Below are 72,089 nucleotides of genomic sequence, written 5' to 3' on the forward strand. Positions count from 1 at the left end.
ACCAGAGGCCTTGTTCCCTCCCTGCAACCCTCTGCAAACGCACCCCCTGGCAAGTTCTAAGTTGGGGGATTAAGTCCCCTTCATTCCTGAGTGTCACTGGGGGCCAACTAGCCCACCAGGTACCACCAGTAATCCCCACACAGTGGGATTGCTGAGGGGTGGTCTGAGGCCACGCCCCTTTTTACACCACTCTGCAAACGCACCTCTTAGTGCACTGCTGGGGTAATGAGGTCCTCTTGTGTCCTGAGGACCTCAGGGCTAAAGTGGACATCATCCCCCAAGCAGCAGTGCACCAGGAGGCGCGTTTGTAGAGTGGTGTAAAAAGGGGGCGTGGCTTCGGACCACTCTCAGCAATCCAGCTGCGTGGGGCTTACTGGAGGTAACAGAAGGGCTAGTTGGCCCCCAGGGACCCTCAGGAGGTAAGGGGACTTCATCCCCAAGCAGCAGTGCACCAGTAGGCGCGTTTGCAGAGTGGTGGACAAAGGGGGCGTGGCCTGTGTCCACCTCTCAGCAACCCCACTGTGTGGGGCTTACTGGAGGTAAAGGTAGGCTAGTTGGCCCCTAACCACCCCCAGCAGCGAAGGGGACTTAACATCCAAGAGTCCGCCAGGGAGTGCGTTTGCAGAGTGGTGGGCAAAGGGGGCGTGGCCTGCTATGAGAACTTAGTGATCCTGCTGTGTGGGACTTACTGGAGGTAATAGGAGGGGTCCTTGGGGGCCAACTACCCCTCTTGTTCCCTCCAGTAAGTCCTACACAGTGGGATTGCTAAAATGTCTTTGGAGGCCACACCCCCTTTCTCCACCACTCTGCAAATGCACCTCCTGGCAGACTACGGGATGGGGGATGAAGTTCACTTTATTCCGGAGGGACTTTGGGGGCTAGGAAACCCTCCTGGTACTTCCTGTAAGTCCTACGCAGTGGAAGTCCTGAGCACTGGTCAGAGCCCAGCACCCTTTCTCCACCACTCTGCAAACATGACTACTAGTTAAAGAAGCATTTGCAATGTAATAGGTTTTGCATTCGCGAGAGTTAGAGCTATTTGCGTTGTAAATGTAAAAGTGTTTTAATAATGTTTCTTGGAGGGGAGTGGATGTAGGTTGTGTGTAGTGGAATTATGTGGTATGTTGTGCTGTGAAATTATGTGGATAGAAAGTATGTGGTATTTAGTGTGTAGGAATTATGTAGAGTGGGATTATGTGTTATGGTATGATAGTCTGTGTTGTGGAGTTGTAACCTCAGGTTTAGTCTTCCTAGTTTCCGTAGACGGTAAACTATGAACTCAATGAAACAAAAAAAAAGAAGGAACCACTGAGGAGCACTTCTGGACCTAGGCAGAGGTATGAGCAGGGCCACTGGAATTATATGACTGCTTGGCTGCACCAACCTTTGCACGATTATACATTTTCTGCATTTGCCACATAATCCATCATCTGCTGCATAATCTGCAGATTTGAAGAAAAAAAACATTGTCTCTAGCTCAAACGGCTCAAACGTTACCAAAAATGCAGCGACAAGGAAGCGTGGTGGAAGGCCCTGTGCACACCTAGAAAGGTCACCTGTTACTTATTGCTAAATGTGGGTATTAAATTGGTACTAATGGTTTGTAAACCACTCTTGCTTCTTTCTGCACCTCTCTTGCCTCTTTCTACATTTCTGTTGCTTCTTTCTGCAACCTCATGTCTCTTTCACACCACTCTTCCCTCTTTCTGCACCTCTCTTCCCTCATTCTGCACCTCTCTTGTTTCTTTCTATATCCCTCTTTCTACCTTCTCCACCCTACTTCCCCCATACTGCATCTCTGTTGCTTCTTTATGCACTTCTCTTACTTGTTTCTGCCCCTCTCTTGTGTCTTTCTGCACCTCTGTTGTGTCTTTCTGTACCTCTGTTGGTTCTTTCTGCACTTCTCTTGATCTCTCTGCACCTTTTGCGCCTCTTTCAGCACATCTGTTGCTTCTTTCTGCACTTCTCTTTTTCTGCACTTCTCTTCCTTCTTTCTGTACCCCTCCTGCCTCTTTCTGAACCTCTCTTGCCTCTTTATGCACCTCTTCTACCTTTTTCTGTATCACTCTTGCTTCTTTTTGCACCCCTGTTGGTTCTTTCTGCACTGCTCTTGTTTCTTTCTGCACCTCACTTGCCTCTTTCTGCACTTCTCTTGCTTCTTTCGAAACCTCTGTTGATTAATTTCAGCAATTCTCTTGCCTCGTTCTGTACTTCTCTTGCTTTTTTCTGCAGCTCTATGCCGTCTTTCTGCACCTCACGTGCTTCATTCTGCACCCCTCTTGCCTCTTTCTGCACCCCTCTTTTCTCTTTCTGCACCTCTCTTGCCTCTTTCAGCACCCCTGTTCCCCTTTTTGCACCTCTGTTGGTTCTTTCTGCACTGCTCTTGCTTCTTTCTGCACCTCACTTGCCTCTTGCTGCACTTCTTTTGCTTCTTTCTACACCTCTGCTGCTTCTTTCAGAAATTCTCTTGCCTCTTTCTGCACTTCTCTTGCTTGTTTCTGCACCTCTCTTGCATCTTTCTGCTCCTCTCTTGCCTCTTTGTGCATTTCACTTGCCTATTTCTGTACGCCCCTTGCCTCTTTCTGTACCCTCTTGCCTCTTTCTGCACCTCTCTTGCCTTTCTGCACTTCTCTTCTTTATTTCTGCACCTCTCTTGCTTCTTTCTGGACGTCTGTTGCCTCTTTCTGCACCTCACTTGCTTCTTCCTGCACCCCTCCTGCCTCTATCTGCACTTCTCTTGCTTCTTTCTACACCTCTCTTGCCTCTTTCTGCTCCTCTCTTGCCTCTTTGTGCATTTCACTTGCCTATTTCTGTACGCCCCTTGCCTCTTTCTGTACCTCTCTTGCCTCTTTCTACACCTCTCTTGCCTTTCTGCACTTCTCTTCTTTATTTCTGCACCTCTCTTGCTTCTTTCTGCACCCTTCTTCACTTTTTGCATCCTTCTTGCCTCTTTCTGCTGTTCTCTTGCCATCTTCTGCACCTCTCTTACCTCTTTCTGCACCTCACTTGCCTCTTTCTGCACTTCTCTCAAAACTTCTGTTGCTTCTTTCAGCAATTTTCTAATCTCTTTCTGCACCTCTTTTGCCTGTTTCTGCACCTCTCTTGCATCTTTATGCACCTCTGCTGCCTCTTTCTACACCTCACTTGTTTCTTTCTGCACCCCTTCTTGCCTCTTTCTTCACCTCTCTTTTCTCTTTCTGCACCTCTCTTGCCTCATTCTGCACCCCTGTTCCCTCTTTCTGCACCTGGCCTGCCTGTTCCTGCACCTCCCTTGCCTCTTTCTCTACCTCCGTTGGTTCTTTCTGCACTTTTCTTGCTCTTTCTGCACCCTTAGCACCTCTTTCAGCATCCCTGTTCCCTCTTTCTGCACCTTCCCTGCCTGTTTCTGCACCACTCTTGCCTCTTTCTGTACCTCTGTTGGTTCTTTCTGCACTTCTCTTGCTCTTTCTGCACCCTTTGCGCCTCTTTTAGCACCTCTCTTGCTTCTTTCTGCACTTCTCTTCCATCTTTCTGCACCCCTCCTGCCTCTTTCTGTACCTCTCTTGCCTCTTTGTGCACCTCTTCTACCTTTTTCTGTACCACTCTTGCTTCTGTTTGCACCTCTGTTGGTTCTTTCTCCACTGCTCTAGCTTCTTTCTGCACCTCTGTTGCTTTTTTCAGAAATTCTTTTGCCTCTTTCTGAAATTCTCTTCCGTCTCTCTGCATCCCCCTACCTCTTTCTGTACCTCTCTTGCCACTATGTGCACCTCTCCTACCTCTTTCTGTACTCCACTTGCCTTTTTCAACACCTTTGTTGCTTCTTTCTGCACCTCTTCTTCCTTTTTCTGTTACTCTCTTGCCTCTTTCTGCACTTCTCTTGCTTCTTTCTACACCTCTGTTACTTTCAGCAATTCTACACTTCTCTTCCTTCTTTCTGCAACCCTCTGCCTCTTTCTGTACCTCTCTTGCCTCTTTGAGCACCTCTCCTACCTCTTTCTGCACTCCTCTTGCCTCTTTTTTGCACCTCTGTTGGTTCATTCTGCACTGCTCTTGCTTCTTTCTGCACCACTCTTGCCTCTTTCTACACCCCTCTTTTCTCTTTCTGCACCTCTCTTGCCTCTTTCTGCAACCCTGTTCCCTCTTTCAACACCTTTCCTGCCTGTTTCTGTTCCTCTCTTGCTTCTTTCTGTTCCTCTCTTGCTTCTTTCTGGACCTCTGATGGTTCTTTCTGCACTTCTCTTGCTATTTCTGCACCCTTCGTGACTCTTTCAGCACCTCTGTTGCTTCGTTCTGTACTTCTCTTCCTTCTTTGTGCACCCCGCCTGCCTCTTTCTGTACCTCTCTTGACTCTTTGTGCACCTCTCCTACCTTTTTCTGCACCCCTTGCCTCTTTGTGTACCTTTCCTACCTTTTTCTGCACTGCTCTTGCCTCTTTTTGCACCTCTCTTGGTTCTTTCTGCATTTATCTTGCTTCTTTCTACACCTCTGTTGCTTCTTTCAGCAAGTCTCTTGCCTCTTTTTGCACTTCTCTTCCTTCTTCCTTCACCCTTCCTGCCTCTTTCTGTACGTCTCTTGCCTCTTTGTGTACCTCTCCTACCTCTTTCTGCACTTCTTTTGCCTCTTTTTGCACCTCTGTTGGTTCATTCTGCACTGCTCTGGCTTCTTTCTGTATCCCTCTTGCCTGCCTTTGCTTCCCTCTTTTCTCTTTCTGCACCTCTCCTACCTTTTTCTGCACCCCCTTGCCTCTTTGTGTACCTTTCCTACCTTTTTCTGCACTGCTCTTGCCTCTTTTTGCACCTCTGTTGGTTCTTTCTTCACTTATCTTGTTTCTTTCTACACCTCTGTTGCTTCTTTCAGCAATTCTCTTGCCTCTTTCTGTACTTCTCTTCCATCTTCCTGCACACCTCCTGCCTCTTTCTGTACCTCTCTTGCCTCTTTGTGCACCTCTCCTACCTCTTTCTGCAATCCTCTTGCCTCTTTTTGCACCTCTGTTGCTTCTTTCAGCAATTCTCTTGCCTCTTTCTGCACTTCTCTTCCTTCTTCCTGCACCCCTCCTGCCTCATTCTGTATCTCTCTTGCCTTTTTGTGCACCCCTCCTACCTCTTACTGCACTCCTCTTGCCTCTTTTTGCACCTCTGTTGGTTCATTCTGCACTGCACTGGCTTCTTTCTGTACCCCTCTTGCCTCCCTCTGCTTCCCTCTTTTCTCTTTCTGTACTTCTCGTGCCTCTTTCTGTAACTCTGTTGGTTATTTCTGCACTTCTCTTGCTCTTCCTGTACCCTTTGTGCCTCTTTCAGCAACTCTGTTGCTTGTTTCTGCACTTCTTTTGCCTCTTTCTACAACCCTGTTCCCTCTTTCTACACCGTTTCTGCCTGTTTCTGCTCATCTCTTGCCTCTTTCTGTACCTCTGATGGATATTTCTGCACTTCTATTGCTCTTTCTGCAACCTTTGCGACTCTTTCACCACCTCTGTTGCTTCTTTCTGCACTTCTCTGCCTTCTTTCTGCACCCCTCCTGCCTCTTTCTGTACCTCTCTTGCCTCTTTGTATACCTCTCCTACCTTTTTCTGCCCCCTCTTGCCTCTTTGTGTACCTTTCCTACCATTTCCTGCACTGCGTTTGCCTCTTTTTGCACCTCTGTAGGTTCTTTCACCATCTTGCTTCTTTCTACACATCTGTTGCTTCTTTCAGCAATTCTCATGCCTCTTTCTGTACTTCTCTTCCTTCTTCCTGCACCCCTCCTGCCTCTTTCTGTACCTCTCTTGCCTCTTTGTGCACCTCTCCTACCTCTTTCTGCACTCATCTTGCCTCTTTTTGCACCTCTGCTCATTCATTCTGCACTGCTCTGGCTTCTTTCTGTACCAATCTTGCCTTCCTCTGCCCCCCTCCTTTCTCCTTCTGCACCTCTCTTGCCTCTTTCTGCATCCCTTTTCCCTCTTTCTGCACATTTCCTGTCTGTCTCTGCACCTCTGTTGCCTCTTTCTATACCTCTGTTGGTTATTTCTACACTTCTCTTGCTCTTTCTGCACCCTTTGTGCCTCTTTCAGCACCTCTGATGCTTCTTTCTGCACTGCTCTTGCTTCTTTCTGCACCTCACTTGCCTCTTGCTGCACTTCTCTTACTTCTTTCTACACCTCTGTTGCTTCTTTAAGCAATTCTTTTGCCTCTTTTGGCATTTTTCTTCCTTCTCTCTGCACTCCCCCTGCCTCTTTCTGTATCTCTCTTGCCTCTTTGTACACCTCTCCTACCTCTTTCTATACTCCTCTTGCCTCTTTCAACACCTCTGTTGCTTCTTTCTGCACTTCTGTTCCTTCTTTCTGCACCCCTCCTGTCTCTTTCTGTACCTCTCTTGCCTCTTTGTGCACATCTACTACCTTTTTCTGTGCTGCTCTTGCTTCCTTTTGCACCTCACTTGCCTCTTTCTGCACATCTATTGCTTCTTTCTACACCTCTGTTGCTTCTTTCAGCAATTCTTTTGCCTCTTTCTGCACTTCTCTTCCTTTTTTCTGCACCCCTCCTGCCTCTTTCTGTACCTCTCTTGCCTCTTTGTTCACCTCTCCTACCTCTTTCTACATTCCTCTTGCCTCTTTTTGCACCTCTTTTGGTTCATTCTGCACTGATCTTGCTTCTTTCTGCACCCCGCTTGCCTCTTTCTGCACCCCTCTTTTCTTTTTCTGTACCTCCCTTGCCTATTTCGGCACCCCTGTTCCATCTTTCTTCACCTTTCCTGCCTGTTTCTGCTCCTCTCTTGCCTCTTTCTGTACCTCTGTTGGTTCTTTCTGCACTCATCTTGCTCTATCTGCACCATTCACTCTTCTTTCAGCACCTCTGTTGCTTCTTTCTGCATGTTTCTTCCTTCTTTCTGCACTCCTCCTGCCGCTTTATGTACCTCTGTTTCCTTGTTGTGCAACTCTCCCACCTTTTTCTGCACCCCTCTTGCCTCTTTTTGCACCTCTGTTGGTTCTTTTTGCACTGCTCTTGCTTCTTTCTACACCTCACTTGCCTCTTTCTGTACTTCTCTTGCTTTTTTCTACACCTCTGTTGCTTCTTTCAGCAATTCTCATGCTCTTTCAGCACTTCTCTTGCTTCTTTCTACAACCCTGTTCCCTCTTTCTACACCGTTTCTGCCTGTTTCTGCTCATCTCTTGCCTCTTTCTATACCTCTGATGGATATTTCTGCACTTCTATTGCTCTTTCTGCACCCTTCGCGACTCTTTCAGCACCTCTGTTGCTTCTTTCTGCACTTCTCTGCCTTCTTTCTGCACCCCTCCTGCCTCTTTCTGTACCTCTCTTGCCTCTTTGTGTACCTCTCCTACCTTTTTCTGCACACTCTTGCCTCTTTGTGTACCTTTCCTACCATTTCCTGCACTGATTTTGCCTCTTTTTGCACCTCTGTAGGTTCTTTCACCATCTTGCTTCTTTCTACACATCTGTTGCTTCTTTCAGCAATTCTCATGCCTCTTTCTGCACTTCTCTTCCTTCTTCCTGCACCCCTCCTGCCTCTTTCTGTACCTCTCTTGCCTCTTTGTGCACATCTCCTACCTCTTTCTGCACTCATCTTGCCTCTTTTTGCACCTCTGCTCATTCATTCTGCACTGCTCTGGCTTCTTTCTGTACCAATCTTGCCTTCCTCTGCCCCCCTCCTTTCTCCTTCTGCACCTCTCTTGCCTCTTTCTGCATCCCTTTTCCCTCTTTCTGCACATTTCCTGTCTGTCTCTGCACCTCTGTTGCCTCTTTCTGTACCTCTGTTGGATATTTCTACACTTCTCTTGCTCTTTCTGCACCCTTTGTGCCTCTTTCAGCACCTCTGATGCTTCTTTCTGCACTGCTCTTGCTTCTTTCTGCACCTCACTTGCCTCTTTCTGCACTTCTCTTACTTCTTTCTACACCTCTGTTGCTTCTTTAAGCAATTCTTTTGCCTCTTTTGGCCTTTTTCTTCCTTCTCTCTGCACTCCCCCTGCCTCTTTCTGTATCTCTTTTGCCTCTTTGTACACCTCTCCAACCTCTTTCTATACTCCTCTTGCCTCTTTCAACACCTCTGTTGCTTCTTTCTGCACTTCTGTTCCTTCTTTCTGCACCCCTCCTGTCTCATTCTGTACCTCTCTTGCCTCTTTGTGCACATCTACTACCTTTTTCTGTGCTGCTCTTGCTTCCTTTTGCACCTCACTTGCCTCTTTCTGCACATCTATTGCTTCTTTCTACACCTCTGTTGCTTCTTTCAGCAATTCTTTTGCCTCTTTCTGCACTTCTCTTCCTTTTTTCTGCACCCCTCCTGCCTCTTTCTGTACCTCTCTTGCCTCTTTGTTCACCTCTCCTACCTCTTTCTACATTCCTCTTGCCTCTTTTTGCACCTCTTTTGGTTCATTCTGCACTGATCTTGCTTCTTTCTGCACCCCGCTTGCCTCTTTCTGCACCCCTCTTTTCTTTTTCTGTACCTCCCTTGCCTATTTCGGCACCCCTGTTCCATCTTTCTTCACCTTTCCTGCCTGTTTCTGCTCCTCTCTTGCCTCTTTCTGTACCTCTGTTGGTTCTTTCTGCACTCATCTTGCTCTATCTGCACCATTCACTCTTCTTTCAGCACCTCTGTTGCTTCTTTCTGCATGTTTCTTCCTTCTTTCTGCACTCCTCCTGCCGCTTTATGTACCTCTGTTTCCTTGTTGTGCAACTCTCCCACCTTTTTCTGCACCCCTCTTGCCTCTTTTTGCACCTCTGTTGGTTCTTTTTGCACTGCTCTTGCTTCTTTCTACACCTCACTTGCCTCTTTCTGTACTTCTCTTGCTTTTTTCTACACCTCTGTTGCTTCTTTCAGCAATTCTCATGCTCTTTCAGCACTTCTCTTGCTTCTTTCTACAACCCTGTTCCCTCTTTCTACACCGTTTCTGCCTGTTTCTGCTCATCTCTTGCCTCTTTCTATACCTCTGATGGATATTTCTGCACTTCTATTGCTCTTTCTGCACCCTTCGCGACTCTTTCAGCACCTCTGTTGCTTCTTTCTGCACTTCTCTGCCTTCTTTCTGCACCCCTCCTGCCTCTTTCTGTACCTCTCTTGCCTCTTTGTGTACCTCTCCTACCTTTTTCTGCACACTCTTGCCTCTTTGTGTACCTTTCCTACCATTTCCTGCACTGATTTTGCCTCTTTTTGCACCTCTGTAGGTTCTTTCACCATCTTGCTTCTTTCTACACATCTGTTGCTTCTTTCAGCAATTCTCATGCCTCTTTCTGCACTTCTCTTCCTTCTTCCTGCACCCCTCCTGCCTCTTTCTGTACCTCTCTTGCCTCTTTGTGCACATCTCCTACCTCTTTCTGCACTCATCTTGCCTCTTTTTGCACCTCTGCTCATTCATTCTGCACTGCTCTGGCTTCTTTCTGTACCAATCTTGCCTTCCTCTGCCCCCCTCCTTTCTCCTTCTGCACCTCTCTTGCCTCTTTCTGCATCCCTTTTCCCTCTTTCTGCACATTTCCTGTCTGTCTCTGCACCTCTGTTGCCTCTTTCTGTACCTCTGTTGGATATTTCTACACTTCTCTTGCTCTTTCTGCACCCTTTGTGCCTCTTTCAGCACCTCTGATGCTTCTTTCTGCACTGCTCTTGCTTCTTTCTGCACCTCACTTGCCTCTTTCTGCACTTCTCTTACTTCTTTCTACACCTCTGTTGCTTCTTTAAGCAATTCTTTTGCCTCTTTTGGCCTTTTTCTTCCTTCTCTCTGCACTCCCCCTGCCTCTTTCTGTATCTCTTTTGCCTCTTTGTACACCTCTCCAACCTCTTTCTATACTCCTCTTGCCTCTTTCAACACCTCTGTTGATTCTTTCTGCACTTCTGTTCCTTCTTTCTGCACCCCTCCTGTCTCTTTCTGTACCTCTCTTGCCTCTTTGTGCACCTCTACTACCTTTTTCTGTACTGCTCTTGCTTCCTTTTGCACCTCACTTGCCTCTTTCTGCACTTCTATTGCTTCTTTCTACACCTCTGTTGCTTCTTTCAGCAATTCTTTTGCCTCTTTCTGCACTTCTCTTCCTTTTTTCTGCACCCCTCCTGCCTCTTTCTGTACCTCTCTTGCCTCTTTGTGCACCTCTCCTACCTCTTTCTACACTCCTCTTGCCTCTTTTTGCACCTCTTTTGGTTCATTCTGCACTGATCTTGCTTCTTTCTGCACCCCGCTTGCCTCTTTCTGCACCCCTCTTTTCTTTTTCTGTACCTCCCTTGCCTATTTCGGCACCCCTGTTCCATCTTTCTTCACCTTTCCTGCCTGTTTCTGCTCCTCTCTTGCCTCTTTCTGTACCTCTGTTGGCTCTTTCTGCACTCATCTTGCTCTATCTGCACCCTTCACTCTTCTTTCAGCACCTCTGTTGCTTCTTTCTGCATGTTTCTTCCTTCTTTCTGCACTCCTCCTGCCGCTTTATGTACCTCTGTTTCCTTGTTGTGCACCTCTCCCACCTTTTTCTGCACCCCTCTTGCCTCTTTTTGCACCTCTGTTGGTTCTTTTTGCACTGCTCTTGCTTATTTCTACACCTCACTTGCCTCTTTCTGTACTTCTCTTGCTTTTTTCTACACCTCTGTTGCTTCTTTCAGCAATTCTCATGCTCTTTCAGCACTTCTCTTGCTTCTTTCCACACCTCTGTCGCTTCTTTTAGCAATCCTCTTGCCTCTTTTTACACTTCTCTTCCTTCTCTTTCTGCACCCCTCCTGCCTCTTTCTGCACCTCTGTTGCCTCTTTCTGCACCTATTTTGCCTCTTTCCGTACCCCTCTTGCCTCTTTCTGCACACCTCTTTTCAATTTCAATTTCAATCAATTCAAGCTTTATTTCGACATATTTGTCATAAAAGCAACATACATAAGTATTAAAACATATACAATACACAATCAAAGGTCCAGATAATGCATGTGGAGATCAAACCACAATAAATTATATCTCAGCTATGCTAAAAACAATATAAGTTAATTAAAAGCCAGATAATATTCTAGGATAATTCTTAAAATATATTTTAAAAAAAAGGGGGAAAGAGATAAAATTCATAGTGTCTAATCAATCCAGGAAATGGTATGACCAGCCTGTGAATGTTACAGTTTACAGCCTATCTGGTTCCTTATGAGATACACATTGAATAGAAATCTACTTATACTGAACACTATAGGTTGTGAAGTATTTGACTTAAGTGTACGTTCTGCCTCTTTAAAAAGCCTAAACCCCATGTTTTTACATAAGGGTTTAATCCATCGGTCCCTTGGTTTTTTATAAACCGGGCAGAAAAACAGTAGATGAGCATCATCTTCTTTTGCTTCGTGCGAGCAAAGGGTACACAATCCTCTATCATCATTGCCCCTCCAACTACTAGTATTTGCGGAAATCTGCAGGACCCCATATCTGAATTGTAAATATAGCGTTTTTGCTAGAGGGGGTCTTATCTCATCCATAAATTGTTCGAATACAGGAGTATCCTTAATGGACAAAAATCTCTGCGTCAACGAGCCTAGTAGGGAACTAGAGGATACTTCGTTCTTAACATATACCCAATAAGCAGATTTCAAAAGTTTTTTTGAGGATAGTGACATATTCTGAGGGTTTTCCCAAAAATGGGAGAACCCAAGCCTTGTGAACCACTGGGAAATATGTTTTAACCATGTAATATTTTTATACTCATCAATCCTAATTATTTCCATCAGTCCATTCTTATAGTCACTCAGCTCAGGGGTTGTCCATAGTCTAACCCAATAAAGTAATGGCCTTAATGTGGCTTGATGATCAGTCCTTTTAAGGTTAATGTCCATAAACACTGGAGTTATCGGGGTTCTTAATGGTATTTTAAGTAACCTGCGTATGAAGATGTTTTCTTCCTTCCTAAAAGTGTTATTGCAGGAATAGCCCCATACCTCAGCGCCATATAATGCTGCCGATTGAGCCTTTGCTTTGAATAGTTCTAGCGCCAGCGTAATTGCTTTAGATTGACTGCTGCCGTGCACCTTTAGGATAGGCAATAGATCTTGTTTCAAAATTAGTTTGCTTTTTTCCAGTTGCCCCTTCCAGTAAGGCATACTATCCAGCATAATACCCAGATAATTAAAACTCTCCACATATTCCGATTTTTGATTATTTAAGGCCAGGTTCTTTCTAAAGGATTTCTGAGGGTTTATGGACATATATTTTGTTTTAGATTGAGTTTATTTCTAACCCCTTCTCCACACAGTAGTTATTAAAAGTGTTTACTAGGTTTTGTAAACCTTGTGGGGTTTGCGAGATGAGGATTGTGTCATCAGCAAAAAGTAATGCGGTGATCGCCTCATCTCCTAGTTTCGGGGAGTCATGTTTGCAATCTCTTAGGTAGGTGGGTATATTGTTAACATAAAGAAAAGAGTGTGTGCACCAGCACACAACCTTGGCGTACACCCCGACCCACAGGGATAGCCTTTGAAGTTTCTCCTCCCTTACCCCATCTAACTCTAGCATAATTTCCTATATGGAGTCTAATTATTTCCTTAAGAAACTCACTAGGAACTGCCATATCTTTAAGAGTGGACCATAATAGTTTACGGGGTACAAGGTCATAAGCAGCCCTTAAGTCAATGAATGCTACATACAAACTACCCTTTCTTATATTAATATATTTCCAACAAATACACATGAATCTAAATACCTGATCCACAGTGCTGGTTTTTAACCTAAATCCTGCTTGGTATTTAGATAAAATCTGTGCCCCTTTTATCCATATTAAAAGTCTGTTTAAAATGTGTCTGGCAAAATTTTTTTGTAAAAGATCTATTAAACTTATAGGGCGGTAATTGGCTGGGTCGTAACGATCCCCTTTCTTAAAAATTGTGACAATTTCTGCCCCTTTCCAGGATTCAGGAATTGGTGTCCCAGCCACTATAGAATTGCATAAAAAGTTAATATAGGGTCCCCAAATTTCTACATCGTGCTTTAGCAAATCACCAGGGATTTTATCGGGGCCAGGTGCTTTACCCATTTTAATAGCCTGTAGTGCCTCAACAGTTTCTTCTAAGCTAAAATATAAGTGGGTATTATCAATTAATATAATAGTCTCCTGGTCCTCTATAACCATCCCCTCGTTGGTGTTACAATATAATTTAGAAAAATGATCACACCAAGTTTTTTCATCGAGGTATATGTCCCTGGATGATCTGCCTTTTTTGTTTCCTTTAGAGATTAGATTCCAGAATGTACCCTGATCTTTCCGATTGGCAGCATTTAGAAGATCATCCCAAAGGGCATCGTCCCATGCTTTTTTTGCTTGGGCCAATATTTTATTATATGCTAATCTACTATCTTGGATTCCCTGGAAATTCTTTAATTTTACAGCCTGGATCAGGTCAGTCTTGGCTTTACGACAATCCTTATTGTACCATTGGTTTGTTGTCGCTAAATGATTATTTTTCTGGCTCGAATCCTTTTTGTAGATTTTACTTAAATGGGGAGTCAGTGCATCTACTAGTTTATAGTGTAGATCTAAAACATCCTGAGTGCCTGGAACAGGCATTTGGCATGCTTCAAATATATCAGCAAAAGTATTGTAAATATTTGCCATCGTTTCTTCCTTGGCCAAGATATAGGGCCACTTTATAGCACGCCTATTGTTAGTAACCTGGAGTTCTCCAGCGGGGCTATTTAGCATGGCTTCCATGCTTATGTTAGATATAAAAGGCTCTGCATGTAACCATAGTTGGAGGGGGAAATGATCACTCTCTATTCTGTGGTCTATTTTAAAATCTATTATTAAAAACCATAGACTCATGGAAACCAGTACAAAGTCTATATGTGACCTATAATTTCCCCTGCCAAATGTTGGAGCCGCTGGTCTATCAGACTGAAAGCGGCCATTACACGCCCTTAATTCATGGTTTACTAAGGTTTGTAAAATCTGCATAGCTGCTCTAGAATTTTTAACTGTATTATTGGACTCTAAGGGCAGGACGTTATTAGCTATGTCCTGTTCTTCGAATAGAGTATTCAAGCCCAGTACTGGCTCGTATTGACAATTGAAATCTCCTCCAACAATTATCTGTTTATTTGGACTTAAAGTATTTAAAAAAGAATCAAGGAGTTCTATCACCTGTGATTCTTTGTTAAGAGGGTACGGTCTGTTATATATATTTAATAAATATATAATTTCTTTTCAATCCCATTAGATCAGGGGAAGCAATCGGCAAGAGTGTAATATCTAGCTCCAAGGTAACCCTTATCCATACCACCAGGCCCCCAGATGCTCTTCCTCTTGCTGACGGCATTGCGCCGCAACTGTATGTTCTATATCCCAGTCTATGCGGTGTTTCTATAGCCCGAGTCTCCTGAAGGAGAATAATATCATAATCCTCGAAGTAGGAGCACCAAACTTCATCCTGCAAGTTCCTGGTTAGCCCTGCTATATTCCAAGATGTTAGTCTAACAGATAGAGGTTCAACTACACCATTCGCAGTGCTGCTTGGAACATTATTTTCATGTAATGACGGCTTTGCAGTAATTATCCCCCCCTTCTCAATATGTTTAATACCACATTGCCCATCCTCGCCCAGGATAGCATTAGTTGTCCTTGGATTTGTATGGGGCTCAACGATTGTCGTAGGATTAGATGTCGGGATATCATATAATGGTGTAGGGTTCTCCATCCTTGTTTGGTCAGTTTCATCGTTAGGTTCCACTGTGGTCAAAGTCCTGTCCCTGCCCTGTGTTACTATCTTAGTCTCCACATCTGACTCATTGGCTGATATTAGTCAGTCATTCTGATCCAAGGTGCTTAGTGCCAAATACCTATTGCTTGTGTTGATCTGAAATGGTAAACATTGGTTAAGATTTTGGGACATACTTGGAATATTAATCTGCGGAGCCCTAGCTAGATGATGATAGAAATAACCTAGAGAATGTACACCCACACTATTCTCTCCCAATACCAATGATGCTGCTTTAAATAGTACAGTCGCCGCATGTTGAGGATATTTGAAGTTAACAATTATGCAATCGCCTTTGCAAGTTTTCCTGGCACTCCCAATCCAAGGGACCCGTCTAGTTGATAATATCTGATCCGAATAGTTGACAGGGAACCCACAATTGTGGTTTAGCCAGGAAACTGTTTTCCGTTTAAGGGAATCATGTGATTCGTTTTGTACATTTGACTGCATAGTATCTATGGGCGGAACATTTGTAAGTACTATAACATATGGCTCGCATTGTGGGGGTAAGTTAATAGAGCGAATTTTCTTAGCTTGAACCGTCGTCCATCCTGTATTAGTTGGTGCTGCATTTGATATAGTGATTTTATCCACCATCCGACTATCTGGTATAGGATTGGGTGGAAGGGTATTCTCCTTTATTGGAAGTTGTACATTTCTTCCATGTTGCTCCATTATCTCACCTTGTAGTTTATTCTGAGTATCAATTATTGTAGATAGGGAACCACCTAATCTAAGCACTTCTGCAGATAGTAGGTCTATTTTGTCAACTAGTGGTTTAACAACAGCCTCTAATTTAGCCTCAAATGCCTTAATAATACAGGACATACTATTTGTGCTCATATCTATATCAGTGTCGCAATTATTAGTCATAGTTCCCTTTTGGCAGTAGGAATTTTTGGGAGTAGCTTCACAAGTTAATTTGTGCTGAGCACCCCCCCCCCCCGCTTGGGTAGCGTTTTTCTACATTTCCTTACTGCCCTTTTTATAGGGGAGCATGCTAAGTGATCGTTTCTGGATTCATCCAACAGGTTCAAAGGTGTGGCGTCAGGGTCTACAGACATAGGTAAAGGACATTCTGATACTATAGGAGACTCTGGTAACGCCAAAAACTCTGTTAACAAACATTCAGTAGCAAGAGCAGTAGGTGCAGCAACATTTGAAATAGTATTAACAACGTTACTCAAGGAGCCTGGCGCGCGCGCTGGCGTCGTTTTTCCGGCCCCAGGGGATCCTGGGGGATATAGTTCAAGCGTGCGTGCCCACTCAGCGGCCACCACAGCATGCGAGACGCTGTGGACACCAAGAACCGGCCGTGCTCGACTCTCTGCCCTCCACCGGATTTCAGGTAAGTCCCCCGCTCTGCCGGGGTCAGGGGCCGTTAGGTAGCGCCTCCGGGCGCGCTGGCGTCGTGTTTCCGGCCCCAGGGGATCCTGGGGGATGTAGTTCAAGCGTGCATGCCCACTGAGCGGCCACCACAGCAAGCGAGACGCTGTGGACACCAAGAACCGGCCGTGCTCGACTCTCTGCCCTCCACCTGATTTCAGGTAAGTACACCTCTTTTCTCTTTCCGCACCTCTCTTGCCTCTTTCTGCACCCCTGTTTCTTCTTTCTGCACCTTTCCTGCCTGTTTCTGTACCTCTCTTGCCTCTTTCTGTACCTCTGTTGGTTCTTTCTGTACTTCTCTTGCTTCTTTTCACACCTCTTTTGCTTCTTTCTGCAATTCTCTTGCCTCTTTCTGCACTTCTCTCCCTTCTGTCTGCACCCCTCCTGCATCTTTCAGCACCTCTCTTGCCTCTTTCTGCACCTCACTTGCTTCTTTCTTTCTGTAGCTCTCTTGCCAGTTTTGGCATCTCTGTTGCTTCTTTCTGCACTTCTCTTGCCTCTTTCTGCACCTCTGAGTTAGATGTAGTTTTACCCCCTGCCCTATTATGTACTAGGACCTTACAGGGGAGGTCATGCCAATCACAAGGGTACCCCAACCCATAGTGTTGCCTAGTGTATGTAGGTGTTTTCACTGCATTCTAAGTGTCTTTCAGCATAGCACTGGCTCCGGGCCTGGTTAGTCAGAGTCAGTTACCACCTGTACCAGTCAGCAAAAAGTTGGGGGCACAGGTTGACTTTGCAAGAAGGCCTCTTTCTGCACCTCTGTTGGTTCTTTCTGCATATCTCTTGCTTCTTTCTGCGTTATTCTTCTTCTTTCTGCACACATACTACCTCTGTAGGCATAGTTAGAAATGATCATTTAAAAAAACTTGGAAAATCACTGAAAGAAACGTAGGTTTCAGGGACGTTATAGTTAGGAATTCGGATTTAAAAACCTTAGCAATTCACTGGAAAAACCATAGGTTTGAGGGACGTTATAGTTAGAAATTAGCATTTAAAAAATCTTTGAAATTCACTAAAAAAACATAGTTTTCAGGGATGTTATAGTTAGAAATTAGCATTTAAAAAACCTTTGAAATTCACTAAAAAAAACTTAGGTTTTCAACAAAGTTTTATTTAAAAATTAGCATTTAAAAAACTTTAGAAATTCACTGAAAAAAACACAGGTTTAAGGGATGTTATAGTTAGTTGTGCATTGCACTCGTACAAACCCTGAGAAATTTGGCTGTTATAGTTAGTTGAGCTAACTATAACTCATGCCCCTGCGTGAGTGTGTACTTGTGTCAATGACTGTATAAGTGAGTAAGTATGTGTTAGTATCTGTATGAGTGAGTGGGTGGGTGTGAATCTGTATGGGTGAATAAGTGGCTGTGTTATCGACTGTATGGGTGAGTAGCTCTTCGGGTGATGACTCAGTGTGTGAGTGGCTCTATGGGTGTATGAGTGGATATGTCAGTGGCTGTATTAGTGAGTGAGTAGGTGTATGAGTGTCTATATGGGTGAGTGAGTGGCTGTGTGTGTAGATCTATGATTCAGTGAATGGTTATGCAAGTACTGGTATGGGTCCATGAATGGGTTTGTGAATGGTTGTATGGGAATGGAAGTGGGTGTATGAAATGTTATTCAGGGTGTGAGCAGTGAATGATGTCATCAGTGATGTCATTTGAGATATCCTTAGTGATGTCATTTGAGATGTCATCAGTGATGTAACCAATCTTTAATTTAGCCTCGGGGAGGTGCTGCTCCCCAGGGCCATGGAGGGGGCCATGTTGGCCCCTGCATGTCCATAAGTTTATTGCTCTGGGGAGGTGGAGGTCCCCGGGGCTGCTGGTGTGCTACACAGGCCCCCAGCACTGCTATAATTCATTGCTCTGAGGAGGTGGCCGTCCCCAGGGTTACAGGGGGACACACATATAATTCATTGCACCAGAGAGGTGGCAATCCCTGGGGCTATGAAGGGGGCAGAGCGTCCCCACATACTATTACATATGCCCCTGGGAAGTTTTAAAACACAAGTGCGGGAGTCTGCACTTGTTTTTTTTATTTTTACCACCAACTCTTCACAACTTTGCAGTAAAAAAAATAATCTTTTTCTTTGCATGGAGGGACCCCAAGTCCATGGCTTTGGGGCCAGGGTATTCCTACTCTGCCCCCTTTTCTTTGTTTTCACTTTTGTTTTCAAGATGGCTGCCAGAACTTCCTGTTTAATGTGTTGGCAGCCAATCAGAGCTGTGTATTTCCCTGCAAAAGTTTGTTTCTTTCATGAAGGTTTTGCAATCACATATATCAGTAACCTTTTCTTCTTAAGTTTCTCAAAAACTACTGAATGGATTTGCACCAAATAACAAAAAACACAATCTGTGTAACAACATTTGCCTTTCTGACAAATTTGGTGTAATTCCGTCCAGTGGTTCTGGCTGTAGGTTCAACAACATGTCCTATGGGAATTACAATGAAAAAGCACACTTTTTTTAGCCCCCTTTTTCTCTGCCCCCGCTTTACAGATCACCTTAAAACTTGCCAGGCACAACAAGACTCACTATGACACTTCTTTTGGAAAATTTAGTGAAGAGTCATCAACCGGTGCCAAAGTTATAATCAAGTCAAAAAACGCTTTTCCTATGGAAACTAGGTCCTAACTAGAACTACCTACTGGCAACTGCCAGTAGGTAATATATATAGATGTATATATATATATATACATATATATATATATATATATATATATATATATATATATATTCACTTAAAAAACCATAGGTTTCACACATGTTATAGTTAGCTGGACATTTCACTCGTAAAAAACCAATGAAATTCCCCCGTTATAGTTAGTTCAGATAACTATAACTCGCGCGCCCGAAATCCACTGCTCATGACGTCACATATTACATCACTCATGACATGGTCAGTGGCATCACTCATGACATCACTGATGACATCATCCTTGTGATAGAGTGGCGGTTGCGCGAGTTATAGTTATCTGAACTAACTATAACGGGGGAATTTCATTGGTTTTTTACGAGTGAAATGTCCAGCTAACTATAACATGTGTGAAACCTATGGTTTTTTAAGTGAATTTGCAAGGTTTTTTAAATGCTAATTCCTAACTATAACGTATTCTAAAGCAAAAGTGGAACTGGTCCAACCAATTTTGTCCACAGATTGACAAAGCAAGAAGCACGTCAACAAATCTGTTTCTGCTTTCCTCAGAGACTATGGTATGGGTTCTATATACCACAACAACTTGCGTTACAACATGCAAGACATTTATAGAGGAGACGGTGTACATTTCAATGATGAAGGGAACAGAGTCTTCCTCTTGAACTTTAGACTCTGCATCGGTACTTACTTGTAGGTACCAAAAAACACTCAATGAACACAACGGCTCTTTTTAGAGCCCCCTAATATCTTAACACATAAATTTGTTTTTTTCTTCTTTTTTTTTATTTTCTACCGTACGCGTACGGTAAGCTTACCGTACACGCACCCCGCGATTTAAAAAAAAAAAAATTAAATGTATTTTTCATACTTTTATGGCCTTCTTGGACCCCCTGACAAACGCTAGGGGGTCTGCAACTCTCTTCGTTGCCCCCTTTCCACGTTCTCCTCCTTTGTTTATCAGTGTGAGACACACAAAATGGAGGCCGACACTTCCTGATTTCGACCGATTCGAATGTTTACAGTCATGTTACCACCAATCAGAATTAACCTCGCGCACGGCAGCGTGCGCATACGGTAAGCTTACCGTACGCGCTCGGAGCGCGCCTATGGATATATATATTGATTTAAATGCTATTTTCTCAGCAAATACTGAACACATTTACACCAGACCTACAAAAGGCACATCCCTGACCTGAGGACTACCTCTCTGCCAAATTTCAAGTAATTCTGTTCAGCCGTTCGGGATGTAACTTGGACTAAAGGTCCTATGGAAAAATTCATGGGGAAAACACGTTTTGGGACCCCCCCTTTTTCTCAGCCCCCGCTTGACGAATCCCCCCGAGACTTTCAGGGTAGGAGCGGAGCGGAGCACCCCACCTATTTTGAAAATTTCGCCAGGATTCGTCAATCTGCGCCAAAGTTATTCAAAATAGAATGTTGCGGATTTCCTATGGAAACACGGTCCTAACTATAACTACCTACTGGCGACCGCCAGTAGGTAATATATATATATATATATATATATATATATATATATATTATCTACTGGCGGTCGCCAGTAGATAGTTAGAGTTAGGATCGTGTTTCCATAGGAAAACCGCAACATTCTATTTAGAATAACTTTAGCGCCGATTGACGAATCCTCGCGAAATTTTCAAAATAGGTGGGGCGCTCCGCTCCTTCCCTGAAAGTCTCGGGGGGATTTGTCAAGCGGGGGCTGAGAAAAAGGGGGGGTCCCAAAACGCGTTTTCCCCATGCATTTTTCCATAGGACATTTAGTCCAAGCTACAGCCCGAACGGCTGAACAGAATTACTTGAAATTTGGCAGAGAGGTAGTCCTCAGGTCAGGGATGTGCCTTTTGCAGGTCTGGTGTAAATCTGTTAAGTATTTCCTGAGAAAATAGCATTTAAAAGCATATATATATCTATAAGTGCGTACGGTAAGTTTTACCGTACGCGCACGCTGCCGTGCGCGAGCGCTATTCTGATTGGTTGTTAGATCTTAGTAAACATTCGAATCGGTCGAAACCAGGAAGTGTCGGCCGCCATTTTGTCTCTCGCAGTCTGAGGGGGTGAAGAACAAAGGTGGAGAACGTGAAAAGGGGGCAGGGTGGACAGTTCCTGACCCTCTAGCCTTTGTCAGGGGGTCCCAGAAGGACCCCCAAGGGCCAAAATTTCCTTTAATTTTTTTGCGAAAAATCGCGGAGTACGCATAGCGTGCGCGTACGGTAGAAACGGAAAAATTCCACGAACTGCGTAACGTGGGCGCACGGTGCGCGAAGTGCACCGCTCGCCCACAGCGCGCACACTTTATAGTTAGGAATTAGCATTTAAAAAACCTTGCAAATTCACTTAAAAAACCATAGGTTTCACACATGTTATAGTTAGCTGGACATTTCACTCGTGAAAACCCATTGAAATTCCCCCGTTATAGTTAGTGCAGGCAACTATAACTCACGCGACCGCAATCCTCTGCTGATGACGTCAGATATTACATCACTGATGACAAAAAATATTTGTAATATATGTATAGCTAAAAATTAATCGAAGAAGACATGGGTAAATAAGTGTCTAAATACAGTGATGTAATATCTGACGTCATCAGCAGAGGATTGCGGTCGCGTGAGTTATAGTTGCCTGCACTAACTATAACGGGGGAATTTCAATGGTCTTTCACGAGTGAAATGTCAAGCTAACTATAACATGTGTGAAACCTATGGTTTTTTAAGTGAATATATATATATATATATATTACCTACTGGCGGTCGCCAGTAGGTAGTTATAGTTAGGACCCCTTTTCCATAGGAAATCCGCAACATTCTATTTTGAATAACTTTGGCGCCGGTCGATGAATCCTCGCGAATTTCTCAAAATAGGTGGGGCGCTACGCTCCGCTCCTACCCTGAAAGTCTCGGGGGGATTCGTCAAGCGGGGGCTGAGATAAAAGGGGGGTCCCAAAACGCGTTTTTCCCATGCATTTTTCCATAGGACCTTTAGAACGAGCTACAGCCCGAACGGCTGAACAGAATTACTAGAAATTTGGCAGAGAGGTAGTCCCTATGTCAAGGAAGTGCCTTTTGTAGGTTTGGTGTAAATCTGTTCAGTAGATTCTGAGAAAATAGCCTTTAAATCAATATATATATCTGAGCCCGCTTACGGTACGCTTACCGTACGCTTACCGTACGCGTACGGTGGCGTGCGCGAGCGCGATTCTGATTGGCTCTTAGATCTTAGTAAACATTCGAATCGGCCGAAACCAGGAAGCGGCGTCCGCCATTTTGTCTCTCGCACTGAGTGTTATTTATCAAACATGATGCCCAAAAACATGTTACGGGGCTGTTTTGACAACTCCCTCCCACATAGTCATGTTGAGGGAGTCCCCAAACATCCCCCAAGAGCAAAAACGGTTTTATTTTTTTTTCGGCAATTTCGCCGAGTACGCTTACTGTACGTCTACCGTAAGGGTACGGTAAAAAATAGAAATAAAAAAAACACTATCCACACTTACACCACCCCCTGTGCTTTTGGTGGCCGTAGGCCACCAAATGTACAGGGCTTATTACATCAGTAAAAAAACTATATTTTGGCAACATGAAATTATAAAATCGAAATAAAAAAAACACTATCCACATTGACCCCACCCCCTGTGCTTTTGGTGGCCGAAGGCCACCAAATGTACAGGGCTTATTAAAGTTGATAAAAACCGTGCACGGAACGCACTGCGTTAAGTGGGCGCGCACGCCTCGAATGGCGTAAAGTAACTTAGCATTTAAAAAACCGTACAAATTCACTGAAAAAACCATAGGTTTCACACACGTTATAGTTAGGAATTAGCATTTAAAAAACCTTGCAAATTCACTGAAAAAACCATAGGTTTCACACATGTTATAGTTAGCGGAAATTTTACTGATAAAAAACCAATGAAATTGCCCCGTTATAGTTAGTGCTGGCAACTATAACTCACGCGACCGCAATCTTCTGCTGATGACATATGTGTCTTTAAAAAAAAAAATATTTGTAATATATGTATAGCTAAAAATGTATGGAAGAAGACATGGGCAAATAAGTGTCTAAATACAGTATTAGCATCAGCAGAGGATTGCGGTCGCGTGAGTTATAGTTGCCAGCACTAACTATAACGGGGCAATTTCATTGGTTTTTTATCAGTAAAATTTCCGCTAACTATAACATGTGTGAAACCTAAGGTTTTTTCAGTGAATTTATATATATATATATATATATATATATATATATATATATGTATTCACTTAAAAAACCATAGGTTTCACACATGTTATAGTTAGGTGTACATTTCACTCGTAAAAAACCAATGAAATTCCCCCGTTGTAGTTAGGTCAGATAACTATAACTCGCGCGCCCGCAATCCAGTGCTCATGACGTCACATATTTCATCACTCATGACATGGTCAGTGGCATCACTCATGACATCACTGATGACATCATTCTTGTGATAGAGTGGCGGTCGCGCGAGTTATAGTTATCTGACCTAACTATAACGGGGGAATTTCATTGTTTTTTTACTAGTGAAATGTCCACCTAACTATAACGTGTGAAACCTATGGTTTTTTAAGTGAATTTGCAAGGTTTTTTAAATGCTAATTCCTAACTATAACGTGCGTGAAACCTATGGCTTTTTAAGTGAATGTGTACGGTTTTTTAAATGCTAATTTTTGTAATTTTATTTTTTTAATGGTCTTTCACCGTGCGCGCACCCTGCGATTTAAAAAAAAAACAAAAATATGTTTTTTCACCCTTCGGGGTCCTTTAGGGACCCCCTGTAAAAAAGTCTAGGGGGTCAGGTACTCTCTACCCTGCCCCCTTTTCACGTTCGCCACCTCTCTTTTTCACTCTCGCACCCACAACAAACAAAATGGCGGCCGACACTTCCTGATTTCAACCGATTCGAACGTTGACTGACATGTAACCACCAATCAGAATTATGCTCGCACACGTTAGGGTGCGCGCACTGTGCGCGCACGGTGCACGCACAGTGCGCGGCTATAGATATTTATGTGCTTTTAAATGCAATTTTCTCAGGAACTACTGAACAGATTGACTTCATATATGCAAAAGGCACTTTCCTGACCTGAGGACTACCTCTCTGCCAAATTTCAAGTAATTCTGTTCAGCCGTTTGGGCTGTACCTTCGACTAAATGTACGGAAAATGCATGGGGAAAATGCATTTTGGGACCCCCCTTTTTTCTCGGCCCCCGCTTGACGAATCACCCCGAGACTTTCAGGGTAGGAGCTGAGCGGAGCGCCCCATTAGTTTTGAAAATTTCGCGAGGATTCGTCAACCGGCGCCAAAGTTATTCAAAATAGAATTTTCAGATTTCCTATGGAAAGACGGTCCTAACTATAACTATCTACTGGCGACCGCCAGTAGATAATATTTATATATATATATATAACTATGTATTTATTTATTTATACACTTACCATGCGTGGCAAAGGCTGTTTACCTTTCCTGGCAGCTTGAGGTCACTTAGTTTGAAGCAACACCCAGTTTTATTATTACTAATAGTTTATATCTTTAGCTACATGCAACCTCAATAAACATTGATAAATAGATATTAACAGCCTTTTTTTGTCTCTGGGAATAAAGCAGGCTAATAGCTTGCCAATTTCAGGAATTTCCAGCACAAGTGACCAATGACAGTAGCGCACAAGAACCAGATGCTAAGAGACAGACCTGCAGTGTTACCTTCAAGTAAACCTTGCAAGGGCCAATTAAAGAATGGACATAGGGTTTATCAGTAGCACATTATACAGGTTATCACTGCAGACGATAAGGAATCAATGGGCATTATTGATTGGGCAAACTGGATTGCAGCATTATATGTTGTATATTTGATCATCGCAGAGAGGGCAATGACAGGATCAGAATGAAGACCGACCTCTGAGTGGCATATAATGGAACGGGCATGTAGATGTATGTTGAATAGGGAACTGCACACTGACCAGCAGTGTTACTGACATATATACAGGAGCGGCCAAACATGGAAAGTACATGGAGTATTACATTTCCCACCACCTCCTATAGGTGATTCCTTCTTGGGTTTTTAAAGCTTGTGCGAGAATTAAAACTCTGCTCCCCCTTTGCCCTTAGTGTAATGTGCTCCACAGTGAAGAAAAAGATGAATTAGCCTTTAATCCTCTACTTCCTTTACAATGATTACAAGTGAATGGCAATTACTTCAGAGAGAAGTTACATAACTAAGGGCCTCCCAAAGAATTGATCTGTTATCACCAGTCAGGAAACCAACATGGCCACCTGAGCCTATCCCAGAGACCAAAATGGCAGCTCAGTAGCCTCAAGCTTTTAACCTTCTAGAGTGGGGCCCTCACACAACCTTGGTATGATATCAGGGTTGGGTAATTTACCTGCACCAGACCGTCAGCTCCAGGTTAGTAATGCATTTGAGTCCTTGAAGGGAGTGATCTGCTTTCATCATTCTATGTATCCCTAGTAGTAACATCTTTTATTTACAGAGACACAAAGCTGTAACACTGGTACTAAGCAAGGTAAAAAAACATTTTCATTGATTTTTAATGATGTTTTGTTAGGGTGACAGTTCAATACTTGTGGTAAGTGGTCTTTGGTCTGGACACAGGGTTAACCTATAGAAAAGATAAAAACCTGGAATTGATAATATTAATAAAAAATGAGTAAATCTACAAGGGGCTGATCTCTTGTTGAGGACAAAGGAGTAGGAATTAGGGCTGGCCCCTAGTTAGGACAAAGCGGTAACATTTGTTGGGCAACTGCACAGATACTATATTTTTTGTTTCAGAATACAAGACACATATACAATGTTATGTTATGTTCCAGGTTTTGTATAGTGCGCAGCTGCCCCAGAAAAGGGGCACCCCAGTGCTAACAGACGGAGGTTGGGAGGCTACTACTAGAAGACCAGGCCTAAAACAAAAGGAAAAGGTGTGTTTTAATGGCCTTACAAAATGTCAGGTAGTTGTCAATGCTACAGATGTGCGCCCACAATATAGCAACACACATTTTGTGGGACTGCTTGTTCCAATTTTGCAAAATACATTTCCTTTAAGAAATAAGAGACAATGTGTTGTAAATGACCATCTTTTGCATTGCGTACCCCTAGATATTTGCCTTACCTGTTTTTGCTGACTGTAGAACTCTGCGCACTTCACCCCTGCCAACCAGTGGTAAAGTACCTGTTCTTTCCTCTTCCAACATGATGAAATTGACATACCCCTAATTGGCATATTTAATTCACCTATAAGTCATTAGTATATGGTACCTAAAGTGTATCTATAAGGCAAATGTTACCAGCGCGCTGAAGCTCATATTGTGCCACCCACTACAGTGACAGGGAAAACATGACCTCAGGCCTGCCAATTATAGCACAGTGATGCAGGTTTTAACTGCAAATTCAACCTGTCAAATAAAACCCTTTTTGACACTCCTTAATCCTTCTTTTCAAATACTAATAAACCACCCCTAAGTATGCCTTACTGCCCATTGAGGTAGCGTGCATGGTATTTAAGAGTAGGACATGTAAAGGTTTAATGTTAAACAGGTGCTTACAGTCCAAAGGCCCAAAAGACTATTTCAATCTAGTAGGGTTAGGATTGGGATACAGTATTGCATTTAAATTTGCTATCTCCACTTAGGAAGTGGCTACAGAATTAATTCTTGGACGTTTAAAAATATTTATTGCAAACTCAATTCATTGGTAAAGTCATATTTGTAAACCATATTTTACAAAAGGCAGTTTTAAAAAGTTGTCAGTTAAATTGTCTAAAGCCTCTAGAAGCCTATTTGCAAGAGCATCCAACTGTCACCCAGAAGCTGACGTGTGAACTTGCTCCCAAAGCTGGGACTAAGGCCTTGGGTGTGGGGAAGTGCTCTGTTTCTCTGGCAGGTTGACAATCTGAGCTTTGCTCAGGAATGTAATTAACTTCAAAGGACCTTCCTTGTCACATGCATATGTAGCTAACATCTGGGCTGCCCCTTTTTTTGTCCCTCTAGCCAGTCAGGTACCAGGCCGACTGAGAGAGGAGCTGCCCCCCAGAACTGGCTTTGAGTAACCACAGAGGAGGGGTCGCTCATTTCCCTGACCACAACTCATGGTTGGACTCAGGAGCTCTGCCCAGGTGAGGAAACTTTCTGCCTTTTTTTTGGGTAACGAGGGACTGTGTGGGATTGTTTGCAGTAAAATACACAAGGTAGTTAGGGTCACCACTGGTAACTTTTACCTTGTTGGTTAGGGAGTGGCCAAGAGTTTTCACCACCACCCACAAGCTGGCACTGGACATAAATGTGGCATTCACAGTATCCTCCTCAGATCACTTCTGGACCTGTGGAATAAAACAGAAGATGAATGGACCTTCTGTGGGTGACCTTAGAGGATGCCTGAAGACTGGACATGTGCTCCCTCTTGAACCCAGGGCAAAGAAGTGCATTCCAAGGGTCATAAGGCTGATCTCCTGTTTGCACCAAGCTTCAAGAGGCCTTTTTCTGCATTCCGAGCTGACCAATTCAAAGTGGCTCTGACATGGACCCTGCTGCAAGCCTATGCTAAAGTGAGCCTTGACCTCAAGTGCTGTCCCAAAACTCCTGGACCCATGGCTGTTGTCAAAGTGTAAGCCTCTTAACAAATTCTGAAACTTGGGACTTAGAAAATTTTTGCCAATATTTTGCTCAGAGAACGGGCAGGGGACTGAGACTAACCTGCCAAACAGATCCAATGAAGGTGCATAGCAACTGTTTGAAAGATTTAGGTTGCTTCTGCTGCGTTCTACTTAACACAGGGAGCAAGTGCAAAAGAATTGCCCTTGCAGTGTAATAGTGGATACCCAGTAGCCAACAACCTTTGATAAGTGATATGAAAAGATGGCAGTCTAATACAAAACTGGTTGTAGTTCATGAAATCGACTGGATCTATTTATTATGTTTTACACAAATGAATGTATATTGATTTGAGTCAGTTATTACGTCTTGTAAAAATGTCATGTGTTTTTTCTTTTATGTATAAATGTAGTTTGAGGAAATATGAATTTTGTGATCAGTTATGTCCCCTATCGTAGACCCCAACGGCTCCATGTGCATGCTATAAGTACATGTATGTTCCCTCCAGTTCCAGTTATGAAGACGCAAATACATGTGCGTCCACCGTCAACATGTCCTCTTTCAGATCCGCCATGAATGGGTCAGATATTCCATTCCTAAGTATGAAAGGCCACCGACTTTATGTGGTTCACTTTCCACATTTTACAGATTCAGGCGAGTAGGCCCTGAATTCTGCCATCAAGCCTTTTCCTGCTTTCTGCCTCTGAAAGCTCCAGTCCGAGCCTGCATCTGTATCCATGAACTTTGTCCTACTCCCTGCGCGGCTAACGGTGCCTGATCCAGCCTGTTGCCTGCCAAAAACTGTATTTCACCTTCAAGATTATCTGCTCCGCTCCTCATCCGATGCATTCCTGTCTAGTAGTTTAGGTAAACATTCTTCCAGCTACCGTGCTAAGGGCCAGGCCTCGCTGTCCTCATGCAAGTAATTCATAGCCCCTGTTACCATGGAAGATTCCTGCCCCCTCGCATCTCATGTAGACACTTAGACGCTTGTACACGCACCAACAGTCAGTATAGAATAGATTCTGTACGAGAGACCTTTCCTTTTGGATAATACAGTTCTTTAAACATAAGATATTAGATATGATTTGGGATTAGGTTGACATGACCCCCCAGACTTCTGTCTCCACATGTAGAGCTAAATGTCAAGTCCCCTTCACCCTCTAGTTGCACGTCAATCACACGTCATGCGGCTGCGCGCGCATCTCTGCCAAATATTTCTGCTGACATTGCAGGATTCTCTTATGGATCCACCCACTTGTGACATCATGTATAATGACGTTTTCTAAGTTACGCCTATATGTCCGCCTTTTTTAGTTACGTATGCATATTTTATCTATCTTATCAACTGTTACGCCTCCTGCATCTGTTTCACTGTAATGCATTTCTTATAAAAATGATTACCTGTCAATAATGTATTGCCTTCCCTTCCTGAACTTTCGTGGTGATGGAATTTGAAGCCTGCAGTTCGAACTGTATTTCCTTTGTAGAGGAATAAAGCCTTTTAGAACCTCTAATACCACGGATTCTGCCTCTTATATTTACTGAGTTATTCTTATTAGACTTTACCGCATAAAAAATAGTACCGGTAATGAAATATTTACCACATAAATTGGCGCCCGAACAGGGACACTTTCTCATCTCATGCGCCGGAGGTGCGTTGCAGGCCCGGTCTCCTGCCACAGCTGAACGGACAAAAACGCGTACCTGCAGGATTTCCTGTATCTCCCTCCGGCCAAGCGGGGGTGACTGAGGCTGCGATCAACACCCAGACGAGGCGGTGAGAAGTGCGAAGTATCCCGACCAGAGCCTAGCTGAGAGAGCAAGATCCGAGGTATACAGAGGCCCACCAGGTTCCGAAGTTCCGAGTCCAGTCGAGTCGAGTCCAGTCCGGTCCAGTTTCAGTTCAGTTCCGAGGCCTTCCGTTCCGAGCTACCCGGTGAGTACCATTGCCGGGGAGGCATTTAAACGTGCACATAGTCTGTGCCGGTCAAGACGGGTTTGGGTACACAAATCCGGTCTGCACTGTTTCAGCAGTGTATCTGTACTGTTTAGCAGTATATCTAGTATGTCTTGCATATAAATAAGTATTATCTAGTGTCAGTATTATGTCAGTAACTAGTTTTCTATTAGTTATCATTGTTCGTTAAACTATTAAGTGTTAAATGTTTTAAGTACGTTCTATACATTGTGGTGTGAATGATTGTTCATTATTGTGTTTATTGTATAAAGTGTGTTCTAGTAATAAGGTCTAAAAATGCCGCTCTTTTCGAAATTAAGACAGATCAAAACCAGAAAAGGTGTACTCGAAGAAGCTGTTCCCATTCCACCTAGGGACACTCCAGGGTACTTTATGTATCATAAGCATGGCCTAGATGCCGTATTATTTCTTGATTTATGGGTGGACTACACCAAGGATTTGCCAGAAAATCAGAGATGGCCCGCAGCGGGGACCTGGGATGCAGATTGCATCATGAGAGTAGAAGAAGAATTATGGAAAAAGAAAGCCAGACAGTCACAGAAAGATGCCATTGAATTATGGCGTAAAGAATCATATAGACGTACAGAAAAAGCGCTCAGACAGGAAGAGAAAGGTAGGGAGAATTCAAATAAAGCCCGAGAAAATCTATTGATTGAGGAAGGTACCCGAGTAAAATCAGAACAAGTAGATAGACAAAGAAACACTCTTATGAATGGTATGTATCCTCTTCTGGCCGAAGGGTTACCTAAGGCTACTCCGGAAATATCAAAAGACTTGACTCCTCCATTGCTCCCGATAAAAGCACATCCCAAAACACATCCTAAAACAGCAAAGGACGTTTTCCTTTCCTCCTATTTAGATGACGTAGCTCCCGAGTATGCTAATACCATACCACACACACCGCTTGCTGATGGTGTTCAACATCAAGAGCATCCGTCTGTATCCCCGCAACAACAAACTCCTACACAAGTTCCCACAGGTCCATCCGTTTCTACTGTTTTTCCCGCATCTACAATTTCTATCTTACGTCCAACGAATCCTTTCTTGCCCAGCACCTCGGATGGTGCTACAGGAGGTACGACAGACATGTTTGCCACACCGCCGCGAAATAAACAGACCCTTAGAGATTTAGCACTCCAACGTACACCCCAACTAGCGACATCCGACATGTTTAAAGAACATCTTGTGGATTGTAGATACGATCCAGTGCCAGGTAAACAGGATAGATTGCTAATATCATCACTACGTATACGACGAGCTACATTGTATTTAATGACGATACCAGGAATGGTTGAACACCTAGACAATATATATCACTTTGTCCAAACAGGGCGAGGTCCAGAGAGTATTAACGAAGCTATGGAATACCAGAAAGTGGATGTACAAAGACAACTACTACGTTTTTTCATAAATTGCGTGATTAGGAACCAAGACAGGCCTGGGGCAGATCATGATACCATGCAAAAACTTGCCAAATGGGGTCAGAACATATCAGACGAGAAACATGATAAACAGGCGTGTATAATCGCCATGTATCGAAAGATCCGCAAGGAAGTAGAACGAATACATAAAGAAAGACGAGAAGCAGACAGAATCGAATCAGAGGGAGAGGAGGAGCAAGAATCAGAACAATTAGATACGATAGCTTACGTAGGTAGAGGAAGACCCCATAATGATACTAGAGGCTTTAATGATCCGATACGTCCGATACGTCCAGAATGTAATAGACATTTTCAAACCCCTATGTTAAATACAAGATCCCCTGAACACCTATTCCAAGCCGCTGATAAATTACTCCGAGATCGAAGGGGATACCATATGCTCGATTCCATGGATGAACAGGAATTAGCTAGGTCAGCAGTACAATGGGCTGACAGTCCCAGTAAATACAGTGATGATGCACTAGCACACACGTTTCTGAACCTTGCCCCAGACGAACAGCGTTTAGCTAGTATATACATGATTCAACACCTCCTTATATTATATAAAAGCCAACACTCCGATCCTGGACCCTTACCTGACATATTGACAGAACTACTCACGAATAAATGGAGAGGGTCAGGTACTGATTTAATTAAAGAAATTCTAGAATTTCGAAACCAGTATATAGCTTTCGTGTGCCCAGAACACGTTCCAATTCCCACTATGGGAAGAAAAATGTATCACATAGATAGACTGAATCCGTTACGCGAAGTACACCCAATCAGAGGTGAAGGTAATAACTTTACACGCGTGTTTGTGTACACGCCTATAACTAAAATTGAATTATTAGAAATGAAGAAAGTAGTACCCAGCCATGACAAGAATCCAGCAGGTTTCCACCGTGAGATAAAAGACATGTTACTCATGGGAGAGTATACCTACCCCGACATTATGAAAATACTGAAAGTGTTAATGCCTGCCGGTGTTTACGAGAAACTCAAAGAAAAAGAATGGGAGGTGGGAGACCAAAAGATAGATTGGACAGCATTAGAAAACGAAGAAAAGGCCCGAGCTGCAGGTTCAGGGCTCGGGGAAAAGACTACAGCACTACCAGGATTACTAGTGCAGGTACTGCCACGTTTATTAACTACGAAAAAGGAAGACTGGGGTGCAATCTCAGCCTGTAAACAAAAGCAAGATGAAGACACTAGTGATTTCTATTCCCGATTTGAAAAATGTTTTGGTATTAATAGTGGCATAAAAGCAAGTAGCGAGTCATACCCACATCTGTTTGTGACAAAATTAGTTGAAAATTCTCTGCCGCAAGTCAAGAATAGAGTATTGAAATTCGAGAGTACCTGGCAAGGTAACACCCCGTCACAGATGTTACAGATGTTACAATATCACCACAATAGAATTAGAGAAGAACAAGAACACGAACAAAGACGTATGAAAGATACAAAAATGAAAATGCTTGTTGCTCAGTCAGTTCCAGCTGATGGTCATAAAAAGGGTGATTCCACAGGTCCGACGAAAGGGACATGCAACTATTGTAAACAACAAGGTCATTATATACACGATTGTCCAGTCCTGAAACATAATATTGCCACAGGTAGAACGCAGGAAAGACCACGTCCACCTAGACAGGATCAGAATCAACAACAAATCCCTCAGCATGCACAACCTAGGTCAGCTCCGCAACAACTAGCTCCGCAACAGGCAGCTCCACAACAGACCGTAGCACCACCTCAAGTGCAGCCTATTGCTGCCACACAAGCAACAACACAACAGATGTATCAGTATGCACAAGCAGATTATCCCGATTATCAGCGATACACATGAAATAGCCTAGAGAGGGAAGTTGGCTTACCCCTTATTGAGGTTCCTGTAGATCAAGAGGGACCTTATGTACATAGTGAACTATTAGGGGAAGACAGAAAGTTTTTACTTGATACAGGGGCAAGCAGAACAACTATACGACGCAGTGAAGTTCCAGGGGCACCCCTCTCAGGCTCACAGAATATTTCCCTTGGATTCTCAGGAAAGCCTATCATTAATGAAGTAACGCAACCCCTTCCACTTACGGTTGGTCCATTGACACGAACTACAGATTTATTGCTTACTAAATTATGTCCAGAAAACTTGTTAGGTATAAAAACATTGAAAGCTCTAGGAGCTATAATATGTTGTTCTCCGGAAGGAGTACGATTATTTTTACGTGACTTTAAAGGTCACTATGTGTCCAGAGACATGGATCACCGGCTGCAGAATTTACCTACACATTTATGGGCACAAGGCCCAACTGATGTTGGTTGCATGAACATTACACCATATCGTGTCACACTAAAAACAGGAGTAGTACTACCACGAATGCGACAATATAAGTTACCACCAGATGCTGTTGTGGCTTTGCTGCAAATCATTGACGAGCTCATTGCACAAGGAGTGGTTGTCGAAACCGACTCCAATGTATGCAATTCCCCGATAATTCCGATTCTTAAAAGAACGGATCCAAAAGCATCACCAGTATATCGATTAGTTATTGATCTGCGCGAATTAAATAAATGTATTGTACCACAATACCCTGTGGTCCCAGATATCTCTTCATTACTAACAGCTATTGACTCAGAAGCAACGTTCTTCACTGTAATTGATCTCAAGAATGCTTTCTTTAGCGTCCCAATAGATCCGGAAAGTCAATATCTGTTCGGATTCAGTTTAAATGGACGAAGTTTTAAATTCACACGCGCACCTCAAGGATTTACAGAAAGCCCCAGCATCTATAGCCAAGCACTGAAACGAGAACTTGACAGTATCCACATGCCAGTCAACACTGCCTTGCTTCAATATGTCGATGATCTGCTGATCACCGCCCGAAGCGAACATGAATGTGAAATAGCGTCACTGACGGTTTTGAAATTTCTGGCCGACAAGGGGCACAAGGTGTCCCCTTCTAAGCTGCAATTCTGTGTCCAGCGAGTTGTTTACCTTGGGCACTCGCTGTCCAAGGAGGGAAGACAGCTTACACCCGACCGCATTCAGTTAATTGCTAACATGCCACCACCCAAGACACAAAAGGAGGTGCGGGCTTTTATAGGTCTCACTTCATACTGTAGGCAGTGGATCCCTCAATATGCATTTCTAGCAAAACCACTCATCCAGTTGACAACACAGGAGGCAGCCACATCGACTGTCCTCCCTTGGACTCAAGAACATACACACGCTTTTGAAAGCTTAAAGAAAGCTTTATGCCAAGCACCTGTTTTAGCAACACCATGTTACAGTAAGCCTTTTACACTATTTGTTACAGAACGCGAAGGTACTGCCTTGTCAGTACTCACTCAGGAACAAGCAGGATCACACAAACCATGTGCTTATTTCTCTAGTACATTAGATCCAGTAGCTCAGGCTCTTCCTGCGTGCCTGAAGTCAGTGGCAGCAACAGCTTTAGCAATCAGACAAAGCGACGCCATAGTGTTAGGACATCAATTGACAGTACAAGTACCACACGCAGTAGAGGTTCTCTTGAACCGCACACAAACACAACACTTGACTATAGCGAGACTCACCGGTTACGAATTGACATTGTTTCAGCCACACATAGAAATCAGACGTTGTAATACGTTAAATCCTGCCACACTTTTGCCAGTAAATGGAACAGATCCATTAGCACATGATTGTATTGAAGTCATTACTATCACGACGAAACCCAGACAAGACTTGACAGATATCCCTTTATCAGATCCAGACTTGACATTGTATGTAGATGGTTCATGTATGAGAACAAGTACAGGAGAGTTAGTGGCCGCTTATGCAGTCACAACAGACACTGAAGTCATTGAAACAAATTGTATTAACACTTTGTCAGCTCAAGCAGCAGAGCTCATCGCTCTGACACAAGCCTGTACTCAAGCCAAAGATAAGAAAGTCAACATATACACAGATTCACGTTATGCATTCGGAGTCGTCCATGACTTCGGCGTACTGTGGCGAGAGAGAGGTTATTTAACTTCTCACGGTGCCCACATCCAACACGGACCCCTCATTCAAGCCCTATTAGACGCGATTCATCTACCTACTGCAATATCGATTATGAAATGCAAAGCCCATACAAAAGTTACCGATATCATTTCTCAGGGTAATGACCTAGCTGACAGAACAGCTAAACAGACTGCTCAGAACCAGACTCATACAACTGACGCGACAAAGACAATAGTTCCGACACCAACACATTGCATGACAGTTAAGGATCCCGCCCTTGATGTAATTGACATACAGACACATGCTACACCAGAAGAAATAAAGAAATGGACTGAATTAGGAGGGATCCAAACGGATCAAGGATGGATGACGAAGGAAAAATCTATATGGTTTCTTCCCGACTCCATGGTTCAAGTCATCATTAACACAATACATAGTCCCGCGCATCTAGGAGAAAAAGCTATGCTAGACAGCATTCAACACATTTGGTTCAACAAACACTTGCGGGCAGCAGCCAAACAGAAAGTACGTACCTGTATGATATGTTGTCAGTTTAATCCAGGTAAAAGCATCCCCGTAGAACAGGGTGGATTTCAACCTCCCGATCATGCTTTTGAAGTCCTCCAGATGGATTATATCCAGATGGAACGATGTCGAGGATTCAAATATGTTCTCGTAGTTGTCTGTGCTCTTTCCCGTTGGACAGAAGCCTACCCGGTTTCAGATTACACTGCCCCGACTACTGCCAAACAGTTAGTTCGAGAATTCTTCCCACGGTATGGTTTGCCACGTGTTGTCTACTCAGATAACGGCCAGCCATTTTCATCCGAACTGATGAAACACGTTTCACTTCTGTTAGGTTACCAATGGAAATTCCACTGTGTCCGACATCCCGAGGCAGCAGGTCTCGTGGAACGCCATAATCAGACTCTGAAAATCAGATTGTCCAAAATATGTAGAGAAAAAGGTGTCGATTGGATAGTAGCCTTACCAGTTGCGCTCTTTTACATGAGAATGGTAGCACATTCTCGAACAGGGCTATCCCCGTACGAGGTGATCTTCGGTAGACCGCCAAATATGTGGGGGACGCCTATACCTCGCAAAATCACTGATGTTGACTGTAATATGCTGACAGATTACCTGGCTTCCTTGATGTCTGCACTACAATCTTGTCGTTCACAGGTAGCTGCAGCTTTTCCCGATAACACTGAGGTGAAGCCCCATGACGTGGTTCCAGGTGACCTGGTTCTGGTACGGAATTTCGATCGGAAGACCCAACTGGAGCCTAGGTGGAAATCGCCTAAACTCGTTCTACTAACAACAAGGACAGCCGTGAAGATCGAGGGACGTAAAGGGTGGTTGCACTCGAGTCATATCAAGAAATCTTATGGACTACCGTCCAGTGTGAACACTCAGCCCTGCATTCCCTCACAGACAGACTCAAAGCTCCCCTTGGTTGAACAGACAAAAACGGAACTTTATAAACTGAAATTAAGGTCTAGCAAGTCAGACAATTTGATTGTTTAAGTCCTCTCCAAGGTGAATCGGTTGAATTTGTCTCTGACATGTATCCTCTAGACCGGAGTAGAGAAAGAAATCGACAGATGCAGCTTAAAAAGCATGCGTATTGTAAATCACTTCGTAGTCACTGCACAGTAACATTATTAATTTTGTTTTTACTAAGTCTTCTGATCATCATTTCTAGTATATTGCTGCACATGTATTACCCTATTTCTAAACGTGCTTACAATGTTACTGCTGAACATTCTTTTAGTGAATTACCTCCGCATGAGTTGTCTTATAGATTTGCGCTGCGCAACAACACATTCATTAGTATGTTACATCATTCCCATCAGACCAGCAATGCTACAAATTGTTGGATATGTGGCCGACTCCCTCCCTATCAGAACTATAAGGGAGTTTTGCCCCTCTTTCCATATCCGTTCACACACAATGGCTCCTGTGGAGCATGGTTTAGTTTGATTAATTCCCTAGATTCAAATTCAGTAGTTTATCAAGACAACTGGGTATGGGGAAACCTGAACCTAGTTTTGCTTAAAGTCTGCTACCCTAACAAGGAGGGACTTCCCAAAAGAACAGGAACTGATCTAGAAAATGAAGTATATGGATTAGGTAATTTTACACTTAACCTCCTGATTCTGAATGTTGAATCCGAAGCTACACCAATCTTGCCCGCCATGTCAGTATTCCCAGTTAAAGGGGAATTATGTGTAAGAAAGAATGGTTCCATACACATGGGCCATAGTAAATGCACCACTGTAATAAAATTCAGTGATCAAGGCAAGTCTACATTTAGAGCTTCCCGTCATTCCTACTTCATATGTGGCCAGACCGCATATATACGTCTACCTCTAGATTGGGATGGTACCTGTTACATAGCATTCCTTCTGCCACCTGTTTTCCTAGCCCCTCCTGATTATCACAGAAATACCCATTTAGTACACAATAGACAGCAGAGAGATCTCCCGATTGTCGATTACACTGAAACGGCATGGGAGCAATACACAGATTTCAATAAAGGTTTCTTTCCCTATATAGGTACAGTCACTAATAGTAAGTTGATACGTAGATTAACTAGAACCCTTGAAGCAGTAGTGAACGAGACTACTTCCGCCTTAGGCAATTTAACAGAAGAGCAGTCTGCCATGCGGATTGTTGTGCTTCAAAATCGTCTTGTCCTTGACGTCATCCTGGCCGATAGGGGCGGAGCTTGTAGGGTCATCGGATCAAGTTGCTGTGTATTCATACCAGAAAATTCGCCGTCAGTATATAAAGCCATAACTCGCCTTCATAAGATTATAAGCCAGATACACCAGAGTCCAGGCACCTGGACTTGGTCCGGTTGGTTCTGGAGCGTGTTGTCAGCCTGGGGATGGAGGATCCTATCCTTCCTAGGTATTGGCTTTCTCATACTATTCAGTTGCTGCTTATGTCTACAATGTGGGCCAGCGATTTGTGGTCTGTGTGCCACATCGTGTATCCCGCATCCAAGTTTTCGTTCAAGATCCCGGAAGAAGAAAGAAGAACAAATGATGCTATATGAACAGATCGATGGATTGATGAAGATCGATATCTCCTGAGGGTCCGTAGGGGACAAGGAGGGAATGAGGAAATATGAATTTTGTGATCAGTTATGTCCCCTATCGTAGACCCCAACGGCTCCATGTGCATGCTATAAGTACATGTATGTTCCCTCCAGTTCCAGTTATGAAGACGCAAATACATGTGCGTCCACCGTCAACATGTCCTCTTTCAGATCCGCCATGAATGGGTCAGATATTCCATTCCTAAGTATGAAAGGCCACCGACTTTATGTGGTTCACTTTCCACATTTTACAGATTCAGGCGAGTAGGCCCTGAATTCTGCCATCAAGCCTTTTCCTGCTTTCTGCCTCTGAAAGCTCCAGTCCGAGCCTGCATCTGTATCCATGAACTTTGTCCTACTCCCTGCGCGGCTAACGGTGCCTGATCCAGCCTGTTGCCTGCCAAAAACTGTATTTCACCTTCAAGATTATCTGCTCCGCTCCTCATCCGATGCATTCCTGTCTAGTAGTTTAGGTAAACATTCTTCCAGCTACCGTGCTAAGGGCCAGGCCTCGCTGTCCTCATGCAAGTAATTCATAGCCCCTGTTACCATGGAAGATTCCTGCCCCCTCGCATCTCATGTAGACACTTAGACGCTTGTACACGCACCAACAGTCAGTATAGAATAGATTCTGTACGAGAGACCTTTCCTTTTGGATAATACAGTTCTTTAAACATAAGATATTAGATATGATTTGGGATTAGGTTGACATGACCCCCCAGACTTCTGTCTCCACATGTAGAGCTAAATGTCAAGTCCCCTTCACCCTCTAGTTGCACGTCAATCACACGTCATGCGGCTGCGCGCGCATCTCTGCCAAATATTTCTGCTGACATTGCAGGATTCTCTTATGGATCCACCCACTTGTGACATCATGTATAATGACGTTTTCTAAGTTACGCCTATATGTCCGCCTTTTTTAGTTACGTATGCATATTTTATCTATCTTATCAACTGTTACGCCTCCTGCATCTGTTTCACTGTAATGCATTTCTTATAAAAATGATTACCTGTCAATAATGTATTGCCTTCCCTTCCTGAACTTTCGTGGTGATGGAATTTGAAGCCTGCAGTTCGAACTGTATTTCCTTTGTAGAGGAATAAAGCCTTTTAGAACCTCTAATACCACGGATTCTGCCTCTTATATTTACTGAGTTATTCTTATTAGACTTTACCGCATAAAAAATAGTACCGGTAATGAAATATTTACCACAAGTTCACAATGTTTGTTTAATACATGCAATCACTGTGAAGTTGAAGTGTCTTTCTGACAGGCATGTGATACAAATGAAAAGATTTTTATGAATAAAAAAGTTCATAAAGATAAGCAATAAAACGCTTCAGAATTTTCGAATAAGCGAATTTTCTGAGACTGGTAATTTCATTCTAGCACCTTCAATAGACAGTTGGGTCCTTCTTTTTGCTCTTTAAGTGTTCTTCTCTACAGCAGTAAATTGGACTTAGCTGGACATTGCAGAGATGGTATCTGGTAGCTTGAAACCTTTTTTGGCTACAGCTGGCAGCAATGTCCCCCTGGAGTTATATAAACTCCAAAAAGTGGAAGTTAGAAATCTTCAGCAGCCATAGCCGAAAAAAGTATCTGTCCTCTCTCTAAATAGAGCCTGTCTGCTCTTTGCCTTAGCCACCAGGGAGTTGAGCTCAGGTTAATTTAGTGACCTTCGTGGCTCACCTTGACAAGGATTGTGGTTATTGTTTGGGGGAACTCACTCCTTCAACTAATATCCCAATTTCATACACAACATTATGCTATGCTATGCATATTAGTATACCCCTTTCTGCCATTTGTATAGTGTTGTTGTACTCTTGGAATCTGGATACCCTTTCTGGTTTTTCGGGTTGTTGTTGATCAGTGACAGGGAAATGTTTGTGTTACTAATTCTGTGAAACATAGTAGGGGTAATCTTGTAAATAAAACGTGCTGTTCATCAAATATCTAGCTTCCAGGTGAAATCAATTTTCTGCACTGTGTAATAAATGTGTGAATATTATTTTTATATTCAGTGAAAAAACAAAGGTTAAAGTGACTTTACATTTACATATTGAAATGAGGCACGGGCTAAAGGTGAATACACCAAGTACAGTTTAGTGGACTAACTATAACTTGCTTCCTCAAAGTGCATTGCACAATATGGGCAGTGCATTGTGGTGGAGCAAAGTTTTAAAAAGAAATATAAGAAAATTACTATTCATTAACTCCTTACAAAATGTAAAAATAGATAAGAATGTTAAAAAACATAAAAACAGGAGCATTTTTAAAAATATAACCAAATATAGAAAATATCTATTTAAGTTTGCTATGCTGAAAATATTAAACAAATTCAAAAGTAAATAATATTTACTAATTGAACACCAATCCCAAATGTTCAGTAAACAGTATAAATTATAACTATTTAAAAGGAATTTCTATAACTCAAATCCAAAAAATATAAACGAAAATGTGTACATTTGGGGGAGGGGGTCTCAGAATTCCTCTTCTAACTTCAGTCCAGTGAACATTGGAGACAGTGCACGTGTTTGGGTGGGGGCATTGTTAGATTTATTATTCTAACTTTAGGGAGGTCAGATTTACTAGTCTGTCTTCAGTACAGTGTGGAAAGTGCATACATTTATGGTGAGAGGGTAGATGTACTATTTGAACTCCAGTCAAGTAAAAATGGAGAAAAGTTCATATATCTGTTTTAAGGGAGATAGATTTTCTCTTCCAATTCACCTACAACTAATATTTGGGAAAGGGCATATATTTTGGAGGAGCAGATTAACTATTCTAACTCCAGTCCAATATACATTTAGTGTTAGAAAGTATTTATTTTTATATGGTCACACCCATTTTTTAGATACTGATGTTGCTAGTTTTTTTCACACTTGGCCACTGCTGACAAGTCATCAGTGAATGTGCTCTGATCCATAAAACATGACAAAATTAGCTACTTCCTAATTGGTATATTTAATGTTCGAGTAAGGCCATAGTATATTGTACAGAAAGTACACCAGTGGCACGAAAATTAAATGTTTCCTGTGGACTGTAGCTCCAGGCCTACATTTGTTGTTTGACTTCTACAGTTTTTAAACCTGCCAGCAGATCTTTCGAAATAGCCTTTTTTGACAGAAGGGAAACATACATTTAAATATTTAGCAAGCCACTCCTCAGTAGGCTTTTCAGCCCACACAGTAGGGTTCCTAGGATGTAAAAGTGGAACATGGAAGAACTTAAGGTTAGCATGTTCCTACAGTGACTAGCCTGCAGAAGCTATTTTCATTGTATAGTGATGTAGCTGTTTCTATAAGTAAAAATAAAATACAATTAAATGCTATTTTTGTAACTGGTTTGGAATAAGTTACAGTGTCCATTCAACTACGGTTTTTTGCTATTAATTACAAATCCAGTTGAATTGTGAAGTTGGATTTTTATAAATATACAGGAAAAGTGACTTTTATAAAGTTATACTTTTCCTGCCTGAAACTTCAGTAGGCTTATGAGCATTAGCCTGCCTGCGGCTGTCCTCCCTGTCTGTGCTTTCCCCTTGATGATAAGTAAAATCTGCTCCCAGATCAGAGGTAATGGTTTAGATCTTTTTAAAGGCTGGCCTGAATTTGAGGTATGTGACCAATCCTGTCTCATGAAGAGCAGTTAGGGAGTTTTCAGGAACTTCATTAACTTGAAAGGGACCAGAGTGAAACCTGTCCATTCATAGCTAGGTGTATAGGAAGGCCTCGGGAAATGGGATCTTTTGATCCCAGGGCACACTAGCAATTCAGTCTCCATCCCAATGGGTTTGAGAGCTGATCCCAGAACAAGTTATGTAGGGTTGAGGAGGAGGGGACATGTGCATTTCCCTAGACATATCCCAGGGTGGCCCACTAGCCTTCTTCAGGGGAAAAAGATTCTGCCATGTCCAACATGGGAATTGTACACAGCAGTGTAGTTTACAGCAACACACACATGATATCAAGGAGTCACCCCACTCACTGACTAATAAATTGTACAAAATTGGTTCCTCGCCCCCAGCTTCTAAGAACCCATCTGGACCAGTGGCAGATCAGAAGTGGAAGAAACCTACTATATGTGACCTGTGTGGAGACCTATTAAGCACAGGGTGGCACAATGGCTACTGGGAGGAGTTGCTCTATCTTCGGGTCATAATAAAAGGAAACGTGAAACACCATCACAGCCTCCAGCCCTTGACATTGATCTGTATACTTACAGTGACCATGGTGCTGGTCTGGTTGCTCTCAACTATTTGTTATACAAAAGATGAGTCTCTTATTATTCCCATAACCTATATTGGTGGAAGCAATGGCATAAATCTTGAAGAGCAAATATTCATTTTTTTGTGGTAAATAAAGTAGGGAGTGATGGGTTCAAGCATTTGTCCTACTCGTGCCAACCTTGGTGAGTTTTTGGGGAAAAAACACTACTTGGTCCTCAGAAAATGAAGATAGCACAACATGTTGTGATGTGGCTTCAGCACATTGATAATTGCCTGGTAATTTGGGATGGTAGCATCATTAATCTTGAAGAACACATTTAATTCTTCAATCAATCCATCAATTATTCAACATTTATAAAGTGTGGCTGATCACCAATAGGATATTCAGGCGCTTGAATTCTTGAAAGTAAATGTTTTAAGACAATAGTTTCTAGATTTTGAGCTTCATAAAATACCTTTTGTAAGCCTTTAGCTATTAATACCCTCTTGCTTATCAGGAGCTCACCTCCTTCAAAGTTAATTTCCCATATTCAGTATAATGAGAAGCTTAGGGCACTTTGGAAATGGTCAATCTAAAGGCTTATAACATCGAGGCAGATAGGACCCCATAGCACTTTAAAGAAACAGGATCCTCAAAGCAAGTTAAGAGTGATAGACTGGAACATCTGCTAGTACCCAAAATTAGGAAAAAGAGAGAATAAATTGTTTTTGACAACAAAAAGACTGCACATATATTGCAGAAACTTTGAGTAGCTTAAAGTTAGACCCTGATTTGATAGACTCTATTCTGGACTATTCTAAGATCACATGTGGAAAAGCACATTCTTTTAGTGATATAGTAGCTAGAAGTAACTTTTCAATGAAAAACAAAGTGACTGGCTATTTCCTACAACTCAGGGCTTTTTGTTGTCTGAAGTGAATAAAAGGTGAAAAAGATGCAAAAAGATTAAGAATACTATTTAGTAGAAGACATTTGGGATTAGAGGTCTTATACATTTTTAAAGTGACCATGTAATTTGCACACTAATTTGGTCTTCTGGGTTTAATTTATTTATATAGATTACTTTTCGATCCACTAAGCTACAAGTGTTGGAGCATTTGCGTATAAATAGGAATGTGGATGCAAACTATACAGCAGCTACACATTTTGCTACCAGACATCAAAGTGACGCAAAAGGTCTAAAAGTTGCGGGCCTCTGTAGAAAATGAACAGATGAGCACAGAGTAATAGGGAGCTTTGCCCTCAAAGGACGGAGTCCTGTGTAATTTATCTCTGACAGAGAAAAATGCCTGCTATATTGAATACAAAGGAAATGTTCCATATAGTTTTGTGAACAATTATTCCACAGTCCCAGATGAATTCTAAATTGGTTACTATGAATATAATGTCTATGAACCACTCAGAGCTTCAAGATGAGATGGCTACAGCTAAGGTATGCACTGTGCTACCACCATTGGCCCATTGGAGCCACACTGAATGCTTTAAGAACATTAGTCTTCCTCTTACTTCTCATTTTGACTAATGAAGTTTTTAAAAGGAATGATGATTGTTATAAAGGGCCGTAATGTAAACTGGCACATGTTTCCTTGTACATAGTTAAATCCATTTCAGTTTTTTGTCTAAGTGTGCCGGGGAGGGGGGGGGGGGGTGTCTGTTCACAGATGTAGGTAGGATTAGTGTGTATTTTGAAAATAAAATGGCTGGTGTCAGTTCCTCTGATGAAGGCAGTAAAGCTAGCTGAAGCACATAAAGCCTGATCATGTCTCTAGCACTTGCACTTTTGTGCACTTTCTGCACTTAGAGATAAATACATGTTTATAAATAATTTGATCTTGGAAAAGAAATTAATGAAAAATAACATTTGTGAGGTTTGAGTTATGAGCATAGCACTGATTTCCAATCCCAAACTTCAGCCAAGAAATAACTTGGAAAGGTTTGATCAAACCTGTTTCAAAACATATGTAAACAATGGAAAGAAAGGGTGTTAGGAAGAAGACAGAAAGACCCAAATCATAATTCAACGGAGTTCACACTGGGTTGTCAGAGCCATGGAATACTGCAGGGTGATGTCATCCTCCACATGTCCTCAGGGTTGGTTTGATGCTCGAATATGTCCACCTCTCAATAGCTTCAAGTCTGACAGATATCACAGCACGGACTATTGAAGTGATTAAGTGGGGAATGTAAGGTAGGGATCAGCAGGGAGGGAGATCTGTAATAAATAACACACAATTAACTAGATGAAAACATCAGAGGTACTTTCTTTACTCTCTCAGTGATTATCCTTTCCCTCTACTCTATAGTACAATAATAATACCTGTAAACAAAATAAACCATAAGGATGGTCGTGTATTTGTGGGTTGTTTCTTCACAGTTGAGCTAGTTTATGTAGAAGTAATGAGGTAATAGGTGCAACTAGAAGAAAGAGAAAAAAAGAACAAAGATTATCCTGCTATATCACTAATGGTCTGATTCACTCTTATGTTGTATCTACCTACCCCTTTATTTGTCATGTTTAGTATCACTGGGGAGGTGTTAGCGATTCATCCTGCATTCCCACACACTTCCCCTATTTGTAGGCATAACAAATAGCAAGAAATAAAAAAGAGGATCAACAAGCTGTTTACTTCAATAGCGTACTCACTGCTGCCAGACCCCACAGACAACCTACAGCACTATACTAGAACCTTTACCACACCTTACACTTGCACTCCTTCACACACACACCTTCACAAACACCCCCACATCACATTCACACCCACACCTGCACAACCACACCCACACCCACACACCCACAACCATCCACACCCCCCCCACCATCCACACCCACACCCCTCACCATGCCCACTAACAAGAATCCAAAGTTCACTAGCCGAGAGTTGGAGGTCCTTGTCGATGAAATCCTCAGAGTTGAGCCACACCTCTTTGGAACATTGGTCAGACAGACCAGCATTTCAGAAAAAACATCCATGTGGCAGACCATCGTCGATGCTGTGAATGCTGTTGCGGACACCAGAAGGACCAGGCATGAATGCCAAGCCAGGTGGTACGATCTGCGGAGGAGGGTCCGAGCCAAAATGACGGACGAACACAACCAGGCCAACATCACTGGAGGAGGGCCGCCCCGCAGACACGTAGAATACCATCCCTGGGAGGAGAGGGTGATGGCCATACTGCCGGTGGTGGCAGTGGACGGATTAGACGGACTCCGAGACCCGGGTGAGTACACAAACAACTCACCTCACATGGGGGGAACGTCATCCACAACCAAACTCACAAACAGGCACGCAACCACCCCAATCTATCGCATGACTCAACCACACTCCATGAACACGCACATGCCACTGGCGCCACCATGCCCCATGCACCCAGCTGGACAATGTCAAGTCACAGGCCACAGAAAACACCAACACATGACACGGTAAGCCAGATGGCGGGAGTGTGGGCCCCAAAAATCACATAGTGCAAATCAGAAGCAGACAACAATGCCCCCTGCCCATATGGCCTAGGTCACAGCCAGACAAACAGTGTGTCCCCACACAGGAAAGACTCGCCAGCAAATGGCGGACGCCTTGCATCAACACATGGGGGTGACGGCACGTTCTTGCACATGACAGCAGCTAATGAACAGCCAACACTGTAAAAGAGTGGCAGCACACACCACCACAGCAGCAGTGCAGACACAGACACTACACCCAATGGGTGCCTGGAGATCAGAAACAAACTAACATCAACAAGCCAAGGGCCATTCAAAGATCTGCTAACATTGTGTGCCCAGGAAGCTGGGCTGAGGTGACAGAGGGTGACACACAGAGGGAGGGAGAGGGGGACAGAGAGGGAGGGAGACACAGGGAGACGGACAGAGGGAGGAGGCTGACACACAGAGGGAGGGAGAGGGGGACAGAGAGGGAGGGAGACACAGGGAGACGGACAGAGGGAGGAGGCTCACACACAGAGGGAGGGAGAGGGGGACAGAGAGGGACGGAGACACAGGGAGACGGACAGAGGGAGGAGGCTCACACACAGTGGGAGGGAGAGGGGGACAGAGAGGGAGGGAGACACAGGGAGACGGACAGAGGGAGGAGGCTGACACACAGAGGGAGGGAGAGGGGGACAGAGAGGGAGCGAGAAAGGGACACACAGGGAGAGCAAATCAGCCTTGTGGGGTGTGGGAATGTCTGCTCGTCAGCAGGTGGACTGCGTGCATGTAGACAAGGGTAGCCAGTGCCAGAACCCCCCCTCTTCTCCATGGCAAAACACAGGGCCATGTCACAACCTGTGCATGAGCACAACGACAGCTACCTGCATTATATAAGTGTGTGGGTCCACTCCATGTGCACACGTACAGTGCTACACGGAAGGCGCCAATGCATGGCTCGCCACACCTGCCCACTCCACTGCTGACTGCAGTCACAATTGACGCAGCAAGTAAGACTGTGCCACACATAGGTAAAGTCGCAAAAGCTGTGGCCAAGGGACATACCCATGCACAAGTGCACTGTGAGTGGAATGCAAGACATATCCAAATTCCCAGAGGAAATGTGCCAACTTTGAAAACAATGAAACATGGATGTTGCATGGAACAAAATTAACATTGTCTCTCTCACACACAGGTCAACGTCGTGGATCACCCCCCAACACTGGGGGGGAAGACTCACAGGACCCGGCTCGGCGGGATGACGGAGCCACCGGCAGCAACGACTCTCACCACTCTGTGGACGAACCCGACCCCGACCAACCTGGCCCCTCTGGTGTCCAACGACCTGCAGCACCTGCGTCAGGTACAACTGGGCCAACCACCACCCCCACTCCTGCCACATCCCAGGAGACACCCAGGATCCCTGCCCCACCACCACAATGCAGCCAGGCTGGCCAGGAGGGACACGGTGTCCCGGGCACCCAGGAGGAGGCAGGCGACAACGCAAATGCGACCCCTCAGGGGTCCCGGAGACCCGATGTGCCCACAAGGGCAGGCCAGGTGCAAGTGGGCAGGGGTGGTGGGAGTGGAGGACGGCGGAGGCGCTAGCCTGACCAGTTGGCTGGGGAACCGGTATATTCCCATGTCCGAAAAATCCTGGACACATACCGGCAGGACACCACGGGCATGGCCCAGATTGTGTCCATCCTCGAGGGGATCAAGACCCAGCAGGCTCAGCAACATGCGGAGCAACATGCCTGTCTACTGCAACACCAACGGCGGATGGAGGACAGACAGGCTGAGCTCGTGATGGTGTTCATGGGAATTCACAGTACACTCCGTCGGATGGCCGACAACATGGGCAACCCTCCCTGTGCCACCAGGCGTAGAACATCACCGCCCACAGGGAGGGATGAGGAGGAGGAGGAGACATCCGACGGAGCATCCCAAACATCGTCACGGCCTGCTTCTGAGGGTCCCCGTAGGAGGGCGGGTCGTCCACGGAAAAGACCGTGAGGGTCGGCGCAACAGCACCATCTCCCAGGACACCTGGCCTGGCACCTGGCCCACTGGAGCAACAGCAGCACAGCAGCAAAAGACATTCTCTGCCACATGGACTTGCTGGTCACTGTCTGACCAATGTTGCCAAAGACTGTGGCATGGACTCTGAGGATTTCAAATGGCAAGGACACCAACTCCCCTAGTGAACTTTGGATTCTACACACCCGGAAAGCCCCTCATGTCAAACCCCCCCCACCCCAACCAAAATAAAAAGTCACACCATAAAGAGAAGATGCCTACTGATTGCATTATTACCTTACATGTGTCTTGTAAAGTCTAACTATGCCTGAGTTCTCATTTGACTTCAACCATCCACACCCTGGGGCCTGAGTCTGGCACAGGACACACATGGGTCACATTGTAGTAGGCAAGACAGACATGGAGCACCATACACACCCGTGATGGGCCCAACCAGCTGAGAGGGTGGCCGCACAACCGTGCTGACAGACATATTGAGTACAGCGACAGCCATGCGCAGAGGTCAGGGATCATGTGGAGTGTCCTGGGGGGCACCCAGGTATGTGTGGACAGGTGGCAGAACCATGTCCTGCAAGCTTGAGTCAGGTGGATGCAGAGAATGGTGGCCTGGCCAACGTTGGATGCATGGGGATGGCACATGTCACAATACCCACACAGTCATGGACATCATGCACAATACACAGTCTAATCCCACACAAACAGCTTGCATCTTGCTACTCTACACATAGACACATAGCCACTATCACGGAAAACCATGCCAGACATGCCGGATGCACCGTGGCAACACACCAGCATTGACTGAGAAGAGGCACCTTGGAGGCATAGGGACACCTTTATTAGTCATGTATTCAGGATTGCAGAGGCAACTCGGAGTACACATGAACGGGTCATGTGGAGTAACATGTGGGTCCAACACTGCCACCCCCCTTCTGCAGCACAAATGCGTGATAGCCATGGAACTGGCACACAAGTGTCGGCTAACAGCTAAACACCCCCTACTGCTCACGGAGAGACTGCCATACACCATTGATCCGCTGATGTGGAAGTCCCACACCATGTCAAGCCAATGCAAACCGTATGTGTCCGAGGGCAGTGTAACACACATTGATGCCATCATCACATTCCACAATCCCATCACTGATGACTGTCAACAAGTCTGACCATCTATTCAGGTGTACCCAGCTGCATGTAATGTGTACCATGGTGATGCGACATGTCTGTTGAGGAACCAAACATCGACAGGGGCAGTGTGCATACATCGTAAACAACTGCTACACCCAATACACCCCTGATGCATCCCTTACCCTAAGGAGACTTCCAAACTTGTCCGTGCGGGTAACGCTGAGTCAGCACACGATGACGTGTCCATGAGGAATAGCAGTGCCACAACAATGCAACCAGCAGACGGCATGCGCAAGTACCTGGGGATGAGAGACACACAAGAAGTCAGCCACAAAAAGCACAGCCACTTGCATGTGCATGTACTCGACACATGTAAGGATGACAACATGCCAGGTCACAATTATGACAGGGGAAATACACATCACTGCCACCATCACTCCAGTGACACATCCACACACACCTCTGACTCACGTGCCATACATGCAGATGGACACACACATCGCAACACATGCCACACGGGGACCAATGCGTGCACACACAGACACTGGTACTCACCACTAAGCAAAGAAGTCGCGTATGAGCCGAGACCGGATGTCCTCTTGCGGAACACGTCCTCCACATCACTAGCCCCATTGCCAAGCCCTTCGTCCTCCACGGGTGGATGGTCCTGATCATCTTGATCCAGGATGAGTGGCACAGCTTTCTCAACTGCCATGTTGTGCAGCATGCAGCAGACCATGAAGATTTTGCAGACCTTCGCCGGGGCATATGGGAGGGCGCCGCCGGTCTTGTGGAGGCATCGGAATCGGCTCTTCAGGAGGCCAAACGTTCTCTCTATCACTCGCCTTGTCCGGCCATGGGCGGTGTTGTAGCGGAGCTGGGCCGGCGTGATGGGGTTGCGGAGAGGTGTGATCAGCCATGGCATGTTGGGATAGCCAGCGTCCCCTACATGGAAAGCACATGGACATAAGTAGGACAGGAGAAGCGGTCGTGCTGGAAGTCTACGCAAAATACAGGACAGACAGACTGTACCCACCAACAACACATGCTCGTTCGTTGCGCAGCTGCGTCATCATTTCAGGCACCCTGCTACGCCTCATGATGTAGGCATCGTGTGCTGATCCTGGAAAATGAGCACAGGCATGTGAAATCACCATGTTGGACAGACACACCACAAGGGCATTGATGGAGTGATAGTGCTTGCGATTCCTGTACGCTACCTCCTGTGCCTGTGGTGGTACCAAAGCCACATGTGTCCCATCTATGGACCCAATGACATGGGGCATCCCTCCCAGGGCATAGAATCCACGCTTGACCCCAGTCAACATTTCAGGGGTTGGGAAATGGATTAACTCATCCAGGTGAAGCAACATGGCCTCTAAGAAATCATGCAGCACACGGCAGAACATGCTCTGGGACATGCCACCAACATGAGCTATGGTATTTTGAAAGGTACCCGTGGCCAGAAAATGTAGGGCTGCCATTACCTTCAGCTTGGGTGTCAGTGCCGTAGGATACCTGTTCAGCGGTTGCAGGTGTGGTGCCAGTCTCGCCGTCAACTCCAGAATCAACGGTTGGGGGAAGCGGTAGCACCGGATACAGTCATTCTCCCGCATGGCAGCCAAGTCCGGAATTGGTCGGGGAAGAGGCGGCGCTCTGCAGTAATTTGGAAGTGACAAGGAAGAGTGAGTGCACTACAACAACAATTTATATGTACTGAGCACATGTCAATCTGTCAATACACATATGCGACATACGGAGTCAGGTATGTGCCACATGCCCTGGACACGTATGGCTGGCAGGTGACACTCCTACCAAGACCCAGCTACACACAGAGATTGTGAACCTCCACATGCCATGGCATGGGATTAGCTGTGTCCCAGTGTAAGTGAACAGCCAGACGCAAGACAGGAGTGACATACATCCACACATCAGCAGAAGTAGGATGTCGATTGCAGAGACTGGTAGCGGAACACTAGAGCCACAGGTCACATGACATTACACTAGGACAGCCCACACACCTTGCCATGAAGGTGTACATGTGATGACTCACCACACATTCATGGAGAGGATGCAGACATGTCATTGTTACGCTACTCTGTGTCCCATGCATATATATGCACCTCACATCCGATACCACATGTGGCCTGGTGTGCGGAACAGTGTGCCATGTCAATCTACACACAGACACATGTTGGTTGCTGCAACAGCTGATGCTTTTGAGGGAGCACCAACATTAACCCCTGTAGCGGGCATCAGGGGACACTTGCGTGTGTTGTTGACCGTGCCATGCCAGTGACGCTCATCCCAAGTGTGCAGTACGACATGCACACATGTCAAAGGAGTCAAGGGCATGCCTGGCACATATTGCACCGTCACACATAACATCTGTACACATCTCATCATACATCTGGTGCCTTCTTGACTCAGGAGTAATGTGCCACATCACAGCCTTTCACACCTGTGCCCCACACATGTAGTACTGCCCAGACAATGCCTTGATGTCCATCCATGGACAAGTATGTCAGCCCTATTCCTTCCTGAGTGCTGCCTGTCACCACTGTGATGTGTGAAAGGCACCGTACTTTCGCTAAGAGGGCCTGTGTACGTTCCCTATCACTATGGGAGTGCTGCCGTATGTGTACCCATAGTGATAGTGAGCGTACGCACGCGTGTACGGTCCGTCTCACTATGGGTGTTCTCGCGTATGCGTACTCATAGTGATAGTGAGCGTACAGGCGTGTGTACGGTCCGTACCACTATGAGTACGCATACGCGAGAACACCCATAGTGATAGTGAGCATACAGGCGTGTGTACGGTCCGTACCACTATGAGTACGCATACGCGAGAACACCCATAGTAATAGTGAGCGTACAGGCGTGTGTACGGGCCGTACCACTATGGGTGTTCTCGCGTATGCGTACTCATAGTGGTACGGCCCGCACACACGCCTGTACGCTCACTATCACTATGGGTGTTCTCGCGTATGCGTACTCATAGTGGTACAGACCGTACACACGCCTGTACGCTCACTATCACCATGAGTACACATACGCGAGAACACCCATAGTGGTACGGCCCTAGGGCCCCGGAACGCACCGTACCTGTGTGTGAAGCTCCAAATTACATAGGGGACACATGAGGGACAAGTATAAAGGCCTACATGCATGCTGGTTGTCATGGAGACCAAGTTTAAAGTTTGAATATTTTGAAGCAGGTGCACAGCAGTAGTCAGTTTGAATGAATCTACTTTGTTGCAATGTGCTTCAGGAGTTGACATCATGCTGAAGAAAAAAACCACAATGAGAACCCACTGACTGTGCTAGGTTTGAAGGGATTGGAGGAAACATAGGATGCAAATGTGAGTGACCAATCACTCTGTACTCCTGTGCATGAAACAGGCCAGCAAGGCAGATATAAGGCAGCCAGGTCCCATGAGGGAGCACTTGCCTGCACATCTTTTTATTCCACGACCCAGCTGCTGCTACTGATTCCCTGGAACCATGTCAAGGTCTGTGGAGAGGTCACAGCCCTTCACCCTGGAGGAGAACCTGGCTTTGCTGGATGTGATCCTCCCACAGTACCCCATGCTGTGTGGGCGACCAGGGTATCAGGTGAGTGCAGAGTCCACCAGCACAGACTGTGTCCCTTTTTTGTGAGTGTGACTTCTGGCATTGTGTCCAGGTGTGGCACACATGCTATGTACTGTAGGGGGGGTCCCGGGGGGGAATGCCTGATGTCTCCCAGCCAGTGCATGCTGTGGTGCATGTCTGCCGTCCTCACTTGCATTGTGTTTACTGTGACAATCACTGCATGGTGCATGCCACATTCTGCCTGTCTTGTCCTCCTGGGAATGTAGCCTCTGCAGTCCTCATGTGATCATGTGGTCAGCCCAGTGTGACAGGTGACTGTACCCACAGATGTGTGTTAGTTCTGTGTACCTGTGCTGAGAGTGTCCACATGATGTGTTCGTACCCTGGACATCGGTATGTGTGTAAGTCCCCTGTCATGTGGGTGGGTGCATATGTGGAGTGTAGCACCCGGGCTGCATGAGGGATGGATATACCCTGCCCATGTGATGTGAGCAGGGAGCAGTGCTGTGTGTCTGACGTGCAGAGCCAGCCCCACACCTGTGAGCCCCCCCGTCTAGTGGCACATGTGCAGAGTGAGGTTTGTCGCAGCATTTGGCAATGGCAGGTGAATGTCCTGTGCCTGTGTGTGTCTGTGTACTCTGCTGCGGTAGTGTCAGTGGCCTGTGGCATGTGACTGCTTAGAGGTGCTGCACATTATCCTGGTGTAGCTTGTGATGCACAGTGTGAGCCAGGATCATTGATTGTGTCGTTGCCCTCATTCCACCTGTGTACTTTCAATGGCACGTACTGCTTTTGCCCTTCCCCAGAGGATCATGTCCCTATGACAAAGGTGCAATGCGTTGGATGCATACTATGCCTTGTTGTAAACAGCACATTTGTTCTAATATGTCTCTCTGTGACATGTGCCTGGTGTATTGATGTAGTGTCACTTGTTCATCCTCACAGGTAGGCGCCTCTGCCAAGAAGCAGATATGGCTGACCGCCGTCAGTGCCGTGAGGAGTGCGGATGGTCGCAAGCGGCGCCTGGCCCAGGTGAGGAAACGCTGGCAGGATATCCGGTGCTGGACGCGGAGGATCGCACGGGTCCTGCTGGGGGACTCACCTGAGACCCATGAGAACCGGGGGCGCAGCCGTCTGACCCACATCCACAAGCGTGTGCTGGCGGTGGTATTTCCAGACTTGGAGAGGCGCTTACAGGAGAAGCAGCAGCAGGAAGGGGGTAGGTACATGTGTGTTTGTTGTGTGTCACCAGCATTTGTAAGTGCACAGTTGCATGGATACACTGCCAGGGTTTAAAGGTGCTGTGCAGATCCAGTTACCCACAGTATAGCTGTGCTCTCCTGCCTCCCTTCCCCTCCTTGCAATGTGTTCCCTGGTCTGTGTGTAGTCACTCCTTCACAAGGTAATGTAGGCTGGCGCTTTCTCCACGTGAACTATGCCTGTAGCATCATGTGTGGGGGTGGTGTCTAACAGGTTTGGGGACCTTGCCTGTGCCCTGTCCAGTTCAGTACATGTGGGTTCCATGTCAGTTGGCACTGATGCTGAGTCCAGACATGGGTGTTAGTCTCTCAAGTGTCAGGCCTTACAGCGCGCATGTCCTATGTTGTGGCCTGTGACATGATGTGCATGAGTGTGCGATACGCATAGTGCAGGGATGGTGGCGTGTGTTGCAGTCATTCCCATTCAGGACCATGGAGTTGTGTGGCCACTGCTGTCCCCGGGGCATATGTTCATAGGTGTCATGTGTGTCATCACAAAACGTGGACACTCTCAGTGTCTACAGCATAGGTTGTGCTCTGTGCCATTGTCCCCTGGCACCATGTATATTGACGTGAAATGTAGTACAAGTGTCCACTGTACAGCCTGACCTGATTTTCCTTGTTCATAGTCACAGTGGCCAGTGCCTGTGTGTCTTGTTACAATCATCTGATGATGACCATTTGTACATGATTATTTGGACAGGCGCACCTTGGGAATTTGGCGTCCAATCTTGCATTTATGCAGCCCCTGTGTATTTCACCCAGACTAAGAGATGTAAGTGCCACCTGTGTCTCAATAAATTGTCTCATGTAGGGGGTGGTTGGTGCGGGCCAAGCCTACATGTCAAAACCAGAATTCTCCTTGCTAGGTCTGGCCAGTGTGTGATGTTTGTCTGGACATACACTCAAGGTGCAGTGAGCCAGTCATGGTGGGCATGTTTTCAGTATTACCTATGCAGCATGTGCCTCGAGTTCATGGATATGGTCCCTCCTCATCCCTATTTTCGCCAACGCTGTGTGGTGCAGATGCAGTGCTGGATTGTCCCCAGGGCCTGGCTCCTATGTCAAACTCCATCTCATGTCATTTGCTATTGTGTCATGCTCTCCATGGATTTTCATTGGCATGGTGGGTTAACCAACTGTGTGTTGCATGCCCTACATCTGTACCTTGTTTTGTAGATGTTACTGATCTTTCTTTGCAGGCTATGCACTGTAACCTATGTAGATTGGACTCATGTGACATATGTATACAGGTGTGTGATTAATTGCTGTCTCTTCACCTTGCCCACAGCATCGTCGGGGGACACGGAGGGAGACATGAGCACAGACGGAGCGGAGGGACCGAGCATCAGCGTTGACATCGTGGCTGGCACATTGAGTGGTACTGAGGCGGAGGAGAGTGAGTCCGAGGACCTGTCCACTGGCACGACAGAATATGAAGCTGACGGGTCCGAGGATGATCTCTCCGAGTGGGCGGAGGCTGCACCACCAGCTGACAGCGGCACAACATCGCACCCCGCCCCCTCCATTGCCATCAGCCGCCTCCCACTTGCTCGTGTCCCTTCCCAGCGTGCCCGGTCACCACATGTCTCCTTCCTGCCAGGCACCGCACCCCCTGCCCCTGTCTCCACTGCTGCCGCCAATGCCGAGTCTGTGGACATCCAGCGGCAGTTGCAGGTTGGTCAGGCTGCGATCCTTAATGTCCTCCATGGCCACAGCCAAGTGCTGCACAACATGGAGGCATACTTGGAGGGCATTTTTTCATCGCAGGCTGACCAACGGCAGTTGCTGAGGTCCATCGACTCGACACTGACTGCAGCAGTGGGTCTCCTGCAGCGCTACGTCCCACCCCCTACCCCTGCCCCATCCACACTTCCCACTCCCATGCCTGTCCCATGTACACCCAGACGTCAGCATGCACCCACCACAACAGACACAGGCACCACACCAGCAGGGAAGGTCATACGCACTCCTCCTGGCACGCACACACAGGGTGAAGTAGGCACACCCACTGGGTCGGGGGGCAAACGTAAGTCATGCAGCCAGAGTGGGAGTCCGCATTCCACCCAATCCACTCCCTCCAAATCCCCTCCCCTCAGCTCTCCTGGCCACATATCCGGCAAGGACTCCTTCATGGCCGCTCTGTCCCTGTGCCCCACTGTGACACCACCCCGCAAGCGGTCAAGGGAGTCCCCGGTCAGGGTGGTTGAGTCCCCCCCCCCTGTCTGCACCCTCCCCCAGTGGCGCTGCGACCCATCCCTTCGCCCCCCCCTCCTTGGGGACTGTGGTTCCTTCGGGTGCAGGGGAGACACTGGAGGACCTTGCTAAGGTGTGCAGCGAGATCCTGGCCTCCGCCTTTGGCCCTGCCCCACCCCCTGTGGTGGAGTCCTCCATTCCTGCACCCACGACGCCTACCCTTCGCCCTCATGTCCCTGCGGTGCCTGGTCCTCCCCCCCCACATGATGCCCTCCCCGCTGTGGAAGACGAAGGAGTCTGAATGTGCAGGCAAGCTAGGGGACACACGTCCCACTGTGTCCTCCATCCAGCTGTGACTCATGGACTGCCCTATGGGCTTTGTAAATATTGAACTTGATCCACACACACGTTATTTGGAAATGCTGAATAAAGCCTTTTTTTTTCCTTAGAACACTACTGCTTTTGTGGTGTTGCTGTTGGTGGGGCTGCTACGTGATTTTGGGTGGTGATCATGTGTTGGGTGTGTGGGAAATGTAGTAGTGTGCTGGTCATAGGGGGGACCCTGGTATCTGTGTGCCATCACAAGGTGTTAGCTAGGTTTCTCTGTTCATGTAAGCAGTTACTGCATGGTGAAATTGTCCCAAGGTGTATTCCTTCCTCTGTGTACCCTGACATCTTCCCTGCAGGGTGTTCCCAATTTTGAGCGCTGAGCTGTGTGTACATTAGCTGGGTGTATGACGGACACCTTCAACTTTGGCCATGCATGCAGAGCGATGTCTCCACCTGCATCATTCGTGGCATCCTTGGTGATCACTGTACTTGTGTATGTAGTCTGTTGACATGACTTCATGTGGACATGTTCCCTTTTAGGCTGTATGCATGTGTGTACTCCCAGCCTCGCACACATGTGTTACATGTACTGCAAGGTCTTTGTGCACCTGACTGACAATTGTGGCAATTGTATCTGTGGGTACTCCACCCTTATTTTTTTCCATGGGCAATGCTGGTGGCCTCTGCACCCACCCCTCCTGTGTCTGGGCACTGCTGGGAGGACTCTGCACCCACCCCTCCTGTCTCTGGGCACTGCTGGGAGGACTCTGCACACACCCCTCCTGTGTCTGGGCACTGCTGGGAGTGATAGGCACACACCCCTCCTGTCTCTGGGCACTGCTGGGAGGACTCTGCACCCACCCCTCCTGTCTCTGGGCACTGCTGGGAGGACTCTGCACCCACCCCTCCTGTCACTGGGCACTGCTGGGAGGACTCTGCACACACCCCTCCCGTGTCTGGGCACTGCTGGGAGGACTCTGCACCCACCCCTCCTGTCTCTGGGCACTGCTGGGAGGACTCTGCACCCACCCCTCCTGTCTCTGGGCACTGCTGGGAGGACTCTGCACACACCCCTCCTGTCTCTGGGCACTGCTGGGAGTGATAGGCACACACCCCTCCTGTCTCTGGGCACTGCTGGGAGGACTCTGCACACACCCCTCCTGTCTCTGGGCACTGCTGGGAGTGATAGGCACACACCCCTCCTGTCTCTGGGCACTGCTGGGAGTGATAGGCACACACCCCTCCTGTCTCTGGGCACTGCTGGGAGTGTTAGGCACCCACCCCTCCTGTGTCTGGGCACTGCTGGGAGTGTTAGGCACCCACCCCTCCTGTGTCTGGGCACTGCTGGGAGGACTCTGCACCCACCCCTCCTGTCTCTGGGCACTGCTGGGAGGACTCTGCACACACCCCTCCTGTGTCTGGGCACTGCTGGGAGGACTCTGCACCCACCCCTCCTGTCTCTGGGCACTGCTGGGAGGACTCTGCACACACCCCTCCTGTGTCTGGGCACTGCTGGGAGGACTCTGCACCCACCCCTCCTGTCTCTGGGCACTGCTGGGAGGACTCTGCACACACCCCTCCTGTGTCTGGGCACTGCTGGGAGGACTCTGCACCCACCCCTCCTGTCTCTGGGCACTGCTGGGAGTGATAGGCACACACCCCTCCTGTGTCTGGGCACTGCTGGGAGGACTCTGCACCCACCCCTCCTGTCTCTGGGCACTGCTGGGAGGACTCTGCACCCACCCCTCCTGTCTCTGGGCACTGCTGGGAGGACTCTGCACCCACCCCTCCTGTCTCTGGGCACTGCTGGGAGGACTCTGCACACACCCCTCCTGTCTCTGGGCACTGCTGGGAGTGATAGGCACACACCCCTCCTGTCTCTGGGCACTGCTGGGAGGACTCTGCACACACCCCTCCTGTCTCTGGGCACTGCTGGGAGTGATAGGCACACACCCCTCCTGTCTCTGGGCACTGCTGGGAGTGATAGGCACACACCCCTCCTGTCTCTGGGCACTGCTGGGAGTGTTAGGCACCCACCCCTCCTGTGTCTGGGCACTGCTGGGAGTGTTAGGCACCCACCCCTCCTGTGTCTGGGCACTGCTGGGAGGACTCTGCACCCACCCCTCCTGTCTCTGGGCACTGCTGGGAGGACTCTGCACACACCCCTCCTGTGTCTGGGCACTGCTGGGAGGACTCTGCACCCACCCCTCCTGTCTCTGGGCACTGCTGGGAGGACTCTGCACACACCCCTCCTGTGTCTGGGCACTGCTGGGAGGACTCTGCACCCACCCCTCCTGTCTCTGGGCACTGCTGGGAGGACTCTGCACACACCCCTCCTGTGTCTGGGCACTGCTGGGAGGACTCTGCACCCACCCCTCCTGTCTCTGGGCACTGCTGGGAGTGATAGGCACACACCCCTCCTGTGTCTGGGCACTGCTGGGAGGACTCTGCACCCACCCCTCCTGTCTCTGGGCACTGCTGGGAGGACTCTGCACCCACCCCTCCTGTCTCTGGGCACTGCTGGGAGGACTCTGCACACACCCCTCCTGTCTCTGGGCACTGCTGGGAGGACTCTGCACACACCCCTCCTATTTCACGATATGTACGATTAGAACATACACGTGTGTGGGTTCGCTCCATACGTCCGCGGGTGTGGGTACGGGTCGTACTTACACTGTTAGGGTGGAGGTATGCTCCATACGTACGCGGGTGAGGGTACGGGTCGTATTTACACTGTTGGGGTGGGGGTACGCTCCATACGTCCGCGGGTGAGGGTACGGGTCGTACTTACACTGTTGGGGTGGGGGTACGCTCCATACGTCCGCGGGTGTGGGTACGGGTCGTACTTACACTGTTGGGGTGGGGGTACGCTCCATACGTCCGCGGGTGAGGGTACGGGTCATACTTACACTGTTGGGTGGGGGCACACTCCATACGTCTGCGGGTGAGGGTACGGGTCGTACTTACACTGTTGGGGTGGGGGTACGCTCCATACGTCCGCGGGTGAGGGTACGGGTCGTACTTACACTGTTGGGGTGGGGGTACGCTCCATACGTACGCGGGTGAGGGTACGGGTCGTACTTACACTGTTGGGGTGGGGGTACGCTCCATACGTCCGCGGGTGAGGGTACGGGTCATACTTACACTGTTGGGGTGGGGGTACGCTCCATACGTCTGCGGGTGTGGGTACGGGTCGTACTCACACTGTTGGGGTGGGGGTACGCTCCATACGTCCGCGGGTGAGGGTACGGGTCGTACTTACACTGTTGGGGTGGGGGTACACTCCATACGTCCGCGGGTGAGGGTACGGGTCGTACTTACACTGTTGGGGTGGGGGTACGCTCCATACGTCCGCGGGTGAGGGTACGGGTCGTACTTACACTGTTGGGGTGGGGGTACGCTCCATACGTACGCGGGTGAGGGTACGGGTCGTACTTACACTGGTGGGGTGGGGGTACACTCCATACGTCCACGGGTGAGGGTACGGGTCATACTTACACTGTTGGGGTGGGGGGTACGCTCCATGCATACGGGGGTGGGGGTACGGTCCGTACATATGCGTCCCCACGCTATGTGATGCTTGTGCGGGCCGTACCCAGGCCTTTGCCACGTGGGTACAGCCGTCCCGCCATAGTTGAGATGACGTAGGTGTGGGCGGGGTACGACTCGTACCCACGCTCTTAAGGCGTGGGTACGGGACGTACCTGTATTGTTGTGTTGCCGGTTCGCGTCGTCAAGCACTTCCGTTGTGGCGGTCGCTGGCTTTGCTGGACACGCCCCCACCCCCTCGTAGTGACCAGGGCCTGGGGGTCAGGTATGTCCAGGGCATGTGTGCTGTGTGACTTTGGTGGGGGTTTTGTGTCCTGCCTCTGCCCCCCCCTTTGCCCCTGGGTGTTGTTCTGACCTTCTGCGGCGTCTGCGTCCGAACCTGTAGAGGAGGTCGACTGCTATGAGGGCCGGGATGACACGTAGGTTCGGGTCCATGTCTGTCCGTCGCGTACAGGTACTCCTTGTTCGCGTCGTCCTGATTTCCCGGCAGTTTTTGGCAGCCGGAAAATATTCACCGTGCGGGATGACGTCGGTGCGAATCGTGATTCCTGGTTCGTGAATGGCAGGCTGCATGCGTCCTGACGTCACGTCGGCGCTTTCCCGGATCGCATTTGTATGTTTATTTTCGTCGGTCGGGGTTTTGTACGATTCGTACAGAAATGGTGTTTCCGTGCGAATCGTAATTCCATATTTGTATATTTTGACGACCGGGTACGCGTCGGACGGAGAATATGCTCCGTCCAACGGTTCGTACCCGGTTTTTACCGGATCGTAATCGGCACCTTAGTGAGTGGGGACCACAGTATTTTCCTTTACACCTTCTGATTTAGTTACCCATTTCAGGATGATTGATTCATCTTGCCCATTTGTGAATTTACTTCTCCCAGAAAGGTAATGGTCTATGCCTTTTGGCCTTCAAGATATTTAAGACCTTATCTGGACCCGAGGTAAAGGGATGACCAATTCATTCTATACACAAAACACATAAATTACCATATTTTCCAATCATAGTGGGAATTTGTTTACATTAAATCACCTTAACACAGCATGCTGCACCTAGTGCTACAATAGTGCATGTTTCTCAGCCTCAAAAGGAACTCAATTTGTGCTAAAAACAATAGAAAAGATCCTTAAGTGCCTGAAAAGGCCTTATTATATGCAAGGTTAATTAGAAGTTTCCATGATGCCAATACGAAACCCTCATACAGTGCCCCTGTATCCAACTGCACCGCCCATTGGTGCCAGTGGTGCAGATTGATATCAACTGGTGACACGCATGCATTGTGCATTCTGTCTATCATGCTGTTACCATATAGTGCCCACGGAGAGGGAATAATTATGTATGCGTCATTGTGCACCTTTTATAAAAAAAACAGTGTCCCATCTAGGAGAGTTGCAGTTGCTGAGTCATGATACAGACATGTTAAAGTTGAAGGATATAATTACACATCAGTCATGGAACCAACACACTCGACCGTTCACCAGTGATGGTGAACATAAAAAATACAAAAATGTCAAGGATGAACTGTCCAAATCTCAAGAACAAAGTTATACTATGAGGGTAAAAAATTCTGATTCCGGCAACAGAAAATTATTGAAGTGACCATGAAGGACATCGTGGAATTGTTGCCACAAAAGAAACTCTCAAAGACCGACTCTGGTATCCTCATCTTGATGACAGGGTTGAAAAGGAATTAAAGGCCTGCCATCTATGTAACTGCCTTTCTACAAAAACTACTCACCACACCTTGAGCATGTCAGAACTTACAAAACATGCTTGGGAGAGAATAGCCATTGACTTTTTCTGTCCATTCGACAATGGACATCACCTGCTGGTGATTACGGATGAATACTCACGATTTCTATTAATTGAAGATCTGTTGTCTACTACTCAAGAACGAGTCATTGAAAAATTAGATGGCAGCTTTGCGACATGGGGTGTTCCAGCCATCGTGAAGTCTGACAATGGCCTGCCTTTCAATAGTTGAGAGTTTAAAGAGTTCTTGGAGCATTTGACTATAAAGTATCAGAAGAGCATTTCTTTGTGGTCGCAGGCCAACTGACTTGCTGAGTGCTTTATGACTTTGCTAAAGAAAGCAGTGCTCTTGAGAAGCTCGATTTGAAAATTGTGTTGATTTCTACACCCTTTATTTTTACCTTATGTTAAAAAAAATCCAAAAGGCACTAAAAAAACAAAGGTTAAGTGACGTTATAGTTAGATTATGGTAATAATATCTGACTTTATATTTAAAATCCTCAGAAATCAACTGAAAAAAACAAGGGTTAAAGTGATGTTATAGTGAGGTGAAAATGTCAGTAAAAATATAACATTTTAAACTCAAAACACCACTGAAAATTCACCAGTTATAGTAAACTGAAGTAACTATAACTCGTGCTCTTGCCATGTTCTGCTTATTATATCAGAAACTACATCACTTATGGCATGTTTGATGACATCAATGATACTATCAGTGTGACATCTGAGATGACATCATTGATGACAACACTGTGCAAGGCGAGAACATGTGTAATGAGTTTAAACATTGGTAAAGGGTGTGTTACACTTCATTGGTGTGTTATTACGCTATCTTTTACTTTGCATGGCCCTTACAATGAGTATCCCAGTGTGTCCGACAGCAAGTGGGAGGTTATAGGGCATGGTCACTCTCCACTTGTTAAGCGGTTCTTGGCTTATTTTGGCCCTCCTATAATGTGCCCATTGTGATACTGTAGGTACATGATGATGTAATGTCCTATATCTGTTGTGCACTTACCTGGCAGAGTGGTCACTCCAGCTTTTACTTGTGCGGTGACTTCCTCAAGGCTGCTCCTATTAACATTGCTCCCCACCGTCTTCTCCCAGGGTGCAGAGAGGAGTTCTGGAAAGGGGGTATCCACAGTGACCACACTCTTGTGTCAGTAGCGCCCTGTGCTTGAGGTCATTGCAGTGTTTCTTAATATCCCCAACCTTCCTCTTGCAAGAGGAGACTGTTCTCCTTGTCGTTAATTTCTGCCAGAGCCTGGCAAGCACCTTAAAGATGATTTTAGAAGCACGTGTTCAAGGAGACGGGCTACCTCCTTCACCATCTGTTTTGCCCTCACTGCCAGCTCCTTTTACGAAAACTCTATTTCCCAATCTTGCCAGAGGACATGCTGTAAATGATGGTAGGTCATGGAGACAGCAGTTGGAGAAGGAGAAGGGCAGCAAATGGTGTCCAGTGCAGTAGAGCAGAAACCACAAACTAGGAAATATCCGCATCTGTGTTGTTGTGGTCTGATGTGGCCAGCAACAAGTTGTGGGGCTTCCTTCCAGATTCAGGTGGGTAGTCCCTTGGACCTGGGTTGATTTAAAATGATGCATATGCCTGACTACGTGACGTCTTTCCAAGTGGTGCAGTGGTACTAGGTGTGGTATTTTGATGCCTGGTTATTTTGCATGTATCACACCCTATGTTACATGTGAAAATACCAGGTATGAATATACTTTGAATGCAAAACAAACACGTAACTGCCTCCACCACCAGTGGATTAGTGTCCGTATTTCTGGATTTTAAATTACCAATCCCTTTACCAAGAAAGTGAGAATGATGGGCATAGTGCGGTTAAACCAATCCCCAAAAGTACTGGGCCCCTCTGTAGCTATAATTTGGGTGCACAGTTCCTGTATTAGTTTTGTTACTCCACTTTGGATGCCTGGATGTTACTGTGCTACGTCACAGCGGTTTTGGGATGGCAGACACCACTGATGACTCTTTTGGAAAGGCCAATAAAAGTGTTGGATGTTATAAATACGGATAAAAGGTCTAGACGCTTCCTGTGTAGAATGTTTGAGCATATGAGCATTTCTTTAAACAATTATACTAAAAGATGACAGAATCTGAAAGAAGGAAACTGAATTTGTCCTACTCCCCTCCTGTGTGATCTCTAGAGGATAGAGTAAAGTCACTGGGATAAACGCTAAACAGCTCTTAACAGCTTGAGGTACTATTATCCAGGGAACATAGTTTCATTGTTATTGTCCATGAATTTATAAAATGCATAGTTAGCATTGCTAGTATTCAGTCTGTGTGCCTGCAGGTCACACTAGGTGTCAGTGTATAGTGCTTAAACCTACTCAGCAAATGTTGCCAGCTAATGAGCACTGGCCTAGCCCTTTGGTACGTCAGAACTCCATCCTCCACTTTTCCTGTCACACTAACAGGGAATAATCTACCTTTACTTGTTGTTATGAGAATAGAGAAAGTACCGACCCTCGCTGCGAGTGAGGGGCAAGTGACATCTGTGTGACGGTTTGTGCAGGCATATGAAGGAGGTCATGGGGGCTGGCCTCGCCTCCGTGGCTATCTGTTTGTGACACGATGTAGCATCGCTGATAAAGGTAACCGCAGGCGCTTTAGAAGTAAAGGCCTGCAGTGCCCAGGGCTACACCCTGATCGGTCTATCACCGCGCCATTTACCACCTCATCATAGAGCTGGGAAAGCGTGGGGTGAAAAAAGTACAGGGTTGAAAGAATTAGCCTGTACAGAGTATCTGCATAAACTATGTGGTGTTGGGTCCAGGCTGATGCAATGCACGGGCTCCAGCTCTCAGCCTTCTTGAAGGAGTGCTTGAGATGGGAGCAAAATGGATCAGCAACTGAAGAGCTAAAGGGGAACCATGCGGGCTGAAAATAAGGGGAAACATTGGGCTCAAATGTGTGCTTGCACAGGAGTTAGAGACTGTGTGTATGTGTGCGCATGCATGTCACTAAGGGAGAGTGAGGGCGAGTGAATGAGAGTGAGTGTGTGTAAGTGAGCACGTTGGTGAGACAATCTGTGAGTATGTCAGCGAGACTGAGTGTGCGAGTGAGCATGTCAGGAAAACAGCATTTGAGACTATTGAAGAGCATGTGCGAGAGACAGTGTTAGCATTTGAATGAGTCAGTGTGTGTGGGCGTTAGTGTCAGTGTGTGAGTGAGTGAGGCAGAGTGTGAAGGAGACAGTATGCGACAGTCTCCTAGATTGCCTTCGTGTAACCAGTTCCAAGGTGCATGCCAGGCCCCGGCAACAAATCACTGACAAGGAGAACAGTCTCCTCTTACATCCATCGGCAAGGTCGAGGACATACTTTAAGGACCTCAAGCAAAGGGTATTACTGAGACAAGAGCATGGCTGCAATGTGTGAATGTGAGTGAGAGTGAAAGTGTGAGCATGATTGGAATGTGAGTAAGAGTGAAAATGTGAGTATCATTGAAATGTGAGTGAGAGTGAAAGTGTGAGTATCATTGAAATGTGAGTGAGACAGTAAGTGAGCTTGTGAGCGACATTGTATAGGAGAAACAGTGTGTGAACAGGTGAGTGAGTGAGAAAATGAGACACTATGTGAGTGAGACAGTCTAATTTAGACAGTGTGAGAGTGGCACAGTGTGACCATGTGAGTGACGCGGTGTGTTAGTGTGTGAATGAGGCAGTATACTAGTGCGGCACTATATGAACATGTGAGTGAGACAGTGACTGAGAATGTCCTATTACTTACCGGTAATCTTCATTACTCCGGGTCCCGTAGTCCTCGACACCGTCATGGACAAGTGAGATGTAACTGACAGAAAAAAGAACGAAGGAATGCTGGACCTACCCTTCCCCCTCCCACTGGGAGTACCTAAGGAGTACCGTCCCAGCATTCCTCCTGAAATACCAAGCCCCAATGAAGGCCGGCAGACAGGGAGGGAGGGAGGGAAGTCATGACGGTGTCGAGGACTACGGGACCCGGAGTAATGAAGATTACCAGTAAGTAATAGGACATTACCCCCAGGTCCCTCCGTCCTCGACACCGTCATGGACAAGTGAGAAATACCAAAGCAAACACCGGCATTCATACCAGAAAACACAACAAATCACCAGGATAGCAAACAAACCCAGAGATTTATTGGAAATAAAGCAGAAAAAAACATTAGGAGCGAACAGAGCTCAACACCCCCAATGCAAAACCTCCATCATCCCCCAACAGATTGAGGATTCGATAATGCCTGATGAAAGTATTAGAAGAGGCCCAAGTGGCAGCCCTACAAATCTCAGAGAGAGGAACACCCTGAACCTCCGCCCAAGAAGCAGCCACCCCTCTCGTAGAACGACCCTGAACCCCCAAAGGAGGAGGAGAACCAGACAGAGAGTAGGCCAAGAAAATGACTTGCTTCAGCCAACGGCCGATGGACACAGAAGAAGCCTTACCCCCAAGCGAAGCCGCACCAAAGGAGACAAAAAGGGAGTCCGACTTGCGAAAAACCGCCGTACGGTCAAGATAAATGCGCAAAGCCCTGCACACATCCAACAAAGACCACTGGGGACCACCAGGAGAATGCAAAACAGAGCCCAGGGCAGGCAACACCAACTCCTGGCAGCTGTGAAATTGCGAAGAAACCTTCAGCACGAAAGAAGAATCCAGTCGGAGCACCACTCCATCCTCCGTGAAGGAAAGAAAAGGAGCCCGCGCCATCAAGGCCCCCAACTCCCCAAGACGACGAGCAGAGGTGACAGCCACCAGGAAAACCACCTTGAGAGTGATAAATTTTAAATCCACCACATCCAAAGGTTCAAAAGGAGGACTGATCAAAACCCTAAGGACCAAAGGCAAATCCCACAGGGGAAAAGAAGGACGAGGCACAGGCCGAGAAACAGTAAAACTGCGTAGAAGACGAGAGACCAAGTCTTCAATATCCGAAAGATTCCCCCACGGGGAACGAAAAGCCCGAACAGCGGCCCACTGGGCACGCAGAGTAGACACAGCCAAACCCTTCTCGTAACCTTCCCACAAAAATTGAAGGACAACTTGCAAGGAACAGAACAAAGGTGAGACGCCCAACGCCGAACACCAACGATCAAAATTACCCCAATGCCTATCATAAGCCTTAAGGGTAGAAGGCCGCCGGGAACGCTGAAGAGCCACCGCTAAATGCTCCGGGAAACCGCGCCGTCTCCAACCCTGCCTCTCAACTTCCACAACGACAACCGCAACCGGAGAAGTGACAGGCACGGGGAAGACCGAAGTGGAGACGGAGTCAGGGGAAGAAACCAGGGACCCTTCACCGCCAAAAGACGCACCGTCGGAAACCAGGACCTCCGAGGCCAAAACGGCAGGACCGCCACCACCTCCCGATCCTCCTGACACAAACGGGCCAGAAACCTGGGAACCAGAGCCAGTGGGGGAAAGGCATAGAGGAGACGCGACGGCCAAGGGAGCGACAGTGCGTCCACCCCCCAGCAACCCTCCTGCAGAAACCGGGAGCAGAACCGTGGGAGCTGAGCATTGTGCCGGGAGGCAAAGAGGTCCAGATAGGGACGCCCAAATCTCCCGCACACAAGCCGAAATGCAACCGGGGTGAGAGACAACTCCAGAGAATCCGGAAAGCACCGACTCAGGGCATCCGCCACACAGTTGTCCACTCCCTGAAGATGAACCGCCGTCAGAGACAGCAGATGGCCCTCTGCCCAACAAAACAGGGGTACCACCACCACATTCAAAGATGCCGAACGAATCCCCCCTTGATGAGTCAGATAAGCCACCGTCACCATGTTGTCGGACCGCACCAACACATTCCGATCTAGCAACAGTCCCCGAAAACCCATCACAGCTCGGGACACCGCCATGAGCTCTCTCCAATTGGAAGACCTGCGACTCTCCACGATGGACCAACGACCCTGAAGGGAGTGAGACCCCAAAGTCGCACCCCAACCCAAGGCGCTGGCATCCGTTGTCAAGACCAGAGAAGGAGAAGACTGCAGGGGCAGACCCAAAGACAGATGATCCCTCACAGACCACCAAAGAAGAACCGGGAGGACCACCGGAGACACAGGAATAAGAACATCCAAATCATGGGACAGGGGATCCCAGAGAGACAGGAGGTACACCCAAAGGGGGCGCAGCGGAAAACGTGCCCAGGCCACCGTAAATTCTGTCGCCGCCATCAAACCCATAAGACGCAACCAAAGGCGCACCGGAAAGGCACCCCCCACCCAGAAACGACGAGCAAGGGACACCAACGTCACAACCCGAGGCTCGGGGAGGAACACACGGTTCAGATCCGAACGGAAGCGGGCCCCAATGAAAACCATGTCCTGGGACGGTGTCAGTTGACATTTGGGCAAGTTGATCAGGAAACCATGGGCCCGCAACGCCGAGCACACCACCTCCCTGGCCTCCAGCAACAGGACCCGAGATGGAGCATGGATCAACCAGTCGTCTGAGTATGGGTATACCATCACCCCCTGGAGATGAAGCCACGCGACCAAAGGCGCCACCACCTTTGTAAACACCCTCGGCGCCGACCGGGGACCGAATGGCAACACCATGAATTGATAATGACACCCCAGAACACAAAACCGCAGAAACCTGCGGGACCGAGGATGGATCGCCAACATGGTAATACGCATCCTGAAGATCTAGGGTACACATGAAGTGACCCGGCAGCACCAAAGGAATCACCCTTTGTAAAGTCTCCATGCGGAAAGGAATTCTGGCCACCCATTTGTTCATAACCCGCAGATCCAAAACCAAGCGGAAACCCCCCGTGTTTTTGGGAACCAGAAAGATCAGGGAATAAAAGCCCTCCCCTCTCTCCGACGGAGGAACCTCTTGAATGGCACCCTTCTGAAGAAGGTCCAGAATCCCACGAGAAAGATGAGACCGCTTCACACGACTCGAAGGCCAAGGAGTCGGCCGAACACCTGAGTCTGGAGGAGGAGCCGTGAACTCCAGAACATAACCCTGGCGAATGATTTCCAACACCCAGACGTCGGAACAAGACTGAACCCAGGCATCCAGGAAGAAGCGCAGCCGCCCTCCAACCAATAACCCGGAAACCACCACCAAAGAGTCAGGAACGCGGCTTGGCAGGCGGAGGGGACTTAGCCTTACGGTCCCGACCACGGCCAGAAGCAAACCTACCCTGGCCCCTCACAAACTGTCTACGAGAAGCAGGGCGAAAGAAAGATTTGGGTTTAGATGGACAGGAGCAGCAGTAGAGACCTTAAAAGAAGAAGAATGCTTTTTCTCCTTAAACAATTTGTGCAATTTGGCCTCCAACTCCCCCCCCAAACAACATCATACCCTGAAAGGGCAACCTCAATGCGCATGCCTTCTGCGCAGAGTCAGTTTTCCAGTCCTTAAGGACAAGACTGCGACGCGCAGCCACACAAGCCCCCCCGGACAGAGCAGAAGCACGCACAACGTCAAAGGAGACATCAGACAGAAGCTCCACCTGACGCTCAATCTGCTCAAGCAAACCAGAACAGTCCATGGCATTATCCATAGACTGATAGAGAGACTTCAGGTCAGACAGCAGGGACTGCGACACATAAGTCCCGTAGATGCCCGCCCTCAAGGCCAGGTGGGAACCAGAATACACCTTACGGAGCGCCACATCCGCCTTCTTGTCAACCGGATCTTTCAGCACAGCGTCCTCAGCAAGGGAAGTACGCCCCACCAAACTAGCCACAAAGGAGTCAATAGGAATCGAATCAGGTAGTTCAGTAGCCATATCCTGCAGAGGATAAAGTTTTGCCATGAATCGCGGAATCAGAATGCGATCAGGATCAGCCCACTCGCGCTTCAAAACATCTTTTATGAAGGGATGGACAGGCACATCGACAGTGGCAGCACTCTGAAATTGTCGCAACAAAGGGCCCCTAGAGGTACTAGGTGCGTCCCAGTCAGGGAACCCCATGTTCTCTTTAACATGCTGCAAAATACTGGTCATAGCTTCCTTGTCCACATATTTGCCCTTCAACTCTTCGTCCCCCAACCACGCAGACTCATCGCCACTAGAGTCCAAAGAAACAGGAGCAGGGCACTTGCGACGGGATCCAACATCACCCATCTCCGTCAAAGTTTCCCTGATTAAGCGCTTAATATGCGCATCAGCACCACCATCACGGCGCCTGGACCTGGCAGGGGAGGGAGACCTGGAAGCACTAGAGGAAGAGGAAGACCTCTCCCTGTGCTGACGTTTCCTGGAATGTTTCCCCATCGTCAACAACACACCAAACACTGCCAAAACACAAGGAAATAACAACCGCTATGCGGTACTCACCCCCTCTGCTCGTTTTTAACGAGCATCCCCCAGCCGGGAACCTCGAGGCGCCTGACTTCCGTCCTCAATTCCAAAAACCGGAAGTCAGGCATGACGAAAACCGGAAGGGGAAGGAGCCACAACCAATAGCGAGGAGCGGCTCGGCCACGCCTCCTAGCAAGCCCGGCAGGCCAGGAGGGGCGGCCATCGGGCGAAGACAAAACCAACGCGGTATTACACCGCCGCGCGGTTGAGAGACACAAAGAAGCCCGCGCCACTCCCCCCAAGCCCGGCAGGGAGAGAGAGGCCATCCATGGAGGTCCGCCGGCACCAGGAAGAACCAGCAGCCCCCAAGTAAGTCCAGAAACAAGGCAGGAGCGTCCTGCTCCTGCCGCATCCACACACTGTCAGGATGACAGAAAAAAGAACAGGAGGAATGCTGGGACGGTACTCCTTAAGTACTCCCAGTGGGAGGGGGAAGGGTAGGTCCAGCATTCCTTCGTTCTTTTTTCTGTCAGTGAGATAGTTACATCTCACTTGTCCATGACGGTGTCGAGGACGGAGGGACCTGGGGGTAATTGGAAGCAGTGACTGTGTGAGACGGTGTGTGAATTAAATTGTTTGTGAATGAGGCACTGAGTGAGAAAGTGTGTGAGCAAACATGAGTGTTAGATAGCATGTGAGTGTGTGAGTGAGACATTGTGTCAATGAGACAGTGTGAGTGTGCCATTGTGTGCAAGAGACAGAGTGTCAGTGAGATAGTGAGCAAGCACTTGAGTCAGCCAATATGTGAGTGCGTAAATGGGGCAGAGTATGAATGAACCAGTGTGAGACAGTGAGTGAGACAATAAACGAGGTAGTGTCACAGCATGTTAATGAGACAATGAGTGATATAGTGAGTATATCAGACTGTGTAAGCATCCAACAGGGAGTTAGCATGTTAGAGGTGTGTGTGTATTGTTTGTGAGTCTGCCACTGGTATACTCAGGGCTCGAGTCGGGGTACCACGCGGGGTGACGGCGTCCCCCCACTTATTTTACCGGGAGCTCTATAACTGGAGCAAATGGAGCCACACACTCACTCTTTGGCCTCTCTGGGGAGAGATCGGAGCTCATTCAGAACACTGCTCACGTGCTGGCTTCTCTGATGCAATCGCATCTAAGGGGTGAGCGAGGGGAGGCAATGAGTCTGATGGTGCAAGCCACCTGTTGTGACGTCAGCGTCCCCCCACTTCTTTTTTTAGGACTTGTGCCCTGGGTATACTGGAGGTAATTCTTGGCTCATAGAGGCGCCCCTGATAACATGCAAGCACTGGCATTTGGATGTAATGCTTTTGAATAAGTAGGGCATGCAGGGAATAGGGATGGGGTGGAGGCGGTGGGGAGAGAATGCTTGCCCTGAAAGAAAATGTTCCCAAAATGTTCTCAGGTGGAACAACCCCCATCGTCTCCCCCCCTTCCAACCTTCTTAAAAGAAGTGAGGCATTCTCATGCCATGCACTAGTAGTCAGGTCAAGGGTTACACTCCACCACTTCAATAAATCACCAGCCACCCCCGTAGCTTCTGTATTTGCATATTTTTGTATTTTAGGAGTTTGTAAAGTGCTGTTAGTACGCCGTTCCCAAGGAAATACAACTCACTGCCGATGGGAACCCTTACCCGGACCAGAAGCTCAACAACCGCTGAAACACAGGGAAAATGTTCCAAAAAGAGAGGTGGATGAGTGGTCGGATGTGTCTCCTTCGGAGTAGGACAACAGAGAACAGCTGTGTCACAGTTTTACTCAAACAAAAGACAACAATTGAAATAGAATGTACAAGATTATGACCATGTCCAGATTAATGTGGAGTGCAGCGCTAGCCACCTTTAAGTCCAGAATGGATGAGGAAGACCACGTCCCTGAACTGAGGAGACATCGTTAATATCAGAGCTGGAAGTGCCCAACCCCGTTTCCTAGCTAAGGCCGCCGAACGAAGGATTATCACCCGAAGAGAAGTGATTGCTAATGAACTTAGGTTTAATTAGTGCTTGAAATTGAAAAATAGAAGTGCTTGTTTCTGAGAAGTGCCGGTACTCTCCAATTCAAAAGTCCAGTAATCAATCAATCAATCATAGCATTTATAAAGCGCACTACTCACCCGTGAGGGTCTCAAGGTGCTGGGGGGGGTGGGGAGTGCTGCTACTGCTCGAAAAGCCAGCTCGTGAGGAGTCTTCTGAAGGTCAGTAGGTTTTGGGTCTGCCGTAGGTGGATGGGGTGGGTGTTCCAGGTCTTGGCGGCGAGGTGGGAGAACGATCTGCTGCCGGAGGTCGCTCTTTGGATGCGGGGGACTGTGGTGAGGGCGAGGTCGGAGGAGCGGAACTGGCGGGTGGCGGCATAGAAGCTAAGTCATCTGTTGAGGGACGCTGGTCTGGTGTTGTGGAGTGCCTTGTGTGCATGGGTGAGGAGTTTGAAGGTTATCCTCTTGTTAACGGGGAGCCAGTGCAGGTCTTTCAG

This window comes from Triturus cristatus, chromosome 1_2 (genome assembly GCF_964204655.1).
Source record: "Triturus cristatus chromosome 1_2, aTriCri1.1, whole genome shotgun sequence".
NCBI classification, from domain to species: domain Eukaryota; kingdom Metazoa; phylum Chordata; class Amphibia; order Caudata; family Salamandridae; genus Triturus; species Triturus cristatus.